The 72,089-nt window shown below is 47.7% G+C and overlaps 1 long non-coding RNA gene across 5 annotated transcripts; it reads left to right on the top strand.

The window, feature by feature from the left end:
• Nucleotides 1-23,209: 23,209 nt before the first annotated feature.
• Nucleotides 23,210-63,187, top strand: LOC144162946 (uncharacterized). 5 transcript variants are annotated; one of them, XR_013320802.1, is made up of 7 exons: nucleotides 23,210-23,440; nucleotides 24,763-24,863; nucleotides 30,136-30,225; nucleotides 31,890-32,048; nucleotides 41,061-41,278; nucleotides 57,397-57,633; nucleotides 62,809-63,187. It is a non-coding gene; the product is annotated as an uncharacterized LOC144162946 (long non-coding RNA). The 5 variants fall into 4 exon arrangements; XR_013320801.1 differs by lacking the exon at nucleotides 31,890-32,048; XR_013320812.1 differs by lacking the exons at nucleotides 31,890-32,048; nucleotides 41,061-41,278 and having other exon boundaries at nucleotides 62,839-63,187.
• Nucleotides 63,188-72,089: the final 8,902 nt, after the last annotated feature.

Here is a 72,089-nt window from a genome sequence, read left to right as displayed (position 1 = left end):
CGCTTGTCTGGGCAAGTTATTTGACCATGTCATCCTGGCCCGTCTCCAAGCCTATATAAATGATCAGGGTCTGTTCCCTCACACCATGCTGGGATTTCGTCCTAAATTGTCTGCCCAAGGCGTTATGCTGCAGCTTCAGCATCAAATTTTGGATAACCCCCTAGACACTCCCGGCAAGACACTAAAGTCGTCATGGGCATCGATTTGACTAAGGCATTTAATAATGTCACTCATGAAAGTATACTGACCGGGCTTAACCAACTTCACGAGGGACCCCGCACCTACCAGTACATTGCCAACTTCCTCACTGGTCGCACAGCATCCCTTTCGGCCCAAGGCCTTGAATCACACCCTTGGGCAGTAAAGGCGTAAAGGCACACCTCGGGGGTCAGTCATTTCCCCTTTTCTATTCAACGTGGCTATGCTCCAGCTCCCTCCCCTCTTTGAATGCCTTCCAGGCCTGCACCACAGCACCTGTTGAATAAAGGGAAAGAAGCGCGCCACGAGGCAGGCAGCGGGGGCTCGCTCCACGAGGCGGCTCTCGCGGCAGTCGTTCGTAGGCATCGTTGATAGCCGGACGTCTGGTTTTCTGGTTCCCTTTCGCTACAGCATCTACGCGGATGACATCACCATTTCGACAGCTGGGGGAACCGATGGTGATATTTAAGACCGCCTTCAGCAAGCTGCCAACATCATCGCCACTTACGCCCATGAACGGGGGCTCAGTTGCTCATCGCCACAGCCTGAACTCTTCTTCTACCACTCGAGAAAGCATCGCCATCGGGATGAATGTGCCCCTGATATTCAGGTCATGCTACAAGGCAACCTCATTCCACATGTCCCCTCCGTTCGCATTCTCGGACTCCGACTTCAAGAAAATGGGGCTAACACTGAAATTATCCGCAGCCTTGAAAACACCACCGACCAAATTGGCAGACTCATCACCCGCATAGCCAACCGCAACAATGGTCTCAAAGAAGCCAACCTCCGCCGCTAGGTGCAAGCATTTATAACCAGTCGCATCACATAGACCACCCCCTTTCTGAAGTTCACCCAGAACGAAATTGGACGCTTCCAACGCCCCCCATCCGCTAGGCGGTCGAGCTGGGCATGGGTCTCCCTCGTCATATCTCTATGACAAGCTTCTGAACACTGGGACATACAATACTTTCGAGGAGCTGGTTGAAGCCCAGCGTGTTGGTCAACTCGACCGTCTGGCCTCTACATCGACGGGTCCCTCCATCCTAACAAAATTGGGCATCTCCTTTGCTACGCAGCATGGAGATAAGGTCAGTTTGAGTGACTCTCTCCGATCCCGCTACGTTGTGGCCCCCATCCCAGGGAATATGAGCCCTGCCTTCCATCACGAACACCGCCTTGCCCGGGCAAAGGCCTTACACAAGGCCCACACTTCGCACCCCACTACCCTGTACGTCTACGCAGCGGAATATCCCGACCATGCAGCCTACGTCGCTGTAGTGGTCAACTCCCTAGGAGACTCTGTTCGGTCGTGTTCGGTCCTGTTCGTGATCGGTCTCCACGCCTCACCCTGAAGTTGGTGAAGAAGTCGCCATTGCCCTAGCCCTTACAGCTGCCCCGGCCACCGCAATAATATCCGATTTGTAGACGGCTCTTCGGAACTTTCCGACGGGTGGTGTATCCCCCATCACCGCACGTATCTTGCAGACTGCACAAACCCCGTTTGCACATTGTACACGCCTGATATGGACTCCGGCCCATTCGTCCCTTCCGGGCAACGAGCTGGCTAACGAGGTAGCCCGAGATTTCTGCTGCCCGGATGCCTCGGATGCTGCCTCTCCACCTCGGGTGGGAGGGAGGGATCGCCTGGTTAGGTATAGGGAAATAACGCAGCACTACCGCCTTAGTTGGATGCACTTCCCCGGCCCCGCTCCCACTTTAAAACGCAGGCAGTCTGTTCAGTGGCGTCGACTGCAGACTAGCACCTTCCCGCATCCGCATTGTGCCTCCTCCACTGCCCGACGCGATAATGCCACACGTGCACATGGTGCGGCGCGCGTTTTGCTTCCCTCCACCACATAGTGGGTGCGTGCCCCTCGAAACCCCTCCTCCATCCTACTCTGTCCCTGCCCCTTACCACTCTAGAGCAATGGGAGGCTACTCTGCTCAGCCCCGACCACCAAGTTCAGGAGTGTGTGATTCAGCTGGCCGAACTCGCCGCTAGGACCCACGGGCTCCTGGCCGTCAACTAGGGGACTATATTGTGCCGGTGCTCCCAGCCGGTGCCTTTTCCTTACCAGCGGAGACAAATACAAGCGCTTATGACGCCATTTGGGGAACAAAGCGAGCCACACGAAACGAGAAATACCAAAAGGCAATTTGCTGCTTTACAGAAGGCATCCCTACAGAAGTCAAATTCCTAATAATATGGCCTAGAATTACGCCGCTTAAATGCGTTGGCTGGAAGATACAAGAGAGTTTACGTAAAGAACGTGCATTACCATGCCGGTAGACCGATCAGCTTTTACGGTTTGCTACTCAGAGGAGCAGGTTCCGTGCTTCCCTGTTCTTCGTCCCCACTAGGAAGAGCGTCGGCGTCTCCCTGTATGACCTGGCGGTGTCATTTTCCCCAACCCATCAGATCGAAGCTGATGGAGTTTTGTACGATACGAATCGATTAAACGGCGAAACGAACCCTTTTATTGACATTTGTTTCGAAAGCAGGGGGTAAAACTTTTATGACGCTACATCGGTAGAAAACGATCGGCTACACACTCCATCCAATTCAGTAAGTCCCTATAGTTAGGGGACTATAGGCACCAGACAGCAACACCAATTACCCGCGGAGCACCAGTTCCACTTGTCGACGCCCCTCGCACGCCCACGGCTGCTCGAAGCGCCGAGGACGAGGCGTAGGCGGGCTTCCTCGGTGGGCCCCACTCCGGGTGCATCGCCAGGTGAGCCCCTCCATCGCCTCAACGGCCGCCCAAGGTTTGCATGGTTATTTAATCCCAGAGATGTGGGCCGGCCATGAGTCGCCTAGGCCACGTATTCTGCCGCTCGCAGGATCGGTTATGGGAGGCAGAGGCCGAATTCACAAAACAGTTAGGTCGATTCCCGGCCGCGGCGGCCGCTTTTCTGATGGAAGCGAAAAGCAAAAACACCCGTGTGTACGAGATTTCGGCGCACGTTAAAGATCCCCAGGTGGTCAAAATTAATCCGGAGCCCTCCACTACGGCGCGCCTCATCGCCTGCGTTGCGTCGGCGCGTTAACCCCTACAATCAATCAATCAACAAAACAGTTAGGGGTGGGTCTAGGGAGGCTCCTTGCATAAAAAATAGGCTGAGTTTTAGAGAACGGTGGTCAGCTTTTCCTATATTTCATTCGTGATGATGAATTAACTTCATTGCTGTGAGTCGAGGAGCTGGAGTTGGAGCCCGTGCCCGGTGAGAGGTGTTCTTTGAGCGGGATGTCGTGGATCTTTCTGACCATTTGTGCATCTCCCCAGTCGTCGCTTGTACGATAGAGTGAAACTACAGTTCCTTTATCTAGCTCCCTCTACAGCTCCATGCGGGAGCTACACAGAGGAACTCTAGTTGAAACTGGTCGGCAGCTCCATCAAAGACGCTCAAATAACTTCAAGCTAGAACATGCGACCAGCTGTTGCCTCTTTGCCGCCTATACAGCTGCCACAGAGCTAAAAATGTAGCTCTACTTGATCAATATTTTCCATCCTGAACATTTTTTGTACAAAGCTTAGTGCGTGGCTGTGCGTGTGTGTGTTTGTGTGTGCCTGCGTGCGTGCGTGCGGGTGTGTGCGTGCGTGTTTGTGTGCGTGCGCGCGTGTGCGTGCGTGTGTGTGCGTATATGTTTGCATGTGCGCGCGCGTGGTGCGCGTGTGTTTGCGTGCGTGCGTGTGCGTATATGTGTGCATGTGCGCGCGTGTGTGCGTGCGTGTGCATGTGGGTGTGTGTGTGTGCATGTGTGTGTGTGGTTGCGTGCGTGTGTGTGTTTTGTGCGTGCATGTGCGTCCGTGTGTGTGTGCGTGCGTGCGTGTGTGTGCGTTGTGCGTGCGTGTGTATGTGCGTGCGTGTGTGTGCGTATGTGTGTGTACGTGCGTATGTGTGTGCGTATGTGTGTGTGCGTGTGTGTGTGCGTATATGTGTGCATGTGCGTGTGTGTGCGTATATGTGTGCATGTGCGCGCGAATGTGTGTGTGTGCGTGTGTGTGCGTATATGTGTGTATGTGCGCGTGTATGTGTGTGTGCCTGCGTGTGTGTGCGTATATGTGTGCATGTGCGTGCATGTGTGTGTGCGTGTGTGTGCGTGCGTGTGTGCACGCGTGTGCGTGTGTGTGTGCGTGCGTGCGTGTTTGCGTGTGCCTGTGTATGCTGGCAGCGATCGCATCACCAACAAGCTCCTTCAAAATCTCGACGACGAGGCCCAAGAATCTATACTGGATCTCTTTAACCACCACTGGCAAGCGGGCACGCTCCCTCCTCAATGGCGCCACGCCGACATTACTCTAATTCCTAAACCCAATAAGCCGATTGCACCCACTAACCTACGTCCCATATCCCTCACGTCATGTCTCGGAAAGCTGCTGGAACATATGGTACCCGCAAGACTCACTGCCCATCTTAAAAATAATGACCTCTTCCCACACACCAGGTTTGGCTTCCGTAACCACCTTTCCACACAAGACGTTCTTCTTCAGCTAAAAGAACAGGTCATAGACAACCTCAGCGAAATTCATCCCAGCGCAATCTTAGATTTAGATGTACGTGGAGCCTTTGACAACGTCACCCATGAAGCCATCCTCAATGGGCTGAACACCACACGCTGCGGTCAACGCACCTTCGACTAAGTACGGGCATTTTTATCCGACCGAACTGCCACAATCCGACTCGGATCATTGATCTCCCCAACGTTCTCCACACCCCCCAAGACACTCCACAAGGTTCTGTTATATCCCCCTTATTGTTTATTATCGCCCTTCTAGACCTGCCTAAGCAGCTTTCTTGGATCCCTAACCTTCACCATGCTCTCTACGCGGATGATCTTACCTTCTGGGTCACCAAAGGATCACCCGGCACCCAACAATCCGCTTTACAACAAGGGGTGGACACCGTCCTCAACTACCTACCACCACGCGGTCTCACCTATCACCACTCAAAATCAGCTCTTCTCGTCTTTCGTGCACGTACCCGTGGAAGACCCCCCGAACCGGCACCGGACCCTCAGGTCATGATTCACCAGGAACCTGTTCCGCAAGTGAAGACACTACGAATCCTGGGTGTAAGCTTCCACGCCGATGGATCTGGAAGAGCACTACTACCCCAACTACACTCCACAATATCGCAACTCGCCCACCTCATCCGTCGTATATGCATGTACAAACACGGTCTTAAAGAACAAGACACGTGTCAACTTGTGCAAGCATTACTGCTCAGCAGGCTTACATATGTCACTCCCTATGTCCAACTCCGACCCCAACAACACTCTAAATTGGATGCTCTCATCCGTCGAGCCTACAAGATAGCCCTGGGACTACCGGCTTTCACTTCCACCAACAAGCTCCTTCAACTTGGCCTACATAATTCGCTCTCCGAACTTATAGAAGCCCAAAGAACCAGCCAACTCTCTCGCCTTACGCTCGCCCCCACAGGCCGCACAGTCCTCCAGAATTTAGGCCGTCCTACACCAGAACCCCATGAAGCACTACAGCCGATACCACCTCATATTCGGGCTACCATTAAAGTCACCCCCATTCCACGACATATGCATCCCGAGTACAACAAAGGATGTCGCAACGCTCGTGTTCACTACCTACATAAGAAGTACTCATCGGACAACGACACTCGCTACACCGACATCGCTCACTCAACTTCCCACTCAACCCTAGCGGTCACCGACACCAACGACACCTTATACACTGCGGCCACATACCGACACCTCTCCCCATCTGCAGCGGAAGCTACTGCAATAGCCCTAGCAATGCATACAGCAACGTGCGACTACCTCACAATTATCACGGACTCGCAGCAAGCCTGTAGAAGATACCTCCTTGGAAGAATTCCTGTCCTGAAGCTTCTACAAGCCGTAGTATCACCTCCTAACGTGACCATCGTTTGGACCCCAGGTCATGCCTCCCTCCCAGGAACGAAGCAGCCCATGCTGCGGCCCGCGAACTTCCCTTCCGGGCACGCCCGACGAGGCCGGGCGACTTGGACACCCTGACTGACACGCTACACCCACTACCAGCCACCTACTCCGATATCTTAACTCACTATCGCCACACCCGCCGAAAATACGCTCCCCTACAAACTCACTCACCAACGAAGAATCACGCATCTGGCGACGTCTCCAAACAAATACATTCTACAACGGCACCATCCTCTCCCATATCTCCCCCAGCCGTTTCACCTATAACTGCCGTGACTGCCACACCCCAGACACAACCCCCCACCTCGTATTCTTCTGCCCACACCACCCCTCCCCACTCCCCACACCTACTCTCGAGCAGTGGGAATGCGCGCTGACCAGCTCGGACCTGCAGGACCAGCAAAGCCTGATCCAGCGGGCCACCCGAGCAGCGACAGCACGCGGCTACCTGGACTAAGGCGGCCGCCCATCTGCTCTAAATATGTAAAATAAACGTTTGTTCCTCCTCCTCCTTGTCTGACTGTAGAAGCGTTGAGTCATGTCTGCGGCCCTGGCCGATCTCTTTTTCCCCGCCGGCTGCTCTGCACCGTCACATTTGGCGCCCAACGTGGGGCCCAGAGATTTTAAAGGGGTCCTGAAATACCTTCCGCCGATGCATGGATGTACATGTACACAAATAAAGCAATGTATTAGCAATCTCCTCCCGCAAGAATTTTGTTAAAGCGATGAGTATTAGCTGAGAAATCGTAAATCAAAAACCGCGCATTATCGTCGCTCCGCGTTTCCTCCTCCTTTCGACTTACTCTCCGCTGTTGACGGCGCGCAAGCCTTGCCTCTAATGATGCTGCGCTCCTCAGCGGTGACGTACTTCCGCTATTGCGCTGCTCAGACTGTCGTCTGCTACGGGCAAGCTTTGTTGACACCATGAATCCCGTACTCCGCTCAAGGCTGGAAAAGCGAACGAAAAATTTGGCCGCATGTATGCGGCGGCCTGGCCTTGCCCTTTCGCGGTGTACGTTGCTGGCGGAACATGACTTTTTATCGGCGGCGAACTCGCAGCCGCACGGGGAGGATCGTGCGCTCGTTGCCTTGATGCACCGCGCACTGTTTATCCAAAAAGCGCCGTATCAGATGTGGCCCCGCTGGTGCCGGGTCTTATTTTGCGGCGGTGGTAATTCCTGCCGGCGGCATGTGAAAAAGTCATTTTAAACCGATACAGAACCCGTGCACAAAACGCTTCAATCATGTGACCAGTTCAGCTTGGGGCGACGCGTGGTGGAGAGCGGCAACGTTGGCAAAACATGCTCCGCCGCGGCTCTGAGCTTTCTAGCGCTGGAGCGAGCGCCATTTCTTTGACAATCTCAAACATCGGTTGCCTTGGCAACAAGGCACAAACCGCTCCAGAAGTCAATTACGGTTGCGTGATCCCGGTTCAACTTGGGGCCCCAGTTCGCGACATGTGGGCACTGCAGGCGTACCACTCACTCCCATTGGGAAGTGCGAGATGCGTTTGGCACACGGTGTAAGAATTCTTACACCGTGGTTTGGCATTACAGGAGGCGATGGTGTGTGTGTTGTGGACGCCTTTGTTTCGCGATGAAATGCGACGTTGTGCTTCTGGGGCTGGATAGTGCTTCCCATGGTCTGGATTATCTTTCTCGAGCGACGTACGACTCAACCTCGCATGGGGTATGTGCAGTGTGCCTGGCTAAAAGTCATCGGCTTGTGCGCCAGAGTTAAGTGACTTGCTGTTCGTCCCCGCAAACCGCCCGCGAGGTGAGTACCGAATTTACGACGGGCAGGAGGCAACCCATCCTCTGTCAATCGTGGTTCAGACTTTCAACGCATGTTGTGACGTTGTGTTCGTTAGAAACGCACCTCTGGATTGTTTTGAAGTTGAATAAAATGTATGCGCCAAACCCGGGCATTCGGCTCAGGGCGTTCTCTGCGATTGCACGAAAGAAGTGCCACGGGGCTTTAACGCTTTCTTTATAGAACATACTCAGGTAATAGAATATCCATGTCGTGTTATGGCCGTGTTGCATTCAATACAAACGGTTAAGCGTTTGTTTACACTTGTTTCGTTTGTCGTAAAATGTCCAAGCACTCCGGCACTCCGCCGGCAGGTCAGCCAGTGAGCCGACGCTGAGCAGACGACTCATCTCTTCGCCGGAAGTGCGTGAAAAAGCCGCCCAATAGCAGGATGTCTAGCTCATGACGAACATCTGGGAATCGATGATGTAGACATGTGAAGATGGCGGCGTCCAAAAACACGAAGGGAAGGGTGGGAAAAAAACGACAAACTTTGCAACAAAAGTGTGAGCTTTCCGCTGCACGTAAAAGAGTAATACTTGGCACAGAGGACAGAGCTAGTTCATTTAGTGTGCTCAAAATGCCTTTCAGGGCCCCTTTAATAAGCAGTTATTCAACGTATGTGGGGTCTATAACGTGAAGAGAGAACGACATCCGCGTCTTGGTTGGTTGGTTGGTTGCCTCCCACCATGGCACATACCCACGCGGGGGATTGGCCAAGAAGTTTTGTGCCTAATGAGGATGTGACCTATATTATTTTAGATCCCAAAATTTAGAAAAGAAAATACCCAACAGAATTTTTTAAATATGTATAATATATGAAAGTAGATTCAGGAAGAAAAATGAGGTATGTATGAATGTTTAGCTGGCTAGCAGGAAAACCTGCCTGTCGCCACAACATAAGAATGGAGGGCAGACACAACATCCCTGTGGCAGACTCCTAGGGCGGAAGCGCCTAGTGACAGGACCTCGTAACTAGATAGCGGAAGGTTAAGGCGTCTAAAGGTTGACTCCAGATGCGTGCGTCGCATTGGGGACTTAGTGCGTGGAATCTCAACGAACACTGCTTTATTCTCTTCTTTTCCTCGCTCGCTCGCCTCGCGCGTCTCCCCGCGTCCACCTTCTCTTCCTCTTCCCCTGCTGCCCGAGAGGTGTGCCGGTTCCCGCCAGGGAGATTCAACAGGGTCTACGCTCTCTTCAACCACCCCTTCTGTCACTGCTTGCTACAGGTCGACGCTGTCCACGTATTGTGAACATAATAGAGCCATCCATCGAAAGTTTCGCAGCCATGGACGACACGGCCAAGACGGAAGCGTACAAAGCCTCTGTAGAAGAGGTAAGACGTTTGAGGGAAGAAGTTGAAGAGATGCGGCGACAACTGACGGAGCTGAAAACAGCAGTCTCGCCATCCTCACAGACTTCTACAGTGCGTCAGCCACCAGCGACTGATATTGAAGTGCAGCTGCAAGCTACGCAAGAACTGATCGCGGATATGCTTTCACCAGTGTTGTGTCGCCTCGACCAGATTGAAGCAGGGATGCGTGGAGCTTCTTCACCTGCGACAGGCAACGAGGACTCCGACACGAGCGCTTCAGGTAGTCAAGTGAAAACCAAAAAGAAGAAAACCTCACCACAGCCAGGAACATCGGTCAAATCCGAAACTACAGGAACTCCAGGTAAGGAGAAGGCGCCTCTCACTTGTTGCGGCTGCCTCACTTCCACTGCTTGGAAAGAGTTTTGGTTCAAAACCTTCAAAATTGCCAACGACGTAGCCATCCCCCTTCGTTTCGAAATTGCCAACGAAAGACTTCATGTGGATGGGACCAGAAGCGCCAACTACGGGGGGGCAGTGGGGCTCGTGCCCCCCCCGGACGGCTTTACGGGGGGGCAGAGCCCCCTCCGGCCCCGGCTGAGGATTTTTTTAAGGGCTTGGCTCGGCTCCGCGTCCGTCGACATCGGACTGTTGGGCGTCCTGTCTGCCAACTATTGTTTACAATAAGGGTTATGATCTTGAAAGACAGTTCCGTCCTTCCGATGGGCAGGGGGAAACGCAGGGCCGTGTCGCTTTTCTTCACGGTGAGTTAGACGTGCTCATTGTGCGGATTGTTGACAACAATGTAGCGCTGCGCTTAGCTATGGTGGCTAGAAGGGTGGCCCTTCTAGCGACCATAGCTTGTCTTCAGCAGCACGCCAGCAAAGCGACATTTTGTCGGGAGCATAGGTCGGTGCAATCACTCGTGAGTACACTCATTTGTACTCATTTGTACTCAAACTCACGAGTGAGTACGATGATGAGTGAGTACACACCCAGATTAAAAAAGTGAGTATGATGACGATTGAGGTCAGGGGTAGTCCACTACTCGTGAGTAATAAACTCATGAGTACTCATGAGTATGAGTACTGGTGAGTATGGTACTCATGAGTACACAGTACTGATGATTACAATACTCATGTATACTGTATTTTCTAGTGCTTGCACTCGTGAGTACAGCAGTGCAAACAAGTTCTATCACAAACTCAAGTCTGGACGCACTTGTACGAGTTTCAGACATTTAGTGGTGGCGCTGTGCTGCTTAATTCTCAAGGATAGTAAAATCAGGCAACGAAAACTGCACCTCCCTCCTTTGCCTGTCCTTGTTTGGCGCTGTAAGCGTTTTTCGGCGGTCGCTCGCTATGGGGTCGCGGTGAAAAGGGAAAAACGAGGGGGTTAGGTCCCGCTGGGAAGCGCGGCCACAGTTGCTTTGTTTCTACGGCACCTGTTGATTGGAGCAGTTATTTTTGTTTACAAATGCGCGGCCTGGGAACGCGTACCTGCTTCGTTCCACTTGCTTCATTCAAATTGTTTTAGGGGAAGCGGTGGGGGCAGTTCACAATGCATGCATGCGCACCGAAGTCGCTCTTTTCCGGTCTTAAGCAGTTTCCATAGATGCATGTCATGCTCTGGAGTCGTTTCGTGAGCGGAACCGCTCATTTAAACAATCGCCGTTAGTTTACGTGATTGGCGTCAAATTGACTGCATGGTTTGTGTCAACCACATGGATTTACTAGGCTCCCGTTTTGAAACTTTTTGCTCACGTTTGGCAGGACTATGTCCTCGTGCTGTCCATTTAGATGTGAGCATATAGCCCCACCGTGCAGGTTGTGGGTTGTTAATCGGACATCATAATGCCCAGTCGAACGCGTGTGACGCCTTGTTTCGCCTCGCATATTTTGTCGAACAGCGCTGGCATCTTGCTGCTGGAGAAGCGTTTTGCTTTCAAATGGCAACCCGATGCGCTGCTTCTCGTTTATGCCACCATGTAATGATGAAGCTGACGACGACGGTGAATTTCGGTGGTTGTTCTTCCCCTACCGTCATCTGCTGTTTACTGGCGGGGCGACCACTCGTCGCTAGAAATTTGTGCCGAGTTTAAGCTCGCACTGTGGAAGGCCTCGTGAAAGGGCCGTTTTATATGATGAACGCCAACGCCAGACGTTGGGTTTTTACCTTTAGCTCGCGTCTTGGAACGTCTCGTAAAACATGTTGCTTGCCCATAACGACGCAACCGCACTTTTTTATCGATAGCTCTCAGCTTCATCAGCGCTTCTCGAACCAACAGCTGTAGATTTCCAGTGTGTAACCAACGCACCAACACGGGAATACAGTGACGTCAGTGCAAGCTATCACGCCTCCGAAAAGCCTGTCTGCAAACTTTGATTTCGAGGTCACAAAGTACGCCAGAGCAGTTGGGCAGTGCTGTAATGGCTGCCAAGCACCAGCAGCAACCGTGTGCACTGCTGCCGTCGACTGCGAGCGATACCCGTTCCAAGCCTCCAAAACACATACACATACACTGTTGGGATTGGGCCATCCCAGCTCAGTCGCTACTGTTGTGACGTTGCCCTGCCCAGTCCGCTATCGACGCGGCGCAGACCATAGCGACGAAGTAGCCGAGCTGACGGTTATTTGAAGCAGCATTTATATACAATATATTAAAAAGTAGCAAGAGCGTTAAATGGCTAAGACAAGCGCGATAGCACTTTTCTACTCAGAGCTTTTGAGGAGATGCCACCGCACCACCGCTGCTTCCGGGCTGGTTTTATACGACTAGGGTTCCGTTGCAGCCGCGTGCAGTTCCAATGCCTCCAGTCTGAGCTATCACTGGCCGCACTATGAATCTGGCGAATGAAGGCGAAGCGATTGCGTCAGCCGAGCCGCCACGACCGGGAAAGGGAAGGCGACTCTGCGGCGGCGTCTCTAGGCGCTACTTGCTGCGTGTCTGCGGGGATAAGTCCGTCCCAGGCATGATTTGGTCCAGCCGTCGCGATGGTAAACGCAGAGCAGACTCGGCGGCGCCTTTCCCGCCCAGTCGCGGCACGTCTGACGCGGGCAGTTTGACCTAGGCGCGAATCAACGCCGCCATCGGCACGTCGCGAGGTGCAGCGAATTTGTGTCGGGCGCTCTGGCACAACACACACACGGATACAAAAATGAGTGGTCAAAGTCGGGGACTCTTAACGGAAATGAACATAGCAGCGCGTAGCGCCCCTGTTGTGTCCCTTTCTCGTGTCCCTTTCTTTTTACCCTCGAACTTCCCATTAAAAGAGAAACAAATCGACTCGTTTTTTTGTGCTGATGGTTCAGTCATGCAATATTTTTAAATCAATGTGACCAGTAAAACACGTACTGAAGCTCACGGTTCATAGATTTGCGGGACGTCTTATTTGGGGACACCTCGTAGTTACCCGACACAATGTAAAAGGCCCTCACTGCTGCAGGTGCCCCTTATGATGATGATGATTAGTGGTAGCCTCTTTGTTGCGGGGTGATGACCTGTCATCTCATAGGGACCCTCCACCGCTTCCTCCCCCCTCCCTTCGCCGGTTCGAGGCGCACTCCAGGTTTGCCCCCCCCGGAAAAATGAGAAGTCTACGCCACTGGATGGGACACCACCTGAAGACAGCGGACGTCACAACCTGGGATCAGCTGAAGGCAGTTTTCTGCAAGCGCTACAACCTGGATGATGAAGTTGAAACGAAGCAGAAGATGTACGGCGCGAGCCAGCATTCTGTAGAGTCGTGCACGGACTTCACCCTCAGAAAATTGGAGCTCATCAAGCAGTGCAGCTACCCCGGGGCCGAAGCCGAGAAATGCAAGTTGATCTTGACTACTCTTTCACCGAAAGGCATGAAGCATTTATTCGACAAGACTTTCAAGTCTCTGGACGTGCTGTTCGATTCCCTACTGCGCTTCGATCAAGTGTCATCAACTACAGGTAAAGCGCCAGCACTCACCGTGACTGTCGCTACACTGAAGGCTGCACCACCGAAAAAGCAAAGCCCACCAGTTTCTCCCCCAAGGAAACAACCACTCGCCAGATCCGGAAGCAGCACGCCCCCAACTTCGTCTCCTCGAACGTCGAGAAACGCTGCAGGGATGTCGCCACCAGCGTCACCTTTGCACAGCGCTCAGCGTTCAACTCCCCATCTGACACAGGTACGTCGTCTTTGCCTAACTGCAAGAAATCTGGACATTTCGTCACGCGCTGTAGACCGCCGTTGACACAGCAGTTTTTGGAATGGCAAGAGCGTTTCACCAGTGCCAGCCAGGGAAACGACGATGTGATGGCTCTGACGCACGTGACAGGTCATCATTAGTCAAGCGCGTTGCATGTCACACGGAAGCGGGCGGAAAAAGCATCGATGTTTCCATTGAGAGAAGAACGATCTCAGCACTTTTGGACTCAGGAGCAATGAGAAGCCTAATGAACGTTTTCTTGGCACAACAGCTTGAGCTAGAAATTAAGCCATCTTCCCTGCATTTCCCTGCATTCCAGTTTCCGCGAGGCCTACAAAAGCAAACAGAAGGTGTCCTTCACCGACTAGGCCTGAACGTTGCCTTCGCTGGTAGCTTTCTTTTCAAAATAGGCTGGGTGGACTCGCCATTGCGCTCCGTGTGCTCTGTGAGAGAAGACATACGGCATGTCTTGTGTTACTGCACGCAGCATACAACTCATCGCGAAACAGCGAACAGAACTCTTGTGCGACGGTTACGCGGATACCTTTTAGAGCTGCATCTCTTACTTGGTCCGTGGCAAAATTACGCTGACGCGGCGCGAGGGACGAAGGCTCACTTAACCTTTTCGTCTGACTCGGGATTAATCGAGGTTCTTTAACCTTGGGATCCTCAGATTTTTTTCCTCCTAGTGTTGTAAATTTTTACTACATTCCGAACTGATTTTATTTTCTTCCCCCTATTATTCCTTGCTGCTGCGTACTTCGTCCCCTTTTCTTTTCTTTTTTCGCCTCACTATGTTCACCCCCATCTGAAGTAGCAAGCCCCGCCGTTTGTGGTGCTAACCTCTTCAGTGATCATTGAAGCTTCAAATCTCTCTCTCTCTCTCTCTCTCTCTCTCTCTCTCTCTCTCTCTCTCTCTCTCTCTCTCTCTCTCTCCCTATCAAAACCGAACCTTGCTTATATAACGGGTTTTTAGGTGTGGTCAGTGTCATGGAGTTACTCAAGGAGACAACCCGCATGCCCGTGGCTGTTTTGGTTTACTTTAATTAGTGAATCAACAGAAGCAGCTCCCTGTCGTCATACATTTACATACACTCTATGCCCCATGTATATTCAACAAAACTACCTTATTTGTCACATGTAATGAATATGCATGCGTCGTGCTTCGCTCTTTGCAGTTTTACGTGCCATAAATTTTGGTGCAACGCTCCTGTTTCTGCAAAACTGGCGTCACACGAAAGAGGACGTTCTGATAGGTTGGCCAGGCAGGTTTTCAGTGTAGCCGACGTTGTGGTGTCACTAAAGGAGGTCGCCACATGCCCTTGGAAACATAGCGGATTGGCGCCTTGGTGAGAGAGTCAGCAGAAGCAGCAGTGTGTTGTAACGGCTTAGTTAATGTTATATTGCTTCCATCCTTTGAATATTGTGTATGTTAAGTTAGGTTTCATTTGTGGTGTGGTCCTGGATTCACACGAAACTGTCTTGGTGGAGTGAGGTATTTTTCAAGATTTCTTGTTTGCTGTGAGTACCATTATTTAGTCATGTCATTCATGTGGATATTGTAGACATTGGTCGTGCTTCTGCAGAGGTTTATACGTGTGGGGTGTACCACATTGTTCTCATGTAAATGTGTGAACTTTTTTTTCAACAAGTTGGCCTGTAGACGCCTCACTTTCTTTTTTTTCAGATTTTCCTGATGAGTCCTGGGTGCTGAACTGGCTTGGAATATTGTTTCACAAGTTTTTTTATTAAATAAATGCACTGCAAGAAATGGAACATCAAAAAAAGAAATTGCATGTCTCTGGTCAAATCGCGCTCTCCTGATATCAATTAAATTTAATGGGCAATTGAATCCTTGCTGAACTTTTTTTTTGTTTGCCCTTTCAGGATCCATCAAACAGTACACACTATCCATTGTTTGAGTTTTGGATACCTTGCATCCGTGCTCTATACGTGCGAAAGTAGGAGAAATGAAATTACCCGCCGCGGTGGCTCCGTGGCAGTGTTGTACACGTTCCTCTAGAATAGGAACGAAAGCTCGTTCCTCGTTCCTTTCCAATTTTGAAACGACGGGAACTTCCCGTTACAAGTTCCTTTATTGCGAAAGGAACGCGTTCCAGTTCCACTTCGAAAATTGGAACGTGTCGTTACATTAACGTTACACTTAGGTTTTTAAATTAAAATATAGTGTCGGATAATCCTGGGGCGAAAATAAGTGAGAAATTTAAAGCTCACATCGAACTACGTATTATACGAATATTAACACCGCCGGCAGCAGGTTATCTGGAGATAAAAATAATCAAGAAAAAATCTCCTGGGCGAATTTTGTCAGGAAGCACCGGACAAACTCCAGACGGCTCTAGGACTTTTTGGTGCGGAAAGTTTGGTGTACGGACATTTCGGTACGCCAACATTTCGGCAACCAAATTATCCGGTGCTTGCCTGTTTGTGACATCCGTTATATTTTTATTACCGCTTAACGTGGGTTATGGACAACAATCTGGAGCAGTGAATTATTTTTTATTGATGCCATGTTTGATCTTTGCCAGGTATTTTTAGAAATTCTACATGTATATATTTTTTGTTTAATACCTATTCCTCGGGACACCTGTTATGCAGCCGATTGAATTCTTTAGCACACATTTTTTTTTTTTTTCATTTACGACAGGTCGTTAATTTAAATTCGCTCTTTTTTAGCTAAGACAATTAACCGGTGTTTACGATGGTCCGATGCCTTTTTTTTATTTTTTGAAAATATACACCCTGAAATTACATAAATTACATGCACACTCTCAATACCCAAAACGTAACAAACATTAGCTAGCCCCCCAGAATGCCGAAAACCTTATGAAGGGTATTACGTAGACTGGGCTGCCTTGCTAAAATGAATTTGCCAACACTGGTCTAGGATATTGTCGTAGAGGAAGAACGGGCCTTTTTGACAACAGCCGCAGCGCGCACGGGTCGTGCGTACAAATTGCACCCATCCTGTACGGGAAAACCAACCTGCGTTTCATGTTTACATGCCTACATTCAGCACATTTTAATTCTTTGTCCGAGAGCCCCCCCCACCCCCACCCCCTTCCCCCTCCTCCCCGCCTTCACGCTCGAATCTCGACCAGATTTCTTTTTCAGTCATATTATTTTCGTTTCCCCTGAAAATCCTACAGGCGTGGCGGCGTTCACGGTTTCCGAAGCCGCACCGCAGTGATACAGGAAAATTCCTTACATTCACCATGAGCTCACGAAACCTCTATAATTTGCAACAAAAAGCCACCCAAAAAGCCTCTGAGAACACAATGGCCACTATCGTTTGATGGCTACTCCCTTCCGCGCGTCGCGGTCATACCCATGGCGCCCCCACTCCAGGAATCGCTCTTTCTTCGCCTTCAGTCTCCCTATTGGGAATCAACTGTTCGGGTGGCGCGTATCATGGACACCCCAGGCATACATTGCTTTCTCCCACTATAAGGAGCAAAAAAATTGAATAAGCTAGTGTGACGAGAGCGGCAACAGTCGTCTTCAAGTTTTCGAAGTCCAGTTGACGCAATGATGAACCACAAGTGACACCACCAAACCCCAAGGCCTCTCTCTCTACCAAGGGTAGTATTAACTCTATGTACCAAGGGGTAGCCGGCGGCGCTCGCCTTCCCCTCCCCTCAGTAACACCACCGTAAGTGCGATCGTTGGTTGGTTAGTTTTAAGTATAACCAACACCGAATGCAACGAATACGAGGTTGATTGAGAAAATAATTAAAACGGAATGCACACGCGCTTAATCTACCTCGTCTTTCTTTTCTTTTTTTTCGTGGATGTTTTGCTGTGGGGGAGAGGGGGGGTTGGGCTAAAAGCAGCAGCGTCTTGCACCGTTGGGTGAAGTGAAAGCAAAGCGCTTTGGTAACACTTAAAGTATTAGGGTTGTTCACATGAATGTTAAAATAAAAACAAGGCTGATCGGATGCAAATTACCAAAGTTAATTTATACCATCTACTACAGAAAATGGGTTTTGCGTGCAATGCTCCGCCAGGCCCAAGCAACCACGTACATCCGTGAGACGTCCGAAGTACAGCCGAACATCCAAGGCCCAGTATAGACGGCCACTGTACGTGCATGTATGGGCGTACATTTTCGTACGTACTGTGGACATCCAGAAACGGATGTACAAGTCCGAATGACATCCGCCAACGGCCGTAAAAAGTTATTATAAAGCATCAAATAATGGCATAAATTAGATATAAAAGCAAAAACGATAAAGCTACTGTCTTTTCAATTAAAAGGATTTTGTGCATCAACACCCTGGCATGTAGATTGAAAGTTTCATCTGCATATTAGTAATATTAAGCCTAATTTTTAAATTTTTCTGAAGCTCTTCACCAACTCCAACGACGATCTCTTTGGGGGAGGATATATAAGAATTCAGAACCGCTAACGAAACGTGTGAAGCAAGTTCACTGTGTTCATGTATGCCGTCTGCGCGGTAGTGCGCTAGCCTTGCGCTGTGTACTGTACTATCCGTTGTAAGAATATGACGTTATGTGATTCTGGAAATTTTTACTGAAAATCCAAAATACAGCCGATTTCGGACGTCCGACTGGACGTACGTAAGTGTTAAAACCGGACGTCCGGCGGACGTACATGGTACGTCCATCGGCCCTGAGACGGATGTCGTACGGACGTCCGCTAGAGCCGGAATGGACGTACGGCGGACGGCCGACGGATGTCCAATGGTTACTTGGGGGGCTTAGCGTTCATTTCCACGCATGGCGGCGCAAGCACAAGTCTCGAACGTAAAATCATATCAAGTGCCGAAATTACTATATTAAAGCTAAATTGTTCAAAGAATGCCTGGGACATCCCGTGACTCAAAATGTCTGGGCCAAGACGTCGTGCACCAAAATGTCCGTGTACAGAAATGTACGCACCGAAACGTCCTGCACCTAAATGTCCGACACCGAAATCTCCGGATCCCGTATTAGACAATCTTTCCCCGCCAGGGACCAATTATATCTGCCAGACGCGCGTCTTGGCCTCCCCATGCACACGATGAATGGTGAAAAGCATTCTCGCGGCTACACTATTCACCCGTCCAACGCCGCGCAAGTTCAACCAGCATGCATGAAAGCAAGCACAAGCTGCGGCCTGCTGCGTGGTTATTCTTCTGTATGTGACCTTTGAGGAAGCACTTACGGCTGAAGGGCGGCCAAATGGACCAGCTTATAGGAAGAGAAATGCAGTAGCGACTTGTGGATTTTTGTACTCGAGCCTTGGCATCAAAAACAGCCAAATCCTAGCGATGTAACGGCAGAACGCCGTTCCTGCCGTTCCCTCAAAAACTTAACGAGTTACCGTTAGAGTTCCACCGACCCATAATGGAACGGTGGCGTTCCTCCAAAAAGGAACTAGTTCCAGGAACGCCGTTCCCAACACTGCTCCGTGGCTAAGGCGTTGCGCTGCTGAGCACGCGGTCACGGGTTCGATTCCCGGCCGCGGCGGCCGCTTTTCTGATGGAGGCGAAAAGCGGAAACGCCTACGCGTACGAGATTTCAGCGCACGTTAATGATCCCCAGGTGGTCCAAATTAATCCGAAGCAATCCGCTACGGCGCGCCTCGTCGCCTGCGTTGCGTCGGCGCGTAAAACCGTACAATCAGAATCAGGAAAAATGAAATGAGATAGCCATCAATTGCATGGCATCTGATCATTGAAATACACTTTCAGACGCCCCGTCACGGGCTTGTGCACATACATTTTTTTTTAAATAAATGTTTTTTTCTAGCTGGATTATTGAACCAGAAATTTCTTCTAGCTAGAAATATTCTTGCTAGAAAAGGCAAATTTCTAGCTAGAAATAGCAGAATTTCTAGCTAGAAATTCAGTTTCTAGTTCATTTCTAGCTGGATTGAGATTTACTTCTAGCTAGCATTTTTCAATCCAGCTAGAAGGAAAAAAACCGCAAGCTGGAAATAATCGTTTCTAGCTAGACAAAGAATTTTTCTAGTTAGAAAGTTGTCGATTCCAGCTAGAATCTAATAATCTCGTCAGAAATGAAGCTGGAAATTATGATTTCTTGCTAGAAATGCTCTTCCCATTTTCACGGGGATGCATTCCAGCATTTTGTTATTGATTCGCATAATCCAGCTCAGACAATGAGTGCCTGAACGAAAAAGAATGCTTAAGACCCCGCACTATTTTGTTTACAATAGCAGCACGTACAGTTTTTTACGACTGCGGTGCTTTTGACAACTTCAAGTTTACGACGCAAACCCGGCGTGCGGTTTGTGGACGTGTCTGCTCGCGCGCGTTAACTAGCGTTAACGTTAACTGGTGCCGAATGCGTCCGGGTGGGTTTATGAAGCAGCCGAAAAGCAACCGTGTGATGAAGCGTATCTTGCCAACAACAATACAATTATTTCGCTTTCCGCAACCATCTTTCCTAGCCGAATGAACAAAAAAAAAGAATGCGCGCATGGCAAGAAGTGCGCGCAAGGCCTTCAACAATTCAATAGCGGGTATACGTTGGCCTTTTTCATTCGGGTTTTGTGCTTCATGTATTTATTTATTTATTATCTATCTATCTATTTTATTTATTTATCTATCCATCTATCTATATGTTATTTACTCATTTACTTACTTATTAATATTTAGTTAGTAAGTTAGTTATTTTTACAGCAGGCCCAGGCAGGAGGGGCAACAAAACAACAACAAAAAAAGACGGTAACACGAGACTAGCATCCTTCCCGGCAAAGCATGCAGGATCATATCAAATACATCAAAATACATCATTTCCATAAACAATATCGTGCTTGCACAGTGCAGTCGGATTCTGAAGCACGCGCTGCCAAGGACGTCATTGTATCAAGCGTCCCTTGCAATGAAAGGCCATGCTAGCACCGATTAGCCTTCAGCCTACGCATATCGAAATACGATACGAAACGTCAGATCAGCCGTTCGTAGCCAAGCAGAGCAAAATGCGCCAAATGCCTGGCGCTCCACGCTCGAATCAGATATTTTTAAATCGCCATTGGATATGTGGCAGCAACGCTTCTAGCTGCCGGCGGCGCGTTCCGGCGAGCGGCGTGGCGCGCCCTCCCGTTTGACTTCGGGGACGCCGCGCGCCATGCCGCGCGCGACAGCGGAGACCAACGTTACTGAGCGGAGACGGGGTCCTGGAAGCAGACGACGCGCCTCTGTTGCTATGGCAATTGGCGGTGAGATCATGGTGAGATCTTTGAGTGGCGCCCCCTGGCTCTGACGTCGACTTAGGGATTCGCGCCGCTGTCGTCTGCTACACTCCGCTTGTGAGGGGCAACAGTGCCTGGGCTAGAAATCGCCCACTTCGTTGCTGTAGTGCGTTAAAAAGCGTATTTCTAGCGACTCAGTTATTTTGCCAGCTTCTGACGCATCTGAATAATTTGAAGCTGTATCCCCCACAAGTTTGCAACACACGAAGAGATAGAGAACGACTTTCTTCAGAGTATCGGTCAGAAGATCATGTGTAACCCGTCCTTTCTTCCTTATTCGCGAGGATCAGCGATAAGAGCTCCTCGATAAGTATTCAAAATGCGTAGGCTTCCCTGCAGTACTTTTGAAATGCTCCTATGAAGACTCAACAGTCTAATACTATGTACCAAACAGCGGCCTCTACACGCTCATCGCACAGCAGGAAATAAAGCGGCTTTCTTCTGTTTCTTTCGTTGTTGTCTTGTATCGAATTAATGTTTCTTGCTTTTTTTTCCTGCCCAACGCATTAATTTTTCTGCGCCCTCACCAACTTCTTATTAGGAGGTTTCGGGATGTTTGGGAGCCTCACAAAGGTCGTGTGGATATTTCGTTCATTTTGTATGGCATACATTCCCTTCTTCACAAATTGGCTTTCATTACGGCTGCGTGCAAGAAGGTGCATATCGGCAGCGTGCTTTGTTTATTCACATGCAAATACAATGAGAAGGTTTGTGCTACGCCACCGCGATCGCGCCCTAAACAACGTGGTCCACAGTACTCGAAGGCGGCTTTTATGCTCCGAATTTCTATCGTAATTATATCGTTATCATAACGAACTTACTCTCCACTCGAACAATGATGACATGATCACGGTGTTGGAGGCATGATAAACTCGCTAACTAACGTATTAAATAGTATACCTGCATATATTACAAGACTCGAAACCGACGAAGAATTCCAAGTAGCTTTTCACTGCTTTTCAACTCTTCCAGGCGCGAAGAACAAATCCTATTCTACTCGGGATGGCGTTCTATGATTTAAAGAAAATTAGTTTTACTCTCTTGTCCTGGACTGAGGACCCGGCCCACTAACCAGATCGATTTAATTGTTAAACAAAGTGTTCCCCTCCTCCGCTTACTCCTCCTCCTCCTCTTGAGTGCATGCAGTTTTCCTATAACGCATATCCGAATATCGGGAAGATATGGTTGGGCAAAATGTTCCGAAATATCCCTCCAGGTCTTAACAAACATATATGTGTTACTATAAATTTAACGAAGACGTGACTCATTTTGCTCAATAAACCTCCATACTGGTTAGATGCCTGGTATAGAATCAGCACGCGCGTATATACACACTGGGTTATTTGGAACTCAACCTACAGTTTTTGCAGTCTATAGTGCATGTCGGCAAACTTTCATGCCTTGACAACGTAAAGTGATCTGACAAAACGCGTTCGAGCGTTCGGCAAGGTTGCAAAAACTGTTTTACCTTACATATGAACTGGGAATCGTGATGCCTTCTGCCTAAGCTGACAGCCCTGAAGGCCTAGAACTAGAATTTGTTTTGGGCTTCCATTTTCGCTGTTGTTGGTTATTAGCAGCTGACTGTTCCTTTTGTTCGAATGCTTACATAAGAAGCTGACGCCTAGCTCCGACTCTTCGCGCTCCGCACAGGACCGGCTTCGAGGAATGGGGTGGCGCCGGCAATGTTTCTCCCGTAGCGGTATCCAAAACTATACTTTAATTGACACCATGAGCTAGTGTATGAGATTTTAAGCCTATTATTATGATAAAAAGTTACCCACACGCCAATTCTGGTTCGGACGAGCATCAGTCGTTGACCGAGCGCAAAGAAACAGCAGGGAGAGCGATCCTGAGTGAAGCAGGCGACAAATGCATATTTACCTTGCAAATGCGAGAATCCCTAAGCTGACGTCACGGAGGCACGCTTCGCAGCGCCGCCTGTGTTCGCGCTCACTGCCAATAAGGCGCACGCACAGAGAGGGGTGGCGGTGAGATCAAGTGCGAAAAACCATAGAGTTAATAGAGTTTCATACTAATGTGCGAAAAACCGCTCCCTGGTTAGGGTGTCTAGCCACCCTGGTCTGGCCCATCAGTTGAAACGTCTGGCAACAAAGAATTCTGCAAAACGAAGAATAAACTTAAACTTCATACCTTGAAAAAGTTTGTAATATAAATACACATTAAAAATAGAGATTGAAACACTCTCTCAAAACAAAAACAATATTGTAATGATCACAGAAATTCGGCCACCCTGTGCAGACTTTTATACAAAGCATTGGCAACATGTAAATAACAAAAGTAAATCGCTTTAATTTTATTCTTAAAATATATCACAAGTGTAAACAACAAAATTATAACTGTTTGTTAACAAAAAAAAACACCAACTACTACACTTTTTTTTGTGTATGTGTGGTTACGAAGGTTTGGCCACACTGAACGTTTTTGTGTTGCTAAACACTGGCAACAAAGGTTCATGCAACGCGCAAATAAATTGAAGTCCGCTGCGCCGCCGCTGACCGGTTCTTTTCTCCGTGTTTCCTGCCTGGAGGGGTTCCAGGCAGACCCAGCAGGGCGGCAATCGCTTGGATTACTGTAATACTTGTAGTTCGCGGTAACCAAAAAACTCGGAGGAAAAGAAGTATCATCTAAACACAAATTCGTTACAAAATTTGAAGTTTTGAAAAAAATCAGTCTACAGCAACGCCTCCCGTTTGGCTGCGGCGTTTTTTATTCAAGCCTCCAGGTATTGTTGATCGCATTCTTCGGGATTCGTAATTCTTTGTTGCGTCCCCTCGTTGGTTGCGTCTATGGTTGCGCGCTTCATACACGCGCTAGTTAAGCGGGCTCATAGACTAAGCAGGGACAACCGCGGACCGTTTGACCAGGTAATGCAGTGGTAGGTAGCCCTAGTTTTTTCCTAGTCTGACGAGTTTTCCGCACTGATCGTCACCGCGCTTGCTTGCTGTGGACCTTGGAGAAATGTGCGGTGAAGTGGATCAAGTCTGCATTTAGTGACAGTACGCAGGGGCAGCAGTGAAGGAACGGAGCCGCGGCATGTCCTTTGACCGAAATGCACGCGTCTAACAGCTGTTCGCGACGATCGTAAGCTGGCCCCGAGCCTCGATTCCGTAGTCATGTTTCTCGCGCAAACCATCGTGTGCATGACCAACAATACGACCTAGCTACTGCATTTGTGGATGCATGTGCCCAGTCCGAACAAAGCTCTTTGTGCGGACTACAATTTGGGTTGCTAAAGGTGGCACTGCACATGCCACACCTTTTTGAGGTGTCGGACTGCGTTGTCATGAACCCCCCACCACCCTTTGTTTTGTTCATGCTTGCCACTGGTGTCACTAGACACTTGCCACCTTCAGTGCGTTCGCGCGAGGCGTTTTCCCGTTTGCTCGCAACCAATTTAATTAGGAGCCTGTTGAGGACAGGGGGTCGTGGGGTTGCCGCGGGTAGCGTGTTTCCAAACGCCCCGCTGCGCAGAGCACCCACGTGACATGGGGATATGGCACTGTGCGTGCTATCCTTTTGAGCGCCTGCTAATACGAGCCTACTGTTCGCGCTCTCTGGTCTCGATGTAGAGTACTGAGTACTGTACTGGCGCTGACGGCTTGGGTTCGAGCCCCAGTAGGTCTAGTTCTTAGTGTTTTTTTGTTGCTTAATTTTTTTCTAAGTTTAATGTTTTTAAAACTTAAATCTACGTGTTGCTTTTGTAAATAATGGTGATTTGGCATGTTTCAGGTCACTTTAGGTTTGGAGCGCAGCCAACGACCACGTTGAATTACCGTTCTCCATCGCGTGAACAGACGTCACGTGGGAGCTCTGTGCAGCGAAGCGTTTGGAAATATGCTGCCGGGTACGGGGAGATTTGGCGACGCTTACGGGGGCCCCAGCTAACAAACTGCGCGATTTTCCCTGTTGCTACGAGTAATTTAGTAAAGGTGGAGAGTGAACGTGTGATCTTATGGTAATGCAGCAGCATTAAATGTTTGCGCAACTTCTAGGAAAATGCTGCAGCTGTCAGTGAAGTGATTCGCTTTAATTTGGTTTGTCCAGATATGCATGTCTGCAACGCGGCAGCGATGCCCACGCTTCGTTGTCTTGTGGTTCCAACCTGGGTCCCGGAGCTTGTCGTGCACAAGAGCATAGAGAGTGAGGTAAGGGCCTGCACCTCTACATAAAACCACTAGGAACGGGACATTCTGGGAACAAAAAACAATTTATTCACCCTCTTCTTAAGAAGGGCATTTTATAAAAACAGACATGTCAGGTTTCACCATTAAAATGTGTTTTAAAAATATGATGGTATCCCTTCAACGTCAGTAATAAAAAACGTCCTTTTGAAGTGCAAAATCATTGTGGTTTCCCCCCGGCTTTCTTACCAACGTCTTGTTTATACAGCTACATCGTGCTTGCATCCATTTCTTTACTTTCTTCAGCTCTTGTCTCTCCTCACGACATTTGCCTCCTGTGCTGCCTTGTTTGGGCCCTTGTGATTGCCCTTAGCTGGCACAGAAGTGCTTCCGACCTAGAAGTATCGCATAGCAGAAGACATCACGAGACACAGTGTGAAAGACTCCAACAGGCAGACTGGTGACACTTCACGTGACTACTTGCCCAGGATCAGTGTTATTCATGGCTGGGGTGCGCCCGTTCTCACGTGCTGTCATGTATTTCCTCCCCACTGGCTGGGCTGTCTCATGCCCAATGGGCTTGCACTAGACGCATGTTTAGCATAATTTGTTGCTGAGGCAGTTGGTTCATGACTTAAGGGCAATAGCTAGAGCCCTAACGAGATGCAAACGAAGGGAGACATAAACGACATATGTAGGGGCACCTTTATTTAGCCAGCCACCAGAACCATACAGAAGCCGTGGCACCAAAGCAGTGGGTTTGTCTCGCACCTTGAAGGCACAGGTGTGATTCCCATGCAAACCTAAATGTACCAAATCTGTTTTCAAAACCAGTATTCTACTTTATGTACAGTAACTGCCCTGAGAAATTAGACATTGATTCGAACTTATTAGTCGTGTTTTTACTCTTTGTGGCGTCGGCCATGTTTGGTGTCAGCCAAAAGTGACAGCTGGAGTTAACACCCGTGACGCATATAACGCTTTTGTAATAATAAATGATTTTTCGCTGTATAGCAGCCTTCCTGTTATATTCCGATTTCAACCCTAATATTTATATGCATGCCCCCATTCTACAATGGAGCACTTTCCACCGTAGATTTGTAATTTGCATTAAACAGTTTATTAGCCAAAACTATGCTCTATTTCATGTTTTACAATAAACGAACAGTCATCTGCGTTAAGAAAAAAAATTGGCCAGTGACAGTATGCTGGAGCAGCAACGAATGAACAAAATCGGGCCTGTCCTTTCACCACTTCCGCGCATGTATCATCGCTTCTGGATAACAGCTGTTCGAGCCGATCGTAAGCCGCTCTTGCGCAAACCATGTTTTGAACGTCGTGTGTACAAGCAGCAGTACGAGCTAGTTCATGCATCGATGCATGTGCCCACTCCGAATGAAGCTCAAGTGGCACTGAAAGTGATGCCACCACTTTTTCACATGTCGGACTGAATTGCCCTGGAGGCCTGTTTTTTTTTTTTTTTTTGTTTTTTTTTCTTCCCCCATTCATGTCAACTTCAGTGTGCGCGAGGTGTTTTCTTGTTTGCTCACCTTCAATTTAATGAGTATCCTGTGCCATTATTTGTAGCCTCAAGGTTTCCTATGTAATTTTCGAGGACGGCGCATAAAATTGCCTTATTACGCGTACCACACTAATCACAGTTAAAGCGGTACACTTTCCCATTCGGCGCAAAATCGCTACCGCTCACTGACCAACCAGTCACCGCTAATCATCAATCACCACTTCTTGCTTTGGGGGCTTTCGACCAGTCGGAGACATCGCCACAGTTACATCTGATCAATCTAATTGTTACTGGTAATAATAATTAACGGTGACTGGTTAGTAAATGATCGGTAAGTGTATGGTTCGCTGGGCAAAAAAAAAAATCAGGACGGGTGGCAGTTCTTTGTGAATTGGGAGTGAAGTTGCCAGTAGGGTGAGATTGTTGCTACGAATCATTTAGTAAAAACGGAGGTCGAACGTGTGATCTAATAATTGGTAATGCAGCAGTAAATGTTTGTGCAATTTCTGCCACCAAAGCAAATGCTGCAGCCATCACTGAAGTGACAAGAAACACATTCTAGCATACTGGCAATTAATTACCTTTAATCGGGTTTGCCCAGGTAATGTCCGCAACTTGTCAGACCTTCCCCTGGCCGTATTTATCAAGGACATATTTACTGCTAGCGTGTGTTTGCATCTCCTCCTTTGCTTGTTTCCTTTATGCGCCTTTTGTCTCTGTTTGCTACATTCTTTGCTTCATGTGCTGCGTGTGGACTGCACTCAGCTCGTACAGAAACTGGCTGTGCATCCGACATAGAAGCACTTTCCATCATGAGACACAGGGCGAATGACTTCCACAGGCAGTCGGCAACACTTCCCACCTCAGAATTGGGGTTCTTCATGACTGTGGTGTACCTGTTCTCACATGCCGTCACGTGCACCTTTTCCCTGTTGGCTATGCGATTACATTCCCAACAATGCACACACTAGGCACACGTTTTCAAAACATTCGAATGCCTTTCCGTTGAATGATAACGACGGTTTAAACGCTCAGCTTTCTCGTGAAGGATTTGCCCACTGTCGGTGAGCATTGCGGATGATCGTTGGTTGGCTGGACTTGGCATCATTGGGATTTGGAATTTGATCATTGACAGTTTGGACTTTGATCGTTAAGGCTTTGACTTTGATCATTGCGGCTTTGACTTGACTTTCACCATTTGCTTTCGCCCGTTTTTAAGAAAGCTTTGCATTTCAACCATTGTTGTCGTTGGACGAAAGGGTGTTTGAACTCTTGGCCTAGAGTATGACCAAAGACTGTGTGCTCTTTACGCGAAAACATGCATGTTCCTTATCGATACAGTTGACTGCGCTGCGATTGTGCTCTCTAGTGCTTTACTGATAAAGGCATTCCATGGCTTTCCGCAGCGTTCAACCATCGTCATCGTTAGATGGACAGGTGCAATTTCTGTCTAATTTTGCACATCCATGCACCCCTCTCCAAATCCAAACTGCTTCGATTGTGCCGGAATGGTACAATCAAACAGATGTCGGCTTCATAACGCGAGGGACCCAGGTTCAATTTTGACCACGGGAAGCGTTTTGATTTTTCTTCACTTCACCCAGGATCGTCACAGAAAGTTGGCTTTGCTGCAACGCATTTGGGTGGACTGCAGATGACATCAGTGTGAGGCGGAAATTAAGCTTCGCTCTAAAACTTGTTGCTAGTTGGTTCATGAAAGTTCCTCTAGCGCGCGCATCGAGAACAAAACCAAAACTGCTAGTTTTCTGGCGAATTGTTCTTCAGTGATGCCTATTATTGCTGTCGTTTCATTTTGCTGCAGCTGCACGCCACAAAGAAGAGGCTCCGGTGAAGACATAATTACGACATTGAAGCTGAAAAAAATGGGGGTCTGAGTTTTCTTCCCAAGCTTGTAAATCTAGAAATATGTGCACTACGACATAATTTTTTGTTTGTAGGTTCATGTAGTCATAAGGTTTAGGAAAATATTCAAAAGTGATGTCTCTGCTCAACATGAAATTTTTTAACTGCCAGATGTCCTAGGTAAATTGCCTCATTAATAAATATGTAATTATTTGCACTTCGAGCTCTATTTTTTGTTTGTGGGCCTACGCGAATGTAACATTTAGGAGAACTCGCAGAAAACATTGTTTTGCTTGAAATAAAAAAAATTCAGGGCTGAAAGGGTTAAGGGCAATAGCTGCAGCTCTAAGTGTACAAACGAAGAAAGGCACGAACGACAATGTATGGCACACCTTTAGCTAGCTATAAATGTGTAGAAGACGTGCTAATGGTGTAGCCTGCCCTTGTGCCTCAGAGGTCTTTTCCAAGCCATTAATCCGCTTTGTGTACAGAAATTTCCAGAGAAATTAGGCATCCATTCGAGCTTTCCTCACAAAATTTTACTTTTTGTGGCTTCGGCGATGTTTGGTGTCAGCTGACAAGGACAACACCGGATTTTTTTACCTGTGAGCCGTATAACCCTTTTGTAATAATAAATGACTGTTGCTGGTCGCAGATAACTGTATAGTAGCTTTCCTGTGATATCCAAATTTAACCCCACACTTTATGAGCATTCCCCCATCCTCAACTGGAGTGCTTTCCATCCTAAATTAATTTGCGGTAAATTTATTGGCCAAAACAATTTAAAGTTAATCCACATTTAATCTTTAATCCTTTAATCTTTAATCCACATTTTAAAGTAAACGAGCATTCATTTACGTAAAAAAAATGTCAGTACAGTTGAACCTCGTTATAGGAGACATGGATGTAAGAGAGAAAAAGGTAAAAGAGACACTATTCGCCCACATATATTTGTTGGCTGCCCTATCTTTCCCATTAAATTGACCTCTTTTGTAACAGACGTCGGATGTAGAAGACAGTTGGTTATAAGGGACAAGTCATCCTTGAACTTGAATCATCCTCGGATCTCGCTTGTAACAGACATTTTAGCTTCAGATGCAGTGCCACCAGTCCCTAATTGCAGTTGCATACATTGTGGAAACACAGGTGGATGACAGACGCCTGCAGTTGCTATTTATTATAACTTCAGCAAACAGACAGTGGTTCAGTCAGCTATGAAATGACGATGAGAAGCCCTGCCAATGGAAATGCAACTTACAGAAGTGGTTGAAGCTTTCTGCCATCCATTGGAGCACGACCGCACATGCGGGCTCTCCCACTCGCGTAGCTCCCAATCGAGAAGCATCGCAGATGTTGAGTCCTGCAAGCGTAATGAATAGCCTGAGCACACAGCTGAAGAAGCTGTGCGCTCTGGCTATTCATCAGGCTTGTGAACTCAACGTCTACGATTCATCTTCCACAAACAGTGAAAGGAAAAAAAGGTTGTAGAATCGGTTGTAAAAGACAGTGTAAGTACAGTCATGAAGCAAACAAAGATTCAGATCTGTTTCATTAATTCTGGGGGCCAAACATAAATTAGAACGAATCTCTTGCAACATGCTGTAGCGTTCTTTTGAGCTTATTTTAGTCATACGGTGCCCACATTGAACTATGATCTGATTAGAGAGTGAAAACATGGTTCCCTGCTTATAAGAGACATCTTGTATAAGAGACAGAAACTGCTCCCCGGTACGTGTCTCTTGTAAAGGGGTTCAACTGTATTTATGAAGTGGGCTGCGTCTTGCATTGGCTATGCAAGCTGTTTTCGTACATTGGTAAAAATAAGCTTTTCTAGACATTGTGCTTTCTCGTGGTGGGCATATGTTACAGCGCCTGTGACTGGCTTGTGATGTGGTGCACATTTTGCTACAGGTGCTGCATGACGAGGGACAGCCAGGGGTCCGAGTGCTGTGGCTGGTCCTGCTGCTGCACTGCCGCGACAGCTGACACCTCCCAAGACCGGTGGGTGCAGAGTTGGGAGATTTCAGCCAAATAACAATGTGTTACGACACAAACTCAGGCATACAGAAGGCTACACAGCATGTTGTCGGTCTACTGCAAGGAGAGCTGAAAACTCTATGCACATCTCCTGGACTTCGCTGGCACATATTATTCATCAAGAAAAATGACTGGATTTGCTTTATTAAAAGGTGTGTAACTTTTCAAGGCCTCAATGCAGTTACCATTTAAAATATCCGTTGCTAGTAGGTGGAACGTTTAAGTGGCCAAGTGGCAAGCTTCTAGTGCTACAAGGGAGGGCTGTAATAGGAACACATGTTGATGGTGCCTTACCGGTATTTTCAAACAAAGCATGAAGTCAAAATATGGGTTTGCTACACAGAACGACTTAGTAGTCCCAGCACTGGATTTCTTACTTTTAATAGAATCATGACATGTTTAATGTCCCCTCCCCAAAGTTCAACACAGTGTGAAATCTAAGGTTTTAACTAAAAAGATACACAAGATTCAAAGTGTGGGGGTAAAGTAAGCAGTATGTTATGTGCCCTTTGTATCATTCCGCTCTAGTTCGGGTGATTACTGCTGGGGGGTGTTGTGGTGCTGCCACTCGTGTTTAACCTGATGTCTTTTGGCTGGGCGCACACACAGGGCATTTTGAGTAATGTTACTGACTGTCAATGGCGACAACGTGTACTCCGAGCTCCCATACTTAATCTGTTACCTACCGTGGCGAGAATTTTAAAAGTGAAGGGTTAGGAGCTGCAAACGGGGCCCGTTGCAGTTTTGATCAAGCTCCTGTGGATGGGCTCCCTGTCTGTTTATCAGGCAGGGGGCTGTGGAACCTTGCTGAGCATGAGGGTAACCTCAGTGGACTTAATACCCCTACCCTCATTCATACTATGCTGTGTGGTATTTTTCAAATCCGCCCTTTCAAGCGTTTAAAGCAATCTTCAAACCCCTATCCAACCTTGTCTTCACAAACCCAGACAGCTTTCCCCGTTTCTTAGTCATGCAGATTGTCGACAAGTCAACCTCATAAACTTTGAAATCTGTTTTTTTAATCGCCAAGTTTATTCATTGAAATTGTGGTCGGGAAAAACTATGGTGCAAAGGAACTTGCATCTGGTGACATGCTCATTGAAGTTAGAAGTGAGGAACAGTCTATCAACCTTCTCAAGCAAACATACATAGGTGACCTACAAATCAGTGCAATTACCTAGTCAAAGCAAGCTTCCTTCATTGTCAGATAAAACAGTACATCCCAAACCCGCAACGTTGCTTGAAATGTGAAAGGTATGGACATAGTAGCAACAACTCCCGGGGGCAAGAAGCTTGCGCGAAATGCTCACAGCACGGCCACCATACAGGCGAGTGCAACACCCCACAATTCAGGTGTAACTGCGATGGGCCCCACCCTGCGTATTCCCGTTCCTTTGAAAAATTTAAGCATGAGAAAGAAATTATCAACATTAAGGTTATGCAAAACTTGTTGTATCCACAAGCTCGGAAACTAATTCAATGCTTCCTCACAGAGCTACGCTGACATTGCTTGCGGGCGGGTGGGGCGGCGTCGGGTTTCGGTGGCGACCAAGTGCAGTGATGCCGACCTGATCCCGTCCACGCCCCCCACTGGGCTGGCTTTGGCTGACCCGAATGTTGCCCCACAGCCTGTGGACTCCACAGCAGCTGAGGTGGCAAAGAACCCCGTTGGTGGAGATGGCCTGCCTTCTGCTCCTGCTGCACTGGTCCCTGTGGACACAGTAAGCATGGAAGTGGAGAGCTCTGCATCCACTTCCACACCCACACTGCCACTAGAGCCGCCACTGGTGAGCACGGCAAAGCATGATTGGCACTTTCAAAGGGAGCCAGATCCTGCATATACTCCTTTGCCATCAAATGAAGAGATGGATGTAACACCCACGTCAGCTCGGTCAGCTTTTCAGCCACACAAAGAGCTTGGCAAAAATAACCAGCTCCTCGTATCACTGGCTATAGCAAAGGCTCAGTGACATAGATAAAACCACTCACACATGCGCACAAATACATGCTGCATTTTGTCTTTCAACACCTATGGCAATAGAAAGCATTACACAATGGAACTCACTTACCTACATTAAAAACAAAGAAACATTCTAAATCGCTACTCTGTGTTTAGGAAAAAGAGGGATATCTGTTCTCACTCCTCTGGTGGTCTAGGAAGTCGTGCAGCAATCTGTTCCCTCCCAATTTGGTTCTTCGACAACAATCCTTGAAGTGGTTACAAAGGTAGAAACAGTGCACATTTTGACGAAGTACTGACAGAAACACACACCACAAGCGCCGCCGTCTGGTGTACAGCGCTTGTGGTGTGTTCCTGTCAGCCCTTCGTGAAAATGTGTACTGTTCCTACCTTTGTAACTCACCACCAACTATCCCAATATGGTACACTCCTGAAGTGGTTGCTGTATGGGTAATAGCCTCCAACAGGCACCCTACCTCGGAAACGACCGCAGCGCCGCCACGTCATCATGAAATGGTGCAGTGGTCTGTGAGTAGGTCACGCAGAACCCATTCAATCAGAATCTTGTGGGCGATTCCTGAATTCGGGTGCGTTTTCTCTGCCGTTAGTGACTGCGATTCTGTCACAACCTTTTTTTGTCTCCTGCCGCAATGCTTGGAGACCTTTACCTCAACAAATTACGCGCTGCAAGCCTACGAAAAAACGACGGACAGCGCCGTAGTCAACGGTGCCGAGATCGCCTGTCACGCACGAATCTGGTCCGAGAAGCGCAACGTTGAAATGTCCAGATTTAGTTGGCTGTTGTTCTGTGGTCTTATTTGTGAAAAAAAAGTCGGGAGCACAATAGGTTTGTGCTTTTCTTTAGTTTGCATAGACATTGAAGGAAGTGCAAAGTAGATGTACCGTTTATCCGCCGCGGTGGCTCAGTGGCTAAGGCGTTGTGCTGCTGAGCACGAGGTGGCGGGTTCGATTCCCGACTGCGGCGGCCTCTTCTCTGATGGAGGCGAAAAGCAAAAAACACCCATGTGTACAAGATTTCGGTGCACGTTAAAGATCCCCAGGTGGTCAAAATTGTTCCGGAGGCCTCCACTACGGCGCGCCTCACTGCCTGTGTTGCGTCGGCGCGTTAAACCCTACAATCAGCAAGTACCGTTTGTGAAGTTCAGCAAAAAGTGTAGTTTTCCAGCGCTGTTTACCAAGGTTTTTCATTACTGGCATAAAGCTTTTCTGGTTATTTTTGTGGTACGGTCGCATACTTTTTTTTTTTTTTTCTTGTGGAACAGAGCGACACGGTGTTTTTTATATTGTGGCTATGCTGTAGCAAACGAGTTAGAAACTACGAATGCATTTTTCTCTATCTTATTTTGCGACATCATGCTCTGCCTTACGGAGTGTTTCATTATCTGGCTTTTGGCCTTGGATTATAGGACTGGTACCATTTTATTTGCAATCAATAGATCTAGCAGGTGAGGCTGTTTGTATCACTCTGGCATTGATGGCCAAATTAAAGTCCACCTGCAGCTCTGCAGTTTCTTCTTTTGTGAGACCACCCTCTCCCTTACGGGATGTTTCTAAAGAAACATCTGGTAAGAGTAAGATAAGCCTACTCTTGAGCTAGGATAACAAGACTGATAATTTCATTCGTATTGAATTGGTCTAGCAGGTGATGCTATTTGTATCACTCAAGCGTTGATCACCAAAGTGCAGGCACCTACAACCTCCTGTAGGTTTCAGATGCATTGCGGGACAATCTCTAGTTCTGTGTGGCTGCTGTGCTTTAGTCTCATTGGTAGCACAAAAGTAACAACAACACATGGTTTGTGTGCCTTTCTGTGTTCTGGAAAGACACTGAGATAAAAGGTTAAATAGGATGTACAGTTTCTGAAGTTTAGCAGTAGAAAATTTAATTTACCCTCACAATTTGTACGGTATTCGTGTAAATTTATGTCAGTCTTTCCAGAGTTATCCTTGTGTTAGTCGCATACTTGGTGTGCTTTTCGTCGGGAAGAACAGAGCTACAAAATGATGCTAATTATATTGTTGTAGCTATGCCATAGCATTAGTTACCTTGACCTGAAACTTCAAATGCATTTTTCGCAGTTTCTTTTTTTGTACGACTATGCTCTGCCTTACGGGGGGCTTGGTAATGTTGCTCTTGGGCTAGGATGACAAGTCTGGTACCGTTGCATTCGTATTGAATTGATCTAGCCCGTGATGCTATTTTTATTACTCTGTCATTGCTCACCTAATTGCGAAAATGAGTAAAGATGAGACGATTTTGTACGAATTGTTCATATTAAGTGTTCGTCTTCTTCATGCATTTCAAAAGTCTTCAAAATGAACAAAAATAGCAGAGCCTGGCAGAGCAGACCTTTGGAATTATATCCATATAAATCATTATTGAGTTTGATCAAGCAAAATTGCTCTAAACCCCCGTAAGAAATGCCTGAATAAATAAATTTTAAAGCACTGTATTTCATGAACAAATAAACCTATGTTCAATTACATTTTTGAAATCAGTGTAAAAACCTATCCATATTGCCATTTTTCTTCTAGCTGGCACTAAAAAAAAAAATGACTTCCATGATGCCCAGCGGCCGACAGCTTGGCTGAAACGTCGTGATTTTGGTTTCATCAATGTGTTTACGGTTTTGGTTTCATCAAGGCTATGAGCAGCTATCGAACCTGGCTTTGGCTTAGCCATAAGGCAGCAGTCTCTAAGCGCCACCTGTTTGAAATTCTGTGTTGCAGTGTCGACTGCTGCGCCAGAATCAATGAGAACTGATCAAAAGTAAAATGTTTTGTGTCTCATAGCAAATAGAATAATATCCGCATGAAAGGTTATAGTTTATTGGAGGTGAACATCAATTTAATCGGCCATTTTGGTGATCCTTGCTTTGCTGCCCGCACCTTTGCGTTGCTGCATGATTGAACAAACAGAGTCTTGGACGCCTTGCCCTCGCTTGTCAATTTGGTGCACTTTTGTTTTGAGGTAATTACTCATATTCGCCTGTGAACTAGAAACGGAAAGGAATCTGAAACTTGACACGAACTCCCTGTGAAACGCAGGGATGCTGGTTGACTTTTACCTTCCCCACCCCCCATTTTTCTGTATTCACAAAGGAACAAATAAACTTCAATTCAATTCAACTTTGGGGTTAGCTTTGCTTAGCGAAGGATGGTGTAATATTAATTGTGCCTTCTGACATGCTCTAGTTACGTTGTCTGCGGCAAAGTTCGTCGACTCTTGCATCCCTGTGACGGGTGAAGAAATAGCTATGTTCAGCGTGGCACGTACTCAAACCGCTGTTCGTCAGAAAAAATACAAGCGAACATTTTGTTTTACGGAATACCGCCGTGCGGTTGCATAAACAATGCTGTTTACCGGACACGAAGGGAGGCCTGCTATCTGATCTCTTTCGGCTCTGTGCGTGACCTTCTAACGGCAATAACGCGGCGCGCTCGCTAGGGCCGAAGGTAGATAACTGCATTTTGTAAACCTCTAGATATACTAGTACAAAAACTGCGTTACTGGTTCAGAGTTGATTATAGTGCATTGTTGAACGGCTGATATAGTAGATAGGTCAAATGTAATGGGCAGGGAACTTGCAAAGTGGCCTGTAGGGAGATGTGGGATGCACCACAATGCTGTGAAATTGTGTAATATCTGCTTAAAATGGCATTTCTGGCTGCTCCAAACCTGCTGCGAAAACGCCTTTGTGGCTGCTCCAAGCCTGCTACAAAAGTCCCTTTTGCCTGCCTGCTCCCAGGATGCTCCAAAACCCATGTGCCCTGTTCCACCCCTGTTTACACCGGTGGTTCTGAAATGGGGGTCCATGGACCGAGAACATTTGAGAGCTCCGTGAGCGTCTCTCAAAATTTTTCCACCCATCTTTTCTCGATTCTGCCAGCACTTTCTTGCACGGCAAAAACGTGGCTTCGCTGCGCTGCATGTGCGCTTAGTTTCTTCGTGTAGCGCATACAGGGGTGAGACAGCTGCGCATATTGCGCCTTTTTGATACAATTCCATTTTCCTGCGCCAAGCTGCTCCAAAAGCATGAAAATTGCGAAAATTGCGCCAAACTGCTCCAGAAGAGCCTGAAAGGCACGGATTTTGATGCTCGTGTCAGTTCCGGCGGGGACGAAAGCCTCCCGCATCCCGGTGACCGCTTTTATTGTCGGTCAACAGAAATGGCACTGAAATGAAGCAAACGATAGCTTCTAAAACACGATTGGCTTTCTGTCCGGGTTCGCTGAAACGGCCTTCTTGATTAGGCATCGCTGTGGCTACAAACATGGCCGCCGCCTGATCTGCCTGCTACTGCCTACTTCACGCGCTTGCTGCGCATCGCCGATATTTTCCCTGGTTTATTTTACGCTACCAGCTGGGTTCCAGTCTATTCATTCTATCAATTGTGGCTCTGAACAGTGACGTTAACGCAGTGATATGGTTTGAGATTGGTGAGAGGTTACAAGAAGTTGCGCGTCTCGAAAGAAAGTTCATTAAAATGTGGGGCCTACGACTTCGGCGTGGTTTGTCCTTGAGTGCGAAACGCGGTGCGTGCGTCTATAATCGGGTTCGTAAAGTGAACTTTTTGGCTCGTTATGGTGTTTTAAAATGCCGAGGTGTTGCTGTGCTTCGAAGCGCGATCACGAGCCTCGGGGATGGAACGGTCGGCACGAAAGTTGCGGGCTTTGCTGCGGCGCCACGACCTGTTCAGACAGCGCCCAATGGCTGCAGGACTGCATGGTTGCCATAGCATGCGACTAATAACACTTGATGTATGCGAAGGGAAATTTAATGCCAAAATCTAGGTGGCTAAATAGTAACGCTACTCAAATGACCATGGGGTGAACGTGCGCCCCACAGACTGAAACGGCTTTGGCTGGTTGGGCTATGCGACCGTTATCTCGAAGTTGCTCAATTGTTGCCGTGACTACACTCGTTCATACAACGCAGCCTGGGATTACAAAAATAATAATTTTAACATTAAAACGGCAAGAAAACACGCCACAATTGCAGAGCCCTTAAATTTGATAATGTTAACGGCAGTTTTATTGTCAGTGTTGCGTACATCCGCAACACAATATCACTAGTTAGGAAAAAGGTAGTGCAGTTAGAACTTTGTGATACTATTAAAAAAATTTTTCGCGTCAGGCTGTTCCAGTGTTCTGGGTATTCAAAACTGATTGGAATGTGTACTTGACCCTTCAAATTGCTGAAATTATGATTTTTTAAGCTCACAAAACGGTGTATTAAATGTCCCTACCTGCTCCAAATCAAGATTCTTCTACTCCAAAATCGAAATTTTGCTGCTCCGAGAACTGCTCCCAAATCTCTTTGGGCTGTCTCACCCCTGCGCATATTTGAACGTCTACTTTTTGCAAAACACGCTAGCTCTGAGCAAAACAACAGACACAGAAAAGGCAGCATATCGGTGGTTAGAAGACTTAGATTCAAGAGCAAAGTGTTTACCATTGTGAGGCACATTGCCATTAAGGTCAAACAGATAAGGTGGGCATTGGATAAGTGTGTGGGCGACGTAAGCTGCAAGTACAAATTGTTTGAAATCTTGACACCGTTCAACATATGCTTCATCGTGGGGTCCCCCATCACTTTCACAAGCCCAAAAGGGGTCCTCGGGGCAGACATGGCTGAGAACCACTGCCTTACACCTTAAAATTCGTACTGCCGACAGGCTCTAAAATATACTTTTCCATCAAAAATATATTCGTCTATGAAAAGCGTTTTAAAAAAATCCCGCGCCATCTCCACTAACGTGAAACCTTGGGAGGAGCGAAGCATGCAGTATATAAGTGCAATGAATGATTGTAAGTCTCTCTCTGGCCACATGGTCTGCACTGATTGGGCGCTAGAGGAGTGCCGGCGAGAAAATCAATCGCGCGCTTGCTGAGGCGGTGGCGCCCTTGTTACGAGTCGGGAAAGCCGATCTTCAGGGTTTATTGGCGCCGTGGAGAGAGCGACGCAAAGCCGTGCACGGTCGTTCAAGCGCAGCATTCCGAACTCTCGCGCGTGCCTGCTGCATTCCCCGTGCGTGCAAACGCGCCACTTTCTTCTCGTCGCCTCTATCATCATCCCCATGTTGGCGGTAAATTACAAATCCGCAACATCCTCCGCGCCCACCAAATGCTCATTCGCATGGGCACAAAAGCAGACATTTGAACTAGTCAAGTACATTCTCTACCGCGCACTAGCTGAACTTGTCAGGTCCTAGTGTGACCGTTCTTTATACACTTTGCCGATTGTCCAAACATATTGCTGACTCCGTCACTGGGTAGCGCTGTGGTCGCAGCAGTTTGCAGCATGAAAGGTGAACACAATTCACAACGTCCGAGAAAACTTCACGCTTTGTCGGGCTGTAGCCTCCCCGTCACTCTCGCCTATTTCAGCGGAAGACTTGCCGACTCCACAGTGAAGAAGTCGCTTATGAGCATTGTCAATGGAGTGGTTACAACGGTCATCTCTGGGTTCCAGTACCCGGCGTTTCTTTTCTTGTAAGGAGCAGTTAAGATTCCTTCCTTTTCCAAGGTGGCCCTTCGCTACTTTTCCTGCGTGGTCATCGCTCTTGCCTTGCCTCACAGACTTATCGTGGGGTCTTGTGCCTTCGTTTGAAGAAAGTCGTCGAGGTAACCTATGAGGTCTGGATAGGGCATTCTTGGCGTCGTCGGCCATAGAGACTGGTGTGGACTCATATCGCACTTCAACGTCATGGCGCACTTTCACCAACCCAATTGAACCTTTGAACTTGCGCAATGCATCTTCATCGGGATGCAAGTTCGGAGTGTTCTTGAGACCAGCAGTGCTAACCTTCCGAAACCGCCGAAAAGAGCAAGGTCGGTCCTCATTGTCGTGCGTGTCTGTGCGGAGAACACAGACGAGGGTGCTGCCTTTGCATCTATTGCTCGCTTGCAGAGATAATGGTCCTTGTAAGGTCCATCCCAGGCTTGTGCTGATGGCGACCAAAGCAGGATTCGTTTCTTCCCACTGTACTTGGCTCGTGTTTGGCGCGAACTTCCAGATCTGGTCGGATCCAATTAGAAGGCTTACTCCTTGCTTGCACTCCATACCTGGGAAAGCAATGCTGTCAGCCAGAAGCTTCCCCTCGGAGACCAGGCATTGCAGAAGTGTGTTGCCCTTCGGTGCTTCAGCCACGTCTTCACAAATGAAAGGCACGACGATGGCGTCGACCTCAGCAGACGTGCTGTCATGTTGACTGCGGAGGGTAGCTCTGACGACTTTAAACTTCTTGGGACCTCCAGATCGGCCGAAAGCACTGATGGCCAGATCGACTTCGCCAATTGCAGCTAACTTGAGCTCAGAGGCGACGTCTTGTCGGATGAAAGTCCGCTGGCTGCCATTGTCTAAAATTCCACGGACGTAGCAGCAATGCGACGATGTCATAATCCACGCCCGGAACATCTGTAGTAGGACGTCGCTGGAGAGTCGCGGGGTGGCTGATTTGCGCGTGTTGACGTGCATCGCTGCATGTCGCGTTTCTGCAGCCGATTCCAACGGTTTCCGAGCGGGGTCAGTTGTGCACATTGTGGTGGCGTGGCGCCGCTTACATGTCCCACACCGGACCTTCTTTCGGCAACTCCGCACGAGGTGCCCCTTCGCCGTACATCTGTAGCATCGGCCGTCACTTGCTAGGTGGATTCGCTTGTCGGCCAAAGGGATGTCGCTCGGACATTCTTCCGTTCTGTGATCTTTGGCGGAGCAGAAGAAGCAAGACGAAGTCTGCGCCTTGTTGTGCAGGACGGCAGCGGTCGGAATAGACTGCTGCTTCTTGGGCCCTCGGTCAGCCTCCTCACTTCGTTGAGGCTTGCTGATCTGGAAGCTTCTTTCCCTGCACTCCACTTCCACTCGCAGGAAAGACAGCAGATGTTCTACGTCCTGGGCAGAAGAACTCTGACTGCTCGTGGAAGCGGCGCTGGCTGCAGGGCTCTGCTGTTTGAAGTAATTGACAATAATGTCGCCAGGTATCACCTTTAAAAGCACTTCATTCAACATAGCCGCGTAAGAAGAAATTCCAACGCCCAAGCTTTCCAGTCCTCGCCGGTTCATTTGCACGTGGTCGTACAGCTTCCTCAATGCGGGCACGTTGCTGGCTGAATCGACAGGCCTGAGCTTTCGCAGATTTTCAAAATGCTTCAGCTCGATCACTTTGGAATTGCCAAACCGATTCTTCAAGATATTAAGAGCATCTTGATAGCAGGACTCTGTCACTTGCAGGCCAGCAATGGCTTCAGCAGCAGCTCCGTCAAGAAGCGAAAGCAAGTAATGAAAGCGGTCGATATTGGACAGCCTGGGATTCTCGTGAACGGAATGGCGAAACATGTCCCAAAAGGGTTGCCACCGCGTTATAGCTCCGTCGAAGCGCATCAGCTCTAGCTTCGGGAGACGTGCTCCAAACTCACGAGTTGATGGCATGGGTTGTCCGGTAGACGTCGCAGCCCGGCGGTCTCCGCTGGCGTCTTCCAATGGAGGAGCAGTCTGGAGCGTCGAAGATGACCTCAACACCTCCATGTGATGCTCGAGTAAAGCCAGCGCGCTGTTCGCTCTTGCGTTGAACTGGATTTAAGCAATTAATTCTTTTAGTACGCATTTTTGCCAGCGGAGATGAAGCGTTCTAGCGCGAGGTGTTGGAAAATTAGTGTCCCGATGTGTCTTTTTAGTACACATCACATTCTAGTGCGAGGCGTTAGAAAACGAGTGTCCCAATGTTTTAGTACAAGGACGTTTAGTACCCTCTTGCTGTCACTCGGCAGTGGTGATAGCTGAAGGGTCAAGAAGCTAATCACTGTTCCAACACTGCAGCTTGGTGACTACGTGACCATATCAGCGTGGAACCTGCCCTCCCCTCCCGCCTTTCCCTCGAACGGAAGGACTGCAGCGGCCACGGCAATAGAAAGCTACGTCGCCCCTGTGTCATGCAAAGCAAGGATATAAAGAATGCAGCGATCACTGAGGGGCCCACTCGGCAGCGGTGACAGCTGAAGGGCCAAGAAGCTGATCGCTCTGTTCCAACACTGCAGGTTGGTGTGCCAAATTTACTGCAGCGCATACAACTTTGATCGCTTTTTGAAGTGCTGTTACTGCTGCCACTTGTGTTGTGCGTGCTTGCACTTTTTTTACCTTTGTGCCGAATTAACAAAAAGGCAGGAAGGAGTCGAATTCATGGAAAATGCATTTGAGGAAATGAAAAAGGAATTCGAAGAAGAGCGTCTAGAAAGGTAGGCATCAAGAAAGGAGAATGACAGCTTACGTGGCATGTGCAGCAAGCATGCGAGGGCCATTGCACAACTTCAGAGGAAGCTCGACGAGTGTGAGCAGTATTCCCGCAGCTCAAACCTTGACATTAAGGGCATTGTGCAGAGTGACGGCAAAGACGTCACAGAGCTCGTATGTACGATAGGTGCACTGATAGCCGAGCCTCTTGTTGCCAACGACATTTAGGTATGTCACCGTGTCCCCACCTGAGACGCAGACAAGACTAACATGATTGTTCAGCTTAAAGGAGCCATGAAGAGAAAATGCAAGTTGGTTTTATTCGAAAGATTTCGTGTTTTATAGTACCCCCAGTGCTTGTCCGGATACAAACGGTGCTTTATTCACTGAGAAATTAAACAATTTCGGTTAAAATTTTGATTTTCCCGCTCAATCGTGCGTTTTCGTGGTCCCAAATGACATCACAGGAACCGACCGCTCTGCAGCCTAGAGTACCTTCATTCACGCATCCGCCGTACAGGGTAGAGACACGTATATGCTGGCGCCGCCATTTTCGGTTGCTCGCTCGCCGCCGAAGCAAGTCATTGTGTCAAAACCGCGCTAAAATTATCGCCGCAACGCGGTTTACTGAAGAAGTTTGAATCATATTGTCTGTTTCGTGTTGCTAGGTCTCGTGGGAAACGAAAAGAATAACGCGTTGAGCCCGTTGGCCACAATTGCAGCGGCACGGGACCGTTCAAAGGTTGTCTCCACCCTGTACAGCGGTGTTGGTTTGTTCCCACGTTTCTTTACGTTCTGTAACCTAGATGGCGCCACCATACCGTGGCAAGCGTTTGGTTTGTTTTTGCCCACATTTAAACCTGGCTTGTTTTTGTTCTGGGTGAAAATATTCGTTCCCTGAAACAGTGCTCGCTCGACAAATGGGGTCACGTAAGACACCGTTGCTTGCGTCAATCGGCCAGTGTCGTCTGAGACAACCCCAAGCCCCGTAGTGCTGTGCAGCTAAACAAAGCATGCTGTGCGCAGTACGAACAGCAGAACGCATCAGTACTTCTATGTTTACATGTGCTTTCGTAACTTCCACTGTTTGTCCCATCATTCTTATTGCTTTGTAAAGAATGTGCCCTAAATTTAAGCGCAAATCGCTCGTTCGTCTAGTTTGTAAGCTCTACCTAATTTTCGTCTGCTTCTGCCAGCCTCCGCCAATCGCAGAGCTTAGCTCATGTGACATCATAGGTTCTGTTGCGGGAAATGAGCTGGTGGGTCGCATGACCATTCCCGTTTTTCCTAATTATGTAGCTTCCTAATTATGTAGCCAAGCCAACCCAATCGAATCCAATCCAATGCCCCTCGCGAGAGAGTGTTCGCTATCGGAGAGGAGAGGGGGTGAGCGGCGGAGAGCGCAGCTCGCGCGGCAAGGAGAATGGGGGAGGGGTGTGGACGGACAACAACAACAGCGCCGCCCGTGGCGAACCGCTCGTCAGTGGAATGCCGGTGGCGGTCAGCGCAGCGTAACTGTGCATGGCTTTCTGTCGTTTTTCTGCGGTGTGGCTTGCAAAGCGTACGTAACCCCACGTGCAGTTTTCAGATCGGTAAATCTTGAGCGTGGATGTGACGTTTACGAGGCATGCCATGTGTGTGATTTACGCCCATACTCAGTATTTACAAACAGCAGACGACGCTCAATTCGCCAAGCTGGAAGTCAAGCTGGAAGTGAAAGTTCGTTGCTTCATGCAATTTTTTGATGCCTGCATGCAGTTTCGAGTATCGAGGAGTATACTGCAGCTATAGTGAACTAGAATACTTGGGTATTCTATAGTCGGATACAACCCAAGAAAAATGCGGCTTTTCCTCATCAAAGGACCCTCCTCCAGCCAATTGTGTCACCGCATCAACGTGACGTCATGGTATCGCCGCGTTCACGGAAGAAATCACAAAGCATGTTCTTCCGCGCTTACTGACTTCTACCAAAATGGCCACCTCCGCCGTTCGCGGCAATCCACTGGCGGCGTCCGGCTCTGAGGATGATTTTTAGTGCCGTTCAGTCGTATTCCTTGTTTGCGTGTTGTGTGCAGTGTTCTTAACATGCTCGGTAACGACAATCGCTATAGTGTTTTCTTCTGTGTTGTGAGCGACCGGCGTTGCCTGGAAATAGCCGCCGCTGCAGGTACTGGATTCTGTGTACGCTGTGTGATACAAAGCGGTCGTCGTCATCCTGTGCGGGCGTTTCGTCTTGAGCGTGAAGTGCTTCTCGTTCTACCGTTTAGTCCCTCCTGTGTCTGTGCTACCCACGTTATCGCACCAGTGACTGCGACAGGGGGCGATAGCTCCTTGTTAATTTCTCGTAGATTACGCCAGTCGTAAATATTACTGCTGTGCATAGCGCACGACGTTAACGCCATGGAGAGCTATGCACAGGGCGAAACGCAAACAGCGCGACGTCGCGCGCTGCATTTCGTTAGAGCATATGTCGAGCTGGGTGTCCCAAGTCCATGCGGGGGGCAAGCGTATTCGCCCAAGTTGTGATCAAGTCGCCAAATACAAGAAGCTGAATTATCGCGTTTTTTGAACGTGAATGCCTATGAGCTGTAGCTTAGCTGCGTGATGTGATTTAATATGCCACCTTTTCTATTTTGATTCTCGGTTACGCTGAGATTCCATTGTTAAATGTGTTATTTCAAGCTGATATGTTTTCTTCGCCTGTTTTATTTTGGAGCGCTTTGAGTTGTTTTTGACAGAAACCTTTGTGAATTAAATACGAATTGGGATCTGCGTTGAGGTTGCATTGTCTTTGATAATAAATATTATACATGAGTATTACCACTGTAAGTTCAATTTCATTGTCTTGCTTAGGCTTTGCAAATGAGCTGTGCTTCGCGGTAGTGAAATTTCATGAGCTAGATTTCACCGGTATGATTAGCTGCAACAATACATGTGAAGACGTGAAACACAGCACTGAAATCAAATAACCCACCTTTCAGCTTTTCCTACGTATGCGCATGCATATTCTTCACCAAATCAAATTCTTGCATCAGAGATGTGCATTATTGAAGCTATATAGGCACTGCTGGCCTTGTGTTTATGTCACTTAAGTAAGAAGCTGCTGCTGTAATGGTCATCTGCATGCATGTGCTGTAAATTCGAGATAGAGCATTCAGGGTGGAAAAAGTGAGCATTTCACCCATTCTCCCTGTTGCATCACAAGTGGCTGCTTGAGCGAGAAGCTCGCTGCTCCAGCAGTGCTCAACATCGTGGATGCCAAGTCGAACAGTAAGCTGCTGCTTGCTGCAGCGCTGTTCACAACGCAACACGTGCAATGTCTGCGCATATATTAGGAGTGTAAATCACAATGACAGCACATCAATTGATGCCAAATTCATAACACGGGCAATGAAGTATGTTTGAAGGGTCACTTAGTGATGTGTACCATAAAAAGCTATCTGCACTGGTTGATGTATGACATGTCGGTTGAGTGGACGCATGGAAACACACATATGGTACATATCGCTCCGCTGAAACTGGTCAATGGATATCATACTTTTCTTGTTACGCAAGAGCCAGAATCGGATCATATGCTCAGGAAGAAATTTATTATCTTGCCAAAAATGCACTACATGAAATTATTCCCATACATGGGAAGATCGATTGAAGCCAACGTACTTTCCTCTTCCCAAAGCTTTGGGAATTGTCTTCATTAACGTTCTGCTTCTGCATTTTATCCAGTGGCTTAGACCACAGATAAAGCCCATTTATCCTAATTCCTGCTAAGACAGCAGATAGCTGCTAAACGGAATCAAAGTAGAAATAAAACACCGAAGCAACTTTTCTGGTCCTCACTGCTGTTATCATGTCAGATTTGGCTCAGACAGCTAAACAGACACACTGCTGAATTATGCAGAGCAAATGAAATCAGCAATAAGAGACTGAAGCAGATCCATTAGTTCTTAACGCTCAATCAAAAGACAACTTGGCTCAGCCAGTTACACAAGCAGACAATGTTCAGTTACATGCTTTCATGTAGGCATTTTATTTGCAACTGTTTCTGCATCCCATACATGCGTAAGTGTCCAAACAATGTAAAAAACTTGCAGTGAAAACTCAAACTAGTGTCTTGTCCTGTAGGTGAAACTTGCCTTTATCACCATTTACAGTGTCGCACAAGGAGCCCCAACGCCACACACCGCAGAAGTGATTCTGCTTGAAGTGAATTTGTGAACTCGCTGGACTCGCTTTGCACACACCTCATGCTATACATGCGAATAGTCACCCTCCTTGTGCAGCGAAAACTATCGCACAGTGTAAGCGTGGCTTTACTTCCAGAAAATAGTTTGGAACAGTGCGGGTTTTCTCTAGCTCAAGATGTACGGTTTCCTGTTATGAATACATCTGCCACGCAGAATCCTGTCATGACTGAACTTATTCAGCTTAATTCCTGCACCACACTTGTAACACATGAGATCAGAAACGAAGCACTGCAACAGCCTTTTCTTATTCTCATAGCTACATATCAAGGCAATAAACATGAGCCAGCACCACATAAAACAACGCTCCGTTCACTACAGCAAATGAGATCATAACCCGATTACTGAAATAGCTTCTGCCGCGCTCACTGTTATACTGGAAGATCACTGTTGAGTCTACGACACAGCAGACAACACTGAGTAAAGGCAAGTGAGATTAAAAACCAAACATTGCAATGGTCTCTTCTTATTCTCATAGCTACATGTCAAAGCAATCAAGCCTGAGCAAGTTATGCCCCACACACAGGCTGCTCAGTTAACTCCAGAAATAAATAAAGCACACAAACAGCATATCTGGTATTCTCTGCTATCTGAAGAAGTTTCTTGCTTGTGCAGCTATGGAAACACAGGTATTTAAGCTAAACGCCGCACTTCACACTAACTGAACGAGGCAAAGGCAGCACTGGCGAATAGGTCGCAGCCTTACACATCTTGAAAGGACTCTATAGCAGATAGGTCACTGTCGGAGTCCATGTCTTCACCCAGATGTATTATAATAGGTTGAACATGCGCACTTGCTCCATCGTCTCCTCTGAACTTTGTTTCAATGCTGATCACATGCTGAACAGTGTTTGCCCAGAGCTGAGCTGTTATCTTGGCAACTTTCCTCAGGAGCACCTCTACATGTGGCAGCTTATTTATCGTTTCTTGCTTCGACGCCTCGCTTCATCTGTGCCCATATGCGCTCAGTAGTACTGAGCTCACAATGGCAGTACTCCCTAATACATCCTGTCCGTTCAGCTGCACCGTCAATACGTTACCTGATTTACCGTGTCTTAACAGAGGCCACAAGGCTGAGGAGCTCCTTTTTAAGCGTTTTTTCATCCCAAGCAAGTCCTTCGGACGTCACCCAGTCCTGAACAACATTTTTGCGCGAAGTCGTTGTAGGCACTGCTTCTTCCAGCCACGAGTGGTACGAGGCATTGTCCATGACAATTACACTACCGAGTGGCAGTTGTAGCAAAACGGCCCCAAACCACCTTTCAAAGCGGATGTCGTCCGTCTCCTCATGGTAGTCGCCTGCTTTCGTACTCCGAAAGATGTCCAGGCACCCACCGACGAAGCAGCCCTCGCTGTGCGTTACAATCAGGCGCTTTCCTTTCCCTGACGGCTGCTTCAAACCTGCCGTCAGACCACGCATGAAGGCGTCGTGGTGGGAAGCAACCATCGTGTCCGTCAAACAGTCGATATCGTGTGTCCCGCATTCACTCAGGCTTCATCAAAGTAAAATATTTTTTGATCTTCAATCCTGTACCTGGCGATGTCGTACAGGTACTTCTGCTTCCACGCGACAGTGTCGTGCCGCTCGATCAGCAGCGAGTTCCGGCCCCTCTTCTCGTACTTGAACCCGATGTCATTCAGCAGACGGCGCACAGTCCATGGCTTGAGAGGAGTAACATCGCCGCTAGCGTTGACATCCGCAGCAATTGCCTTCACTGTCGGGATCCTATTGCGGCGAAAAAGGCGATGCACGGACGACCGCAATGCGCACTTCGTGAAGTCGTCGTACACTTCTGAGCATCGTCTCTTTCCACTGCTTAGCGGGCACTTTCGGGAGGGCGTCGCAAGATTGCCATCGTTATTTTTCATCTCCTTCTTCACGTCCATCACCAAACTCACGCTGATTCCAAGAAGATCGCTCATTGTCGCGACCGTTTCTTCAACGCTGCACTCCGGGTGTAGCTGCGCCGCAAGCGAACGTACGGGTTCCGGATCATCTCCCACCCGCAGCTGCAGATGACACGGAGCTTTCGTTTTTCTTGTACCATCGGCGTGGCGTGGATGGGAACGCACCACAATCCTACCGTTCTCGGATGGTGGAGGGATTGGCACCAAAGTGCCGCACCCCAGAGCAGCAAAACTCAACCAACCATCATCATTCAACTCCGAATCCTCAGTCGAGAACGATAACGCAGACTCACACGCGGCTTCTTCAGGCTCCAAACCAGAAAAGGGAACAGGCAATGCATAAAACCAGAAGCAAGCGGTTGAGGGAAAACCCGAAAGAGCAGAAATTTACCACCAGCAATAAAATTGAAACTCCCTACTCCGGCTAACGAATAAGTTTTTTAACGTGTTGCATTATATTGGCAAAAAAAGAATTTTTAGCTAAGGTTCTTATTTCGGCTCAAAATATAGGCGTCCTGAAGAACTACGTTTCGGCGCGGACTCGTTCAGAAAACCTTGGCTCCGAGCGCTGCCTGCAGGTGCAAGGCGGTCGGCCGCGACGTCACGTTGGTAGAGCGACACCATTGGCTGGAAGCGGGGTAGTGGAAGTGGGGGATTGGGCTATGCCCCTTTTTTCTTGACTTGTATTCGAGTATAGTTCACTATAACTGCAGCTAAATGCTCCCACAAAGCCGGTGTGTGCAACCGATCTAGGAATGCTGCGGCGCTGGCCTTGGGCAGTTGATGACGAAACGGCGTCGACGTCGTGCACAAGCGAAAGACAAAGTTGGGGGTGTCTTCTAAGATTTACCTCAAAACAGAAATTGTCATGGACGACGCTTCCGTAACTTCATTACCTACGGGTGAAACGTCTTTAATTTCACAGAAATGCTCTTACTACAGTCATCGGTAATCATTGATAGAATAAATACCGCATGATAGTAGAACGTTATTGCTTGTCGTGGAGAAGCATTGCTTTACAAGAATTGCAATGGTTGCTGGCTAGTTGGTAAATGGTTTTTCAAAAACTAATTCCTGCGTGGCTGAAGGACGCAAGACAGGAGGGTGCCCGAAACCTGTACTCAGCTTCACAACTGAAAGCTGCGGTCGGTTTACAACCTGCCACTTACGCTTGAAAAATCATGCACAGCTTCATCTAACGACGATGAGGGTTTATCGCAAAGCTCTATCGTATGGGTTTCCTTGGTTGCCTTCTGGATTTAAACTTTGACTAGTTGAGCGTCGAATTTGACCAGCACGCAGTTTGGTCTTTTGATCGCAGCGTCTTTGACTTTGACCATTTCCCATTCGATTTCGCAGGAAGAAAGCTTTGCGTTTAACCATCATAATATTAGACGGAGGGCTAGATGATTTTGCTGTTTAATGTTGAACTTCCTTGCCCAGTGTCGGAAACGTGTCTGTGCTGGAGGACTCGGGCTGATGCACCCATATTTGAGGCAACTAATCGCGCGTTTTTGGTGTCTTCACCAAGTATTACACGATTTTTGGGGTACTCTGTAAAGAATACTTAAAGGAGCCATGAAGAGAAAGCACAAGTTTGGTTCATTCAAAAGATTGTCTCGTTAGAATCATACTGACACCACTTTTAACGTAAACTTCGCTCAAATAAGCTACATAATTAGGAAAAACGGGAATGGTCATGCGACCCACCAGCTCATTTCCCGCAACTGAACCTATGATGTCACATGAGCTAAGCTCTGCGATTGGCGGAGGCTGGCAGAAGCAGACGCAAATTAGGTAGAGCTTACAAACTAGACGAACGAGCGATTTGCGCTTGGGCACATTCTTTACAAAGCAATAAGAATGATGGGACAAACAGTGGAAGTTACAAAAGCACATGTAAACATAGAAGTACTGATGCGTTCTGCTGTTCGTACTGCGCACAGCATGCTTGGTTTAGCCAGCTGCACAGCACTACGGGGCTTGGGGTTGTCTCAGACGACACTGGCCGATTGACGCAAGCAACGGTGTCTTACGTGACCCCATTTGTCGAGCGAGCACTGTTTCAGGGAACGAATATTTTCTCCCAGAACAAAAACAAGCCAGGTTTAAATGCGGGCAAAAACGAACCAAACGCTTGCCACGGTATGGTGGAGCCATCTAGGTTACGGAACGTAAAGAAACGCGGGAACAAACCACAACCGCTGTACAGGGTGGAGACAACCTTTGAACGGTCCCGTGCCGCCGCAATTGGGCCAACGGGCTCAACGCGTTATTCTTTTCGTTTCCCACGAGACCTAGCAACGCGAAACATACAATATGATTCAAACTTCTTCAGTAAACCGCGTTGCGGCGATAATTTTAGCGCGGTTTTGACACAATGACTTGCTTCGGCGGCGAGCGAGCAACCGAAAATGGCGGCGCCAGCGTATACGTGTCTCTACCCTGTACGGCGGATGCGTGAATGAAGGTATTCTAGGCTGCAGAGCGGTCGGTTCCCGTGATGTCACTTGGGACCACGAAAACGCACGATTGAGCGGGAAAATCAAAATTTTAACCTAAATTGTTTAATTTCTCAGTGAATAAAGCACCGTTTGTATCCGGACAAGCGCTGGGGGCACTATAAAACACGATATCTTTCGAATAAAACCAACTTGCATTTTCTCTTCATGGCTCTTTTAAGCATTAAAAAACACCGGCTGACGTTAACGCTGCCACATTTTTTAACTATCGGTGCCAGCCTTTATTCTACGCAGGTAGTAAAACGGGAAGGGGAGGAGGGATGGTGGATGGTTTGTAGCTTGGGCTGTTGAGTTGGTGAATAACTTTGGCTCTTGATAAAATGACCACCACAAATGTGGGATTTCCACTTCGGCTTTCAGGCTCCCATGTTGTCACAGTGTCGCTCACCAAAACCGAAGGCACAAAGCTCACGGTTACAGAAAGTGTACACTACTGCAACATTTCTACGGCTACACGGTAATCCATCTCGTATGCAGGTGCCTTTCTATTTAAAGCACACGTGTCGAGGTATCCCAGCGCTAAGGCTGGCGTGGAAAGCGTAGTCATTGAAACCAGTGAAGATAATTTAAAGTGGTAGAAATGAATAATAATATTGCTAATAGCTTTATTCCTGCTCAGATCGCGCAGAGCCAGGCGCAGAGCGCTGCAAAAAGCGCTCGTGTCAATGGAGCCCATTCCCAACCTTACAAGCATCCAATAAGTTTGCGTAGCCGTTAGTGCATTTAAGAAGAAAATAATACTACTAATAGTAGTTTTATTCGTACTCAGAACGGGAGTTGCCAAGCGCAGATCGCTGCAAAAAGCGCTCATCCCATTGCAGCCGATACCCAACTTTAGATGCGTCCGACAAGTTTACGTAGTCATTACTGCATCTAAGAACCCAACACATCTGTCTAGACTTTGTTTCACCGCACATATACGCTCACAACACCACCAAAACGTTCAAAGCACCGAATCAAACACGACAAAAACAACGGGAGGCTGTGTAGTCCAATGCACCGGCTCATTCCACTGACGAGGTGAGCGCCGAGTGGTGGCGCCACCCGTCCAGCTGCCCGGTCCCTATGGAGGGACAAGGCGAGTGAATGAGATGCAGTCGCATCTAAAATAAATGCATGCCGCAGCTAACTTTTGATGGCACTGCACTGTTTTGCGTTCGTGGTGCAGTGGCTCGGGAATTGAACAATGAGCTGGCTGCCAAGAAGGGCCTTTGTTTAACGAAGTCATGGATAAGTCATTTCGCGGATTCTGTGCTTGTAGCAAACAATAGATATACCACCAGAATTCGTCTCCAATGATACACATTAAGTGCAAGCATTGTGTGGGCTGGGAAAATTACTGGCAGAGTTCTAATATTAACAAAAATTAAGAAGATAGGCAGGTCCAACCATTCTATAGACCAGTTGCCCTTGCACAAAAATTTTGGCAACCCGATTTTTTCGTTTTTTTTTTTCTTTCTTTTATCGCCGGGCACCTCTGCGCTTGTAGAAATCTGCAGAGCGGGCAGCACTGAGCATGGTTAGGGCGTGACCCAGGTGTCCACCATTATTTGCTCAAGTTGCTGCACCCCACATGCAAAGCTATGTCGCAATGTGACGCCGGCACACACGGGGAGCAGGTGCTCGTGTGAGCCGAGCACACAGTGGCCGCAGATACTATCTCGTGCCGCATCGCTAACAAATGTTTTCAGCGCTCTTGCGGCTTGGCGACAAGGCAAGCATGCGAGCAAGCAGAGGGCAACATATCACAGTGGGACACGCATCCTCGCTCCCGACATCTCAACTGCGCATGTCCGTGCGTTTTCCACGGCCACTGCCAGGTGACGGCACCGGTATCTTCGGCCGTGCGTTCCGCGGTTCGTATTTGAATAGTCCATAACTGTACGTGTCATGCAGTGAAGCCCCTTTGTTGCATTGCTGGCAAGATTTCACAAAACTATGGCAATCAGGAGAAATGCCAGTTTCAGGAAAGGCTTTGTGGAGCCCTAAAATGCATTCACGGACTTTAATTTGGCAACCAATGCCCTAAAGCGGTGGTTCTCAGCCATTGATGTGCCGGGACCCCTTGTGGGCCAGTAGAAGCGATGGGGGAGCCCTTCTTGTGGGGGTTAGGGGGAGAAATCAGTTACCACTATTGGAGCATGAAACTTCACTGTTTTTTACTGTACTTTACTTCACTTTAATGTATAAAAGTATCACGTCTCTTCGGTTTAGACAGTTCAATAGTACAATGAAGAGCTGCACTTTAAACGAGTTGCATATAGTGGCCACATTCAACCTGTTTGGTACTTGGTTTTCATTATGCAAACCTGGAAAAAGTATGCTCACATGCATACGTTGCAGGAAACTGTAACAGACGCATTGCAGTTACCCCATGGAGAAGGGAGAACATTTCTCCAGTTCAATTGAAATGCCTCAGTGCTGACAGCAGCAAACTTCGCCTCATCACTGTGTTCTCTGGAGATCCATCAATTCATTTTCAGCCTTGTCGCGCTCATGCGCAAAGCAGTTGTCGGGCCCAGCCCAACGCAGCCTAACACGGCAACACGGCCGTAGCGGTCCGCTGTTAGGAACGCCCTTCTTGGGTTTCCCAGGTTAAATATGGCAGTTTTTCTCACAAGTGGGTAAAAGGTACGGCTGTTCCAGTCCGGACCTTTTACCCACTTTTCGGACTGGAAAATTCGGAAAGTGGGTGAAAGGTCTGGGCCGGGAAACGTTAATGGCAGTTTCAGACTCAGGGAAGTATTAAGAAGAAATTAAAAAGACCTTTAAAAATTGGCGGCGTTGATATCCGACAGTGATATGGCTACACAGTGCTAAAAGCATTACTCCAGTGTTAGAAAGCAATGACCTCCAGCGAAATGGGGAGCCATCACGCTGCCCACTAGCAGGAGGTGATGTATAGGGGTCTCTCACGTAATAGAACAGAGAGCCGAATTACGATTCCTCACTCTCTTGGTCAACCATGATGTTTCTGTTTGCCTGTCGCTGGTCTGAAAAAGGATCATGGTCCCTATCCTTATGAGGGGCACACGTATGGTCATGCACACAATGGCGCATGCTGACATGTGCGCATGCATGAAGTTCTTTGACAGGTACGCTGCAGAGAAAACATTTATAAATAAGAGCAAGCATTACTTAAATCGAGGAAAGAAAATATCTGCAAAAAAAGAATGTATATTAATAAAACTGGGCAATGCTTGAACTACTGAAACAATTTATCAAAGCAGCCGCGTAAGAACAGATCATGCAACATGCGTATTGGTATGCCACTTTACTCTTTCGGACCGCCTGAAAAAGTGATGAAAAGGGGAGGTCTCGGTACAAATTTTTATTGCATAAAGCAAAGGCCCCATCATGCCTTAGCATAGCTAATTATATGTTCTTTGACATACAATACCAAGTTTTACTTCAACACTGACGATAGAACCATAAAAAAATCTGAAAGTAAGAACTTCATAAAAAAACTACAGAAAAAGATAGAAAAAAACGTAAATGAATTAAATATTTAAAAAAGAATAAAATTATTTCAGGATATGCAAAATCTAACACAATGCTTCGTTTCATCATCGAGAAAGTTTAATGCGGCTAGGTGTAACTGGTTTTTTGTTTCGTGTGTGATCTCTTTGGCACTAGGGCCATGGCTACATCGTCGCCCAGGTACACGCCGGGCTCTCGTCTCGGCGAAAACTTGATCCGTTTCTGCGCTGGTGGCAGGAGATCACCACCATAGGTAGTTAACGAACAAATATAAACCAGCCAGAACTTATTTCGAGCGCACATACATACTCCAGAGCCAATTGAAACTGACACCAACACCCACCTTTGAGCGTGATTTGATGTCCCAGGCTGATCGACACCCGAATCCTCACTCGAGCTGAAGTCCGAACTCTAAAGCCGCATTCCGACTCTTCACTGCCACCCTCATTGTTAAAATCCACTGTAGAAGGCGAAGATATGCGAGACGAGACGAGGCGGATTTCTTATCGCGCTCGCGCGAGTATGACGCCATGTTTGTTTCCATTCGAAACCACTGCCCGTCAGAATAAAATATCTCATGCGCTGCCGCCTGGCGATAAAAAAAAAAAGAAACTTCACAAAAGAGAAAACTCAAAGTTTTCAAACCATCTCCTTGATGTCGCTAGGTGTTCCATCGAGCGAAAAGTTGTGTTCTGCAGGCTCGCGAAACCATCGATCATATGTGATCGATGGCCTATGGAGCGGTCCCGAAAGAGTTAAAGAAGTGTTGGAGTTCTGGGTAATTCACATGGCACTTGAGCATAACGCTTGTGGCTAACATAACCAGGGCTCCCCAACACTGCTTATCCCTACTGCACTTTTTTATAAGCAGTCAAATGAACAAACCAATAAAAAGTCTCCACAGGTAATGACTTGAAGTTTATGTTACCAGCACTCGATGACATTTCTTAGCCTTATGGTACTCCTTTCAAAGCACGACCGGCATTATAGATAGCGACCTGCCCACGCCCGCCGATACAGCGTGGTGAACATGTTTTTTTCTTTTTTTTTTTTTTTTTTTTTCCGTTTGCTAGGCCTGCCATTGTTATTTCATATTGCTCTCGATGCGCTATGCTCAGCACCCGGCCGCCGGCGTCTATCGAAAGAGCACCCACCTGGATATCGTCCGCAAAAAACTGTCCACAGCTGCTAGCGCTTTGCTAATGGGTTCCAGGAATTCCTCGTGTTGTAGCACGTCGCACATCCAAAAGAGCAAAACAAAAAATATTCAGCTGGTTTCGTCCTATAGCATGGAGCAGAAAAAATGACCACGAGGAAGCACTTTGCGCGCACTATTTTATGTACAGAAACACTCGGTGCATGGTGAATTCTCATTGGCTTATGACGCACAGCACGAGTATAACAAAAAAAAAAAGCAGCATGCGTCAGAAATTTCCTGCGGGGTCTTGGTTGGCCTTCAACTTCTGTGGAGGCAGTGGTGCAGCAGTGTGAACAGTGATTCTTGATAAATCCCGGGCCTACTTCACTAATGTGAAACCTGGGGAGGGGCGAAGCACGCAGTGTACAAGTGCATTCTTGGTGCCTTGGCTTTTCGCCCATGGAGATGAACCCTTTGGGGGGGTAGGGGCATACCGCTTTGCTGTAAAAGTCTCTTGTCATTGAAGTGCAAAGTGTTCAAGTGTGAGGCATTGGAAAATGAGTGTCCCGGCATGCTCTTCTAGTACGCGTTACGTTCTAGAACAAGGTGTTGGAAAATAAGCGTCCCGGTGCTTTAGTACCGTGACTACATGATGCTATGACGACATGAGACGCTGACAGCCCGAGGCGGTTGTAGGTAATAGTCGCCTTAAAGGAGCCATGAAGACAGAATACAAGTTTGTTTTATTCGAAAGATTTCGCGTTGTATAGTGCCCCCAGCGCTTGTCCGGCAGCAAATGACGCCGTATTCACTGAGAAGTGGCTCAGTTTAGGTTAAAATTTTGATTCTCCCGCCAAATCGTGGGTTTTCATAATGTCACCAATGACGTCAGAAGCGCGTGTATTCAAGCGAACTTCCACTGCGTCATTCGGGTTTGCGGCCTTGCTGTCCGTCAGCCCTCCCAGATGGCGCTGCCATAGTCATCCCCGAACCATTGTCCACCATTGCTTTGTTTTTGAGCGTATTTGCACCTGGCTTGTTTTTCTTACTATAAAAAGTGATCGGCTCGTGAAAACTGGGGTATCCTCGACAAACAGGGTCACGTAAGGCAACGCCGCTTACGCCAATCGGCCAGTGTCCTGCAAAACAACTTCAAAGCGGCGGAGTGCTGTGCAGCTAAAACAAGCATAGTGCGCCCTGTACTAACAGCAGAGCGCATCGGTACTTCTATGCTTACGCGCGTTTTCGTAACTGCTGTAAAATGAATACGCGTTACACTCGAGCACAAATAGTTCATTCGGAAAGCCTTTAAGCCGTGCCTAATTTGCGTTTGCTTTTTCCGTCCTAAGCCAATCGCACAGCTAAGCTCATGAGACATCATAGGTTCTGTTGCGGGAAATGAGCTAGTGGGTCGCATGGCCATTTCGTATTTTCCTAGTTATGTAGCTTATCTGAGAGGAGTGTGCGTTAACAGTGGTGTCAGTATGATTCTAACGAGGCAATCTTTTGAATGAACCGAACTTGTGTTTTGTCCTCATGGCTCCTTTAAGCAGGAGGCTCGGCGACAAACCTAGCCAAAAGAAACGTGCTTGCGAAAGAATATGCTGAAAGATCCTGTGATATTTTTGCATCGCACTGTACATGATTGTATTTGTTGCGTACAGTTGAGCAAACCCAGCAGCCACACGGTAAGGCTAATTTGTTTCGTTAGGTTCCGATAGCTGCGGTACAGGGGCAGTGGCTCAAAAAGATCTCCCGAAGGGAACTGTGGTTCGCTCCGCAAGCATTGATGTGGGGCGGCCGCCATACCCAACTTTGCCATTTGTTGGGCTGCTAAGCCGCCCTGACAGAGCTCCTACAAGTGTGGCGCTCCAGCTCTGGTGAAGACACCTCAGCCGCTGAAACGGTGGCCATCGATTAGTGTTCCCTTTGCTGGAAAAACAATATATTTCCCCCCTTACGTAGTGCCCTAGGGCCTTTAGGGATCCGATAAATGAAATGAAATCAAGAATGACGGCGCTTCCACACACAGAATGGCCCTGTCGGGGTGTTTATACAAATTTGAGCCGCCTTAGGGAACTTTTGCATGTGCATAGATGAGCTTCATGTAAAAAGGAAGGTCCTCGACAAAAAGCGAAAGTCGGCAAAGTTTCCCCGTGTTCGAATGAACGAAAATGCTTTAAAATAAAGAATGGTAGTCAAGCAGGCGCATATGGTAGCAGTTGGGTTTACTTGGGTTGCATAGCTAAGAAACGGTTCTGGATTTAACCGTGAATTCTCTTTGCTGGCCGGTATTATCGGTATTGATCGGTACAGCTGGCATGGATTAGTACGGCCGCTACATTCCATGCGAGCAGTCGCAGGCCCCACTGCGAGCAAAGTGAAGCTGGTGAGTTTGGGGATTGAACTTAGCCCCACCTGACTGAGCGCACTTTCCCTACACGGCAATTTCTGGCTCGCTGGCTCCCATTGTCGCCGGCTGCGATGGGCAGGTCACTATCTATAAAGCCGGTCATGTTTCAGAGCAGGAGCAGAAGAAAATGCTTCCATAGCATTTTGGTGCTTCCAAATGACCTCACAGGAGCTTGACGCTGACCACTGGCTGTATTGATGAACCTCCTGCCCGTCATATCCAGGGACCCCTGCTGCACTCTGCCACCGCTGAGTGCCCGCTTCCTGATCCGGAGCAACCGTCCATGGAGTCCTGTTCGTGCAGCCACAGCGAAAGCTGCAGAAGGAGGCGTGGGTCCCAGGGACGATCAATGAGCCATGGTGGCCAATCCAGGATACCATGGCACAGCCAGGAGGTCAGAAACTTCCGCAAGAACCAAGCTCCTCCTATATCCGGGCCCCAGAGCACCACCTGCTTCAAGGTGAGCTGTGCTGAGCACTTTTTCCTCCCCTCCATTCCAGTGGCACCTCCCCTTACCATGCCTCACACCCACACAAATACTTACAGTGCCTGGCACGCTCCAGGCGATGAGAACCGAACTGCAGGCCCAAAAGGATCCCCACACTGCGGGCCAAACTGGATGAGCTCCGACAACACACGAGCCATACAACATGCACTGCATTGACACCATCACCAAAGTCCTTGCCCAACTGCGCTGGTATCACAAGTCCCTGCAGCATGAACGCTGCACCCTCGTACTTGAAAACACCTGCAAGGGGCTCAAACTAGTCCAGCCCGAGCTGAATCTCTCATTCTTGTAGGCTAAGAGCGAGGCAGACACAGGACGAGACAAGAGGTGGGACTTGTCCTCGTCCCATCTCTTGTCTCGTCCTGTGTCTGCCTCGCGCTTAGCCTTCAAGAATGCATCACCACCAAGCCCAACTTTACACTCTCGTTGAATCTCTCACTTCACTCTGCAGGCATGCGTGTTGATAGAGATCACTCAGACTTACGCCACGTCTATCCATACCCTAGACCCGCAACAGATCACCCCATTAAGGCCCCATCATCATCATCATCACCACCACCACTACCAGCCTATCTATGCCCACTGCAAGGCAAAGGCCTCTCCCATACATCTCCAATTATCCCGGTCCTGTGCTAACTGCGACCAATTTATTCCTGCAAACTTCTTGATCTGATCTGCCCGTCTAACTTTCTGCTGCCCCCTGCCACGCTTGCCTTCTCTAGGGATCCACTCTGTTACCCTTAATGACCAACGGTTATCTTGCCCCCACGTCCATTTCTTCTTCTTAATTTCTACTAATATGTCCTTAACCCACGTTTGTTCTTTGACCCACTCCGCTCTCTTCTTGTCCCATAATGTTACACCTATCATCCTCCGTTCCATTGCTCGTTGAGTCGTCCTCAATTTAAGTTGAACCCTCTTAGTGAGCCTCCAGTTTCTGCCCCGTAGGTGAGCACCGGTAATATCTAGCTGTCATACACTTTCTTCTTCAGGGACAATGGTAGGCTGCCATTCATTATCTGAGAATGCCTGCCGAATGCACTCGAGCCCATTCTTATCTTTCGAATTATTTCTACCTCGTAATTGTGATCTGGGGTCACAACTTGGCCTAAGTAGATACCGTATTCCCTTACCACTTCCACTGCCTCGCCACCTATCTCAAACCGCTGTGCTGTCCCGAGGTTATTGATCATTACTTTAGTTTTCTGCGTATTAATTTTCAGGCCCACGGTTCTACTCTGTTTGTCCAGTGTGGTAAGCATGCTTTGCAATTCGTCACCCAAGTTACTTAGCAAGGCAACGTCATCAGCAAATCTGACGTTACTGAGGTATTCTCCATTAACCCTTTGAGGGTCGAATTTTTTCGCAAATGCGACTCCCCAGGATCGATTTTTTTTTCTTGCTGATTTAAATTCTTCGGATGAATCTATCTCAAAAAAAATTCAAGTAATTTTTTTAGGATGACCATAAAGTCACAAAAAACTGTTTATGTTGTTACATATATGTGGTTTATTCATGAGTAACACAAGAAAAATTCTAAATAAAAACGAGAGAGTAACAAGCCGGCACCTTTTGAGTAAATCAAAATCAGATAGACATCAGTTTCGTGGGTGCAAAAAGCGCGAAGCACCCGGAGGACGATACCAAAACCATCCGCTGCGTGCACGGCCGGATGCGGGAGCGACAGACGGTGCACCGCTCATAAAATACAAAAAAAAGGAGAAAAGAGCCTCACCAGTTTCGCAGGCGACCTTGGTCCGTGGCAGGCGCATAAAGCGAGAGGTGCCCGGCGCCAGGTGGGCGATACCCAGCGCACCCCCTCGTTAGCGGATGCGCAAACGATAGCCGGCGCGTCACTGAAGTAAATCATAAAAAAATAAAAAGAGCCATCAGCTTAAGAAAAAAATTTGACATACGTATTTCTTAAGTGGGGCAGCACATGCCAAGCAAGAGAAGTTGGCGAAAAAGGTGATACAAGCAATGCCGTACAAAAAAAAAGATACAAGCAATGCCAAACATGCACGTCATTGACCATTTCGAAAGTGTTTGCCGATGCCGTGCATTTACGGCCGTGACCCTCAAAGGGTTAACCCTTACTCTCACCTGTTCCCAAGAATACCTCTTGTAAACATGCTGTGAATAACATTGGAGAGATTGTGTCTCCCTGTCTGACACCCTTCCTTATAGGTACTTTACTGCTCTCCTTATGGAGGATGATGGTTGCTGTGGACCCACTGTAAATATCCTCTAGTATTCTTACATAATGCTCGTCTACACCCTGGTTCCGTAATGCCTGAATGACTGCTGAGGTTTCGACCAAGTCAAATGCTTTCTTTTAGTCTATGAGGGCAATATATATGGGTTCAGTATACTCCGTGCACCTCTCTGCCACCTGATTGCTCGTGTGAATATGGTCCATTGTTGAATAGCCTTTACGAAACCCTGCTTGTTCTTTAGGTTGACTGAAATCTAAGGTGGTAGAAATTCTGTTAGCGATTACCTTTGTAAATACCTTGTAGACGACTACTGACAGTAAGCTGATCGGCCTGTAATTTTTCAAGTCCTTCATGTCACCTTTCTTATGGATTAAGATGGTGTTCGCGTTCTTCCAAGATTCCGGTACACTCGCGGTCATTAGGCTTTGCGCGTACAAGTTTGCCAGTTTTATTAGTACAATTTGCCCGCCATCCTTCAAGAGGTCTGCTGTTATCTGACCTTCACCAGGTGCTTTGCCTCCTTTCATTTCTTTCAAAGCCTTCCTTACTTCTTCTGTCTTTACTGTTGGGATCCCTAACTCCTCTGAAACCTTCTCCAAAAGGCCTTTCTGGCTGCTCCCAGCCTGCTACAAAAGGCAATTTTGCCTGCCTGCTCCCAGGATGCTCCAAAGCCCATGTGCCCTGTTCTGCCCCTGTTACCTGTTAAACGGCACACAACCATCAGTCTGCAACAAATTGTGGAGGACGACTCTCAGTTCTCCACATCTTAATTGAGTGTCCAGCATTTGAGGACGCTAGATGCCAGCACTTTTCTGAGATTTATAGATATATCTCTACACCCATCACTATTTTTAGCAGACAAACCTGTTTCCTCCAAATTGCCTTTTAACGTAAATTCATGATATTGGATTTTAAAGACTGATTGCCTACCATATGTAACTCCACACCCTCTTGGCTACGAATGTGATTGTGGGGATTTCCTGGTAGTGGCGGTGGACGTATATGCTCACCCTGGCTTCAGTTGGGATGTTCAGCTCGAGATTCATAGTTGATGCTGAGGGAGCTTAAACTGTGTCGCCCAGTCAGGCTCTTGGGTATAACAACTTCCTTTTAATTTTTGTTGCTATGGCGTGAATACTATATGTACGGAAAATGCCATTTGCCAAGGTTTATGTAATTTCATCTCTCTCTCTCTCTCTCTCTCTCCCCACCCCCCAGTCAGGTTGGGCTCCGCGTATAAGATTGCCCCCCTAAACTTTGCGTCCCAACATTTGGGAAAAAGTCAATTATATGGTGCAATATTCAATAACCGTGTTGATAGCATGCGGCTCAGCAAATTTCAGGATGCCCTGCAACCAAACTCCAGCGCCTCAACACTCTCTGATGGATGGCAATCGAAGCTGCCCTGGGCCTTCCGCCCTGGGCCTCCCCCACATAATATCTCCTTCAATTGGGTGGCTACAATGCCATAGGGAAGATCATTAACCGAGCAGATTTAGGGGAAATCCCCAAGGTAGAGTAAGTTTCTACAAAGGAAAATTTGACATCCACCTCAATGCATCCTTGCGGCTACGAAGGAAAGCTGTACAGCTTTCTCAGAAACTTCGCAGTTGGAGAACAATTGATATTCTGGTCCAGGATGAGGTGGATGTCAAAGTTTCCTTTGCAGAGAAGATCATCATTGAAGCCCACTGAGCTGGCCAGCTAGGTGCCTGCCTGAGCACCATCTGCACTGGTCGCTACATGCTCCCCCTCCTGTGAAATCCCACACCTCTCCGACAAGTTGGCGAGCTTATCAAGAACACGTGCACGGAGCACAACCAGGGCAGGTGTTGCCTGTGCCAAAGCGCTAGCCGGCCAATACGGCCATGACCCACTTCTACTCTGCACCGATGCTGCCAGTTATCGAGGCAACCCCAATGCCTAAGTGGCGGTGGCAACTACAGCTGCTGGCAGTGCGCACGTAACGTGCTCTGTACGCAACGACTCCAGCAGGGTGGCCGGCCAAGCCTTTGCTGTGCCCCACATCACCCGGTCCGCAGAAACTGACGACGTTATAACAGTCTCCCAAGCCACCTGCCGTGCATACTCATCTGCACTCCTCCCCGTCCAAGCAAACAACATTTTCCAGCACTGTGAGCTATCGATGCTTCCCCTCATTCTATTGTATGGGCCCCTGGCCATGCCTACCTTCGATTGCACACGTGCGCACCTGAGGATTGACCCACCGGGCATCAGAGGGGGAAGGACAGGGAATCAGCTTCCATCACCCCATTCCTTGAACCTTTCGACTATCCACTCGCCCTCACCTACTGCTGCATTACACGCAAATAAAAACACTAACTCCACTGTCCCACCACTCATTATCCCATGCTGACACCACGTCACGGTGGGAGCTCCAGAAACACACATTTCCAAGCTTTCACCAGGGACACCTGTTCTTTCCCAGCCACCGCACTGGCAGCTACCTCGCTTGTAATGACCCCGCTCCCACCCTCTAACATTCAGCGCGGGAGTGCCTGTGCCCAGACTGGCACACCCCTGTACCCACCCCCACCCTCTCCTCTTTGAAGGCTGCTTTAATTGTTGCGCACTGCCCCAATTTTTTTGTCGTGTAATTACTTCATAAAACCAACTTGCCCCATCAGCCTAAGCATGAGGTGCTAACTGCTGCGGGTAATAAGTCTGTGGCAGCTTGCCACAGTACTTATGGGAAAGGAACCTAGGATGAGAAATGTGAGGGAAATTCAGTGTTGCTCTGTGCCTTAGATCATTTGTGCCTGCATTTGATGGGCAAATATATTCGTTAATTGTGTCTAGGTGAATAATATCGCTTTTGATTGCCTCTCACACAGAGCTTTAATTTTTGCCTTTATATATAGTCCCTTTTTCGTGCTGTTTTTCTATGCAGGTGATGCACACATACAATTCTTTCACGCAGCGTCGTCGTCGTGCCAAGAAGTTGTGAGCCCGTTTGAAGAAGGATGGCAAGTTTGGCAAGTTGGTTCAGATTCATGATTAAAAACAGTGCAAAAGACACAAACGAACGAAAGAAGAAAGACGGCACAGATCTGAAATTTTGTTCGAACGGAGCGCATATTCATACCAGCAACGAAACACACACACAATCTCTTGTCACGGTAAAAGCAAACCATTGACCAAAAACAAAAATCTGCCAGTACTACTGCACGTGTGATGCTCTGGAGCCAACAAATAACTGCACTACGTTATGAGAAAGAAACAAAATAAAATTTCCTGTCTAGCACTGATTTGGATGGAGCCCTTGCATCCTTCCCCTCATTTCTTTGTGGCGGCACCTGCCACAAAAGTTGTTAGAGTACTCGTGCCTGCGTGTATAACATGTATATGCAGGTAGATCATTTGTGATTTAATTGCTGCTTTTGGACCCATTAACAAACAGTTACTTCAAGAATTGCCCACTAATTGACTGTAGCTATCTTTCTGCACATCCTGCAAATAAAGTTGCACCTCTGCACCTCTGGAAATGAAGTTGGTGGTGCCGTGTGTAGACCTTTGATTGAAAGGACATCCGGTGGCAGAACTCCTAACTTCGCTTATCAGCGTCCTAGGCTCCACATGGCTTGACCAACGACTGTCTGAAGCAAGGTTGTTCGCGGGCACCAGCAGCATGCGTGTAAAACAATGTTTGTGTGTGCTCACCGTGTGAGCTCGCACAACGCGATCTTAGTGCGTCATTTTACCGCATTGTTAAAACAGCTGCGAGACTGCAGGCGCCCTAAGTTCATTTAGACCCGCCCCGAAGCTCCTCTGAGCATTGGGCACTGCCAATGGCTTCGACAACATCGCTTTGTCTCTGCTGCTTCGTGCGTGAACTTACCAGAGTTGTGCAACCTCATTTACGACAGTGAAACATCAGCGTACTCGCCGCTAGTTTAATCCATTCCAGATATTCAGCTACCTTCCTTGTATTTCGAGGCATTGTTCCGGCAGCAGACGGTTCCTTTTTGCCGCTGCTTGTACTGAGTAGCTGGGGTGTTGTAGCCAACCGTAAACTCGGCATAGGTGGGGGCAAAACATTAGTGCACACATAACAGGAATACAGACTAATACAGGCAACAATTCGGACATACACGTGTGCACAAGGAAGTAAAGATGTACAGGCATGAAAAAGTTTTTGTGTAGTTAAGATCACTGCAGTTGACAACCTTAATAAAAAAAGAAACAATGAAATGAGCAATTCTAAAAAGTTATCCGTTCCCTAGTCCGCTTCAGAAAACAAAAAAGCTAAAAGGAGCGATGAACTCACTGAGGGCATCAACCGTATGACCTTTGAAGCGCGTGCCGGTGCCCTACGAACCAGGAGTCGGAAGGGCGCCGGCCTGCCGGCCTGCGTACTCACACGGTCACAAGCCTTTGGCGTCGATGGGCCGTCTCATCTCCTTCCCCTAAAGACCATGCTACAATGGGCTTAGCACCCAGAGTGGTGTTCCCCACTTCTGGCGCTCAGTGCCCCAAAATCTCCCCAAGAGGACAAGGCATGAATACCATCTATACACCACAAGCTAAGCCCATGAAATGAAACATGAAAATGGCCTGAACAGGTTGTTTTCTTTGCTTTATGCGAAAAAGTGAAGCGCATAAATCGCACTGAACAGTGCCATAAAAAGCAACACGCTGCACGTGTATTTGTCACCCCCACTCCCGCGAAATCAAGAACTCCAACTTACTGTGTGAACTGATCTACAGTAGACTCCTGTAAAAGGGCTGTGCAGACAAAATACTTCGTAAGATTTTTTCATTATTCATAAGTTTTATAGTGCCCCCAGCGCTTGTCCAGTAGCAAACGATGCATTATTCACTGAATTTAATCAAAGTAAATTGAAACTTTGATGCTCACCCTAAATCTTGTTTCGTGGCGTCTGCAGTGACGTAACCAGGACAGGTCTTCAAATGGCCATTAGTGCGCAGTGTAGTTTGCAGCGTACTGCGGAGCACCTTGCGTACCGGCAGTCCTCCTAGATGGCACCACCATACTGTGCGGTACCGCTGTCTGCCTTTGCTTTGTTTGCACCTGGCTTGTTCTTGTTACGGTAGGTAGTAGTCGTTTCGTGAAACATGGGGTATGCTCGACAGACAGGGTCCTCAAGAAAGTGTCACTTATGCCAATCAGCCAGTGCCGTGTGAGACAACTCCAAAGCAGCGGAGTGCTTTGGTGTAGTGGAGTTTGGAGCAATGCTTGTTATAGCTAAGCTATAACAAGCATTGTGCACGCAGTGCCAACAGCAGTACGCACTGGTCCCTTTATGTTTTTGTGTGCTTTCATAACTTCCATTGTTTGCCCCACCATTCTTATTGCTATAAAAAGAATATGCATTACATTCAAGCGCTAATAGCTTGTTCTGCAAGCTTATAAGCCCTGCCTAACTTTCGTTTGCTTTTGCCGACCTCAGCCAATCGGGAAGCTGTGCATATTCGTCATGTGTTCTAGTGAGTTGCATGGCCATTCCATTTTTTCCTAATGATATAGCTTATTTGAGCGAATTGTGTGTTAAAAGTGGTGTCAGTATGATTCTAAGGAGGCAATCTTTTGAATGAACCAAACTTGTGTTTTGTCTGCGTGGCCCCTTTAGGAACTCAAAGGGACTGTAAAAATTTATTTGTATTGTTGTTAGAAATTTATCTTAACAGGAAGTTTTTTTGCATTGCTGATGTTGCAAGCGGGCAAAAGTGTTTTTCACCTTAACTAGAGTCTACTGCACTTCACCTATAGGTTTTTATCTATGTAAATAACGGTAACAGTAGCAGTCTTCAGATACCTTATTCCCTGAGTGCAAGGGGCTATATACAAATTTTTCGTCTAAGTAAAAATGTCGAGCAGACACACCTGTTCCATATCTCTCGTGAAAAAACCCTGAAGTAGGTTGTAGGATGACATAAGGGATGGGAGGGGAGTGGCTGGTGAATCGTCACTACTGCATCGGTTTTCCCTATTTGTTTTACCAGTTGTTTAAAGTATTTCACCACTGTACTGGGAAAATTTGCTTGTATATTTATGTTTTCATGATCGCTTTAACTTCTTAAACATTTTTGTCTCACTTCGTTGATAATTGGACTTGCCCAACTGGTTCGCGAACCGGTTCAAAGCTTGTGAACCGGTTTGTGAACCAGTTCGGTACGCGATTTAGTCGAAGTGGAAGTGAACCAGAATGAACAGAATTTACACGAACCCGAACTGGAGTCAAACCAGAATTTTTTTTTTAATTTTTGTATTCCTTTTTTATTTTTTATTTGTATTTCATTATTTTTGGCTTTTTTATTTTTGTATTCCATTAACTTTGTCGATTCGATTATACATTCTAGTCACAATTCTTTTTGAAAACGGGGTTTACACGCCGTAACTATGCCTGGAATATGAGGTGTGCCTCAGTGGGTGGCTCCGGATTACTTTTGGCCACCTAGGGATCATCACCGCTCGCCAAAATATCAACGCATGAGCGTTCACCGCAACCGGGATCTCACCTGTGTTTTTTGGCCCAGCAGCACAGCACCTTAGCCACTGGTCCACCGGTTCAGATTGTTTGCGTATTCATGGCTTTTTAATTTCATCTTTGTCTTGGGAGGGCTGTGTATAAAACAGCCTTTTTGTATTTCGTTATTGCATTTTTTTAGTTTATCACTTTTATTTTATTTTGTTATTATTTTCAAACATTTCCTCCAACCCGCCGCCGTGGCTCAGTGCCTAAGGCATTGTGCTGCTGAGCCCAAGGGCGTGGGTGCGATCCCGGGCCGCGGTGGCCGCTTCTCTGATGGACGCGAAAAGCAAAAACGGCTGGGTGATCGAGACTTCGGCACACGTTAGAGATCCCCAGGTGGTCAGAATTAATCCGGAGCCCTCCACTACGGTGCGCCTCATTGCCTGTGTAGCGTTGGCACGTTAGACCCCACAATCAATCAGCATTTCCTTGAGCAATTACTGTGTTTACACTATTAGAATGATTAAATGTGTAAATTTTCCAAATTATGCAGTTTGTACAGATGCAGGGCGTTACATGGTTGTTGCTGTGGGTACTTGCCAAAGAATGTTTATGCAATAAGGCAAGTTGGGCAGAAGGCAGCATCATACACATGCCTGGCACCAAAAGTCCTTTCCAGCTCTGTAGCAAAAGAATAGTGCAAATGGGTCTCACCCGCAAATACTTATTAAATAAACAAGGCAGCCCTGCCCTATTTGCACAAAATATGTCAAATGAATTAATAAGTGGGACAATCTGGGTATTCTGTACATTTACATATTCCCATGTGAAAATGTACAGTGGCACACACCACCCTGCTCAACCAACTACCAAGATAATGGCAACGATAGAAAAACATTCTATCTTGATAAAGAGAGCTGAGCTCGACGATGTCCTCGTGATGGTGATGTTTTAAAAAGCTGAGCACCTGAAAAAGTGTTTGGGGCAGCTGGCAGGCTAGTGACTGCCAAAAGCAGCAAACATATTACACAGCGGCAGAACAAATGTGATGCAAATCATGCTAGCTGCTGAAGGGACAAATTTCACGTGTCATATCCCCTTTGCGCAAGCATGGCTACGTACCAATGTGGGTGTATCTTCTTTGTAGATGTGTGAGCATGGTGGTGTGTGCCACTGTCCACATGTTCTCCTTCACATGGCAATATGTTCTACGAACAAGTACAGCGGTCAAGGCTGCTCCCAACAATGCACAAATGCGTGGCCTTTGATACATGCAGCGCAGCCTGCTCATAGCCATCGGCGCGACCTGCAAGATGAGGGGATGGCACCGCACAAGTCAGGCATGTGAAAAGTACTGTGAATGCTTAGACATCAACAGCCCCTCACCACGACAGCGATTCCTTTCAATATTAAGTCACGCTGATAACCAGTGAGATAACCAAACAGAGCCCACGGCACTGAAAAATTTAGGAAATGTTGAGAATCATAGTAATGCATAAAAATTCTTACACGGTTTTTCTGTCTCGCCAACCTTGCGTTTTCTAGGAGACATTGAATGCCCAAATCCAGACAGCTAACCAGAGCGTGGGATCGGGATGCACGTTGATTTCATCAGTTCGTCCTCAGTTCTCTTTTGTTTTTGCTTTTAGACACGGATGAAAGCTCATGATTACTTAGAACTGTGACTTATTAATTTTCAATGTATTTTTATTTTTGCGCGTATCTGGCTGTCGTTATCAAATTGGGTGGCTTTTGTTTCGCTTGGTTACATTTCTGTATTTTCTTTCATTCAATGATATACTTATACTCTTGTAGCGATAAATGTACTGACAAGGCATTACACGGTTTGCAGTGAGGTACTCGGCACAGAATGCTGGCCATCTATCGGCTACAGCCTTTATTTCACAGAGGTGGTAAAATGGGGGAGGGGAGTGGGGAAGGTTTGTAGCTTGGGCTGTTGGGTGGTTGAATTACTGTGGCTCTCAATAAAATGACCACTACAAATGCGAGGGTGCTGCTTAGCTCTTAGGCTCCCATACTGTCACTCGTGGAAACATAAGGCAGCAAGCTCACGGTCACAGAGGGAAATGGTAAACTGCTGAACCTTTCCATGGCCACATGGTGATCGAACTCGTACGTGAATGCCTTTCTCTTCAATGTACATGTATCGAGGTATCCCGCCATTAAGGCTGGTGTGGAAACCGTGGTCATTAAAGTTAGTCAAGATAATTTATGCTGACACTAACAATTTTCCATTTTTTTTCGCACTCCAATTGTGTGGAGCCAGGCATGCAGCACCCGAGAAAGCGCCCATATCAGTGAGGCCCATGCCCAACCGTAGAAGCGTCCAACGAGTTTAAGTAGCCGGTAGTGCATCCAGGAGCTCAACACATCTGCCTAGACTTTGTTTCACCACCCATATATCTACTCACAACACTCCCTGAACATTAAAAGCACCGAAGCAAACATGATAAAAACAACGGAAGGCTGTGTGTTCCAATGCGCCGGCCCATCCCAGTAACGAGGGAAGCGCCGAGTGGTAGCGCCACCCATTCAGCTACCTGGTCCCTACACTCACAGGGGGTTGTGTCTAAGCTCACTGGTAACATGAATAGGGGCAAAAAGATTGGGATTGCAGTCCCATTCCTCATGCGCAGTACAAAATTCCAGATATAAAATTTCTGGCATAAAATTCCTGTCAAGTTGCCCACAGCGGATTCTGGAATTCAAAACTGTGTATATATGATGGTGGTGTGAGGATGAAGGTAGTAGACACAAAGTAGAGAACTGTCAGTAACATCGGAGTCGGGAATGAATATGAAGAAAAAGCATGCATTTGGTGGTATGGTATTAACGAAAAATTTGGCGTGACCTCCTTTCGGGGGGGACGAAGAAAGGAGTATCCGAAGATGCTTCACTCAGGACCCAGGGTTACTAAACCAAACATGGAATGTTTGGGTAGGGACAACACAGCCCTGGGAATCTCGGCTTTTGTCACCTGGAGGGTAAGGGTGCTGCAAGTTTTCAAAAATGTGCAAAACAAAAATTACGGGGGATGCTTGGAGCTTTCTAAGAATGTGAAAATGAAAGTGTAGTCTGTCCTTCTACAGATCTGGACATGGTGGCCATGCCCGTCACCTCTTGACCAGGCCCCTGGAAAGCACCCTCCAAAGCGTGCTCTGCTCGCTCGCTATTGCCAGGAGCCTCCATCGGTATCTTCACCTCTCAAGGCGGCTTTGACACTGTTGTTTGCCTTCCCGGCGCGCACTCTGTCGCCCTTTCTTGGAACCCTCCTCCAATCCACCTCCGACATTGCTGTTTCCCTTTTCTATCAATTGCCTACTTGGTAAGGCATACGACATGCAATTAGAAGGCATGTGTTTGGTCCCTACTCAACACGCGTGTATTTCTCCCCTTTGTTTCCTAACCTAAAATTAAGAAAACTAGCTTCACTGATCGTAAGATTAAAGAAAAGCCAAACTGTTCTGCTATGCCTTCTTGAGTTCTAGACTGCTGGCTTTCCTTTCTGTTCCTTCCTTCTGTTCCTTCCTTTCTGCTGGCTTTCTGTATACGGGCTCGTTGAAAATAAGACAGAAATAAGAATTGGCAGTCAAGAAAACCTTGGAAAGCAAAGGGGAGGATGTAGTTGGTCAAGATAAAGAATTTGGAAAATAGGAAAGTGGAGAAAAAATGCCCGCCAGGTGGGATCTGGGTTCGGATCCCTACGCAACAGCCCTACACAGCACCAGTGACCTAGTACAACCTACGCTTTACATCCTGCTGTGGGAACCAAACTATTCAAATCACTAGATGTTCTGTTTCCAGACTGGCAGAAATGCATGCGTAGGGGTTTTTCAGTTTAGTTTGCCAAAAAAGGACCCTTAAAAATTTTGACACATTCTTAACACAAAATACCGACCAAGTGCCCCACCCATGCACGCGCCCTCGTCTCACAATATGAGTATTTTGAGTTTTCACACACTACCGAACAAGCCCCCCCCCCCCCCCGCACCCCCCCTTCCCCAAACACCCGTTAATGGCCCGAACCACTGAAACTGAAGCAGCCCAGGCGCAATTCTGACTGTGCTCTTGTCTGAACGAGAATCGAATTCAAGAACACAGGGTAGGCAATAATTCCGCACACGCTCACCATTTTGTTATTGTCATCTGCATTGCTGAATGTGCTTGTGACTAGGTGACAACAGTGGTGTGTGAAATGCATTCGTAACGAAAGCCAGAAAATATTGGACAATTTCTGAGAGGCACAAAGCCTTTTTGCTCCACCATGAATGCCCTCCGAACACGTCAAGAGTACATCTTGCTCAACATCAGATGATGGCAAGAACTGATTCTCTGGCTAACAGGACCAACAACACAGTTGACGGGAACACCGTAAGAATCACTCACACTGGTTGTGCGAAGAGGGGCTTCACAGTCTTCTTCGTCTTTACTAAAAGTGTGTTTCTCTCTACTGAACTGCATTATTTGTTTTCTTTTTAAGGGGGGGGGGTAAGGTTGGTTGACATTTACATGCCACCATTTTGAATTACGGGGCAGTTCTCCGAACAAGGGCCCCCTCCCCAAAAATCCCTGCACTGTCTGTATTTCGATGGGGGAGGGGGGGGGGGGGGCACTTGCTCAGAATTTTACAGTAGATCTACTCGGATGTGAGATGTTTATGCCTCAGATCATAATAATCCTGAGAATTTCGGTGCCCAAACATTGAATGTTTTAAGTGCCTTTTTCACACGTTAGATCCTACTTGTGCTGCACCAACACATGACTATGCAATGGTTAAATCCTCTCTGATAGAAACAGCATACATATTTTTCCTTTGTTGTTTTCTATTCAGAATCATGTGTAGATGTATCAAAGTGCCGGGCCACCGGTTAGTTACATGCCTGTCTAGCTTCATTCTCCAAATGCTATTGCTGAAGGCTGAAGTAAGTTTCGCAGGGCACTGTTTGACTGTATGTACAATGTACAAACCGTGGTCGCACCGGGAACTAGCTTGCAATTTGGTTAGGCCTTGCAACAGATAAATGCAATTACAGGGACAAGGTAGTCCACCACATTCTTCTAGGCCTACTCTTGGGGATGCAAACAGTATCAAGTATCATCTCTGAGGACACTTGTGGAGCCTCTCCTCTAGGGCAGTGGAACAACATGGAATTTCATTTCAAGCTTGATGTCCCCGAGTGTGGAAATGATAAGATGCACAAAATTGTGCCTCTCATCGCAATTTTCTGATGTACTTTCACTTATAGCATCCTCGATAAACACGCACCGGGGTTGCACCCAAAACCGGCGCGGTGCACGGTGCCCAACGACGGTGCGCGCCGGCACGGTGCATTGATCGAGGACAAACTGAGCGGTTCTACCCTAGCGCCATCTCTTAAACTGAAAGCAACTCATCAAAACGTTCACAAGCGGCTAAAAAGCAGCGTAATATGACACAGCGTCACTACAAAGTGATAGTCATTGAAAGCTAATGATTATATGTACACGCAAACCATATCCGTCACATAAGCGACAACGTACTTCACCGCTTCCACTAAACAGCTGCCTACAAGCTGCTTCTCATCTTCGTTCTGAGAGCCATAACGCGAGTGCCTGTTATGTTCCGCCCTTCCGCCACAGCAAAGCATGTAGGTCTTCGTGGTCTAGGCACTCCAGTAACGTACTGTTCGTGTAATTCAGTCGAACGAAATGAATGCAAAGCTCCAACTGACTGGCC

This window comes from Haemaphysalis longicornis, unplaced genomic scaffold (genome assembly GCF_048455015.1).
Source record: "Haemaphysalis longicornis isolate Haplotype H1 unplaced genomic scaffold, Haemaphysalis longicornis Haplotype H1 scaffold_1, whole genome shotgun sequence".
Lineage (NCBI taxonomy): Eukaryota > Metazoa > Arthropoda > Arachnida > Ixodida > Ixodidae > Haemaphysalis > Haemaphysalis longicornis.
This window is presented reverse-complemented; position numbering and strand designations above follow the sequence as displayed.